This window comes from Orcinus orca, chromosome 12, assembly GCF_937001465.1.
Source record: "Orcinus orca chromosome 12, mOrcOrc1.1, whole genome shotgun sequence".
NCBI lineage: Eukaryota > Metazoa > Chordata > Mammalia > Artiodactyla > Delphinidae > Orcinus > Orcinus orca.
In genome coordinates, this window is record NC_064570.1 from 73,702,960 (window position 1) to 73,769,963 (window position 67,004).

At 38.4% G+C, this 67,004-nt stretch overlaps 1 pseudogene; it reads right to left on the reverse strand.

Annotated features, from left to right (window-relative positions):
* Positions 1-35,706: 35,706 nt before the first annotated feature.
* LOC101282391 (mitochondrial ribonuclease P catalytic subunit-like) lies at positions 35,707-37,549 on the reverse strand (annotated as a pseudogene).
* Positions 37,550-67,004: the final 29,455 nt, after the last annotated feature.

Here is a 67,004-nt window from a genome sequence, read left to right on the forward strand (position 1 = left end):
CTTTAGTCTAATGAATTACATGACCACTCAGTATTGCCCCCACTCTCCTGACTCTGCAAATTAATGCTAATGCTGCACTCTGGGTTGCAAGTTTTTAGTAGTCTAGATGAAAGAAGTTTCCTCTCTCTTCCCATCAACCTGGAGAAATGTCTTAAATGTGAACATTCAGGCAGTCTACAGGGTACCATTCTTTTTTTTTTTTTTTTTTTGTCTGTGTTGTGTCTTTGTTGCTGCATGTGGGCTTTCTCTAGTTGTGGTGAGTGGGGACTACTCTTCGTTTCAGTGCACGGGCTTCTCATTGTGATGGCTTCTCTTGTTGCAGAGCACAGGCTCTAGGCACGCGGGCTTCAGTAGTTGTGGCGCACGGGCTCAGTAGTTGTGGCTCATGGGCTCTAGAGTGCAGGCTCAGTAGTTGTGGTGCACGGGCTTAGTGGCTCTGCGGTATGTGGGATCCTCCCGGACCAGGGCTCAAACGCGTGTCCCCTGCATTGGCAGGCAGATTCTTAACCACTATGCCACCAGGGAAGTCCCCTTTCTGATGATCACAAAGACATTCATGGAACCATGAAATATTCCCTTCTCCACAGTGTGTAATGGCAGTGGTGAGGGTAGGGGAGGGCATGTATAAGGCTCTAAGGAGTTCTGAGGTATCGCTGGTCATACCTGGAATGGCCCTCAAAGTATTTCATGGAGCAATGATTCATAGTTCCTGTCAAATATCAGAGTCCTTGAGTTAGATTTAAGTCAAGTATTCTTTCTACTCCGTGAACCTAGGTGATAATAACAAAGTGCTTCAGTGTTAGTACTGCACGTGGATGCGTTGAAAGAAGAGACAAGCTTATGTCTTCTAGATGTTTGACTTTAATTTTCACCTGCCCTCTTTTGGTTCCTCCTAATCTCTTCATACTGCTGACCTCCCCCTAAGTTTCAAATCTTCCTTTCCCCAACCAAAAAAATGGACTTTGTGTCCACCACGTTTCATAGCAGCCTATTCACTGTGAAACTGAGCAGGACCCTGTGGGGCTCCTGGGTGTGAGAGCCTTTCTGTTCAGCCTCCATGACCTTCCCTGAGTTCCAAAGGGCAGATTCAAACAGTTGAAGAGACAGGGGAGGAGCAGTCAGGAAACAACAGTGCAGACTTGGGGCAGGGTTCTGGTTCCTCCTCAAGGGATACACATGACAATATCTTTAAGCTCTTTAGAGAACTAAAACCCAACAAATGGAAGATGTCAGCATTCTTCATACCAGAGAAAAGCACCTGAGGCCAGATTAAAGGAACCAGAGAAGCTCAGCAAAAGATTACCCAGACCAGATTAAAAGAGTGCACACACCCTGATCCTTATCAGCAACACCATCATTGAATCCTTGCTATAAAACTCCTCACCAAATCTTCCTGAGTTGGGACACACAGTTTTCGAGGGTAGGAGCCCGCTGTGCCCACCTTTGTCTGGCAAAGCAATAAAGCTATTCTTTTCTACCTCACCCAAAACTGTCGCCAAGATTTGATTCAGCACTGGTGCACAGAGGCTGAGTTAGTAATATACATATATAACTAATGTCTCAGAATTTCCTTCCAGCTAACACATTTTCAAAGGACACTGTGGAAATATATTCTCATAATCTAACCATGGGCACATCAGGTGTATGGCAGACTAACAAAAGAACTCAAGGAAATCATTTTGGGTAAGGATGCATTTCCAAAGAAAATATGCTCTCCAGTTTCCTCTGAAACCACACTACACGAGGGATAACTTACTCTAACTGACAGGATTTTCTCCCATATTAAGACTCCCCAAAGTATTAAACATTTCCCCAAGTTAATTTGGTTTTATTGTTCATTTAGAGTGTTCACATTTACGATTACTGAATACATATTTCTGCAATTTATTTAGTTCTTTTTATTTTTAATATCTAACACATCAGATGAAAATGAGATATCTGATTCTTGAGCCACATTGGATAACAACCAGAACTGATGGAAAAAAGCTGGGATATAGACACTTGTTACATTTTTTTAGACATATGGACTTTTAAACAGACATTTCTTACATTTTTTAGACATATGGATTTTTAAATGTAACAATAATTAAATCATTCAAGCACCATGATCATTGCAAATAGTCACTACAGCATAAAATAGTAATAACCACAAAATAAGGAGAGGTCATTCTTTGAGGGCCCAATATGTATTCTGTATCTCACATGTGTCATTTCATATGACATCTCAACAACCAGTGGAAGTTAGCTTTTCCTGATTGCAGACATTGATATTGCCTACACATTATCTATTCCCACCTTCTTTCTGACTAGCCAAACTAGGATTTTATTCAGCATGTCAATATATTCAGCAAAACTATAATGCCCTAGATTCCCTCATTTCTGGGGATAAACTTGTGTCACAGCTCTGGCTAATGAAGCAGAAGTGGAAAATTCTTGGGTTGTGAGGTTTGTTTTCCCCGTGAAAATTCACCTGGCATATCCCTTTTGAACTCCACCCTTCCCTTCTTCTTGCCTAGAATACAGATACTGTGCTTGGCGGTGCACACCCTTCCCTTCTTCTTGCCTAGAATACAGATACTGTGCTTGGCAGTGCACTCATAAAGGTGAAAACCACACACTAAGGATGGTGGAGCAGACCAGTAGAAGCAGCCCAAGGTAATAATTACATGTAGGAAAAGGCTCACCAGCTCTGGACCACCTATGTCCAGACATCTTGATAAATAAGAAAAGTAAACCCCTTGTTTGTTCAAGCCATTGTAGTCAGTTCTGTTATATGTAGCCAAACACAAAAACATCTATACCCCCTTTTTATGAATAAGAAAATACAAGCTTGGGAGTTCCAGTACAAGATGGCAACCTCAGAGTCTCCTGAACTCACCTCCCGCTATAGACACACTGAATCCACAGCAACACATGGAAAAATTCTCTCTGAAAGAAGTCCAGAAACTAGCTGAGTGATTCCTACACATTGGGTGAACAAGAAAAAACCCACATGGAAATGGGTAGGAAAAGCCGAGACACACTCTTGCCATAAACCTCACTCCTGGCACAGCAACATACAATTGAGAGGAAACCCACAATTCCCAGTTTCTTCCTGAGGACTGAAGGATGTGGACCTGCCTGACATCTAGCATCCCAACTTTTAAGACTTCCACCTCAGGGACAGGATCCCAAAACACCTAGCTCTGAAAGCCAGCAGGGTTTGCATCCAGAAGACCCAGAAGACTACCATAAACAAACAGTTCTTAACGATTATAGAGGACTTATCATGGCTATCCCTCTGGGGCTCAGCACAGAAGGAACAGAAAAATAAATGCCTGCCTCCCAGTCTTTCCCTGAAAAGGGTCTGTTTGTTTACATTAAAAGTCATTGCCTGGGGCTTCCCTGGTGGTGCAGTGGTTGAGAGTCCGCCTGCTGATGCAGGGGACATGGGTTCGTGCCCTGGTCCGGGAAGATCCCACATGCTGTGGAGCGGCTGGGCCCATGAGCCATGGCCGCTGAGCCTGCGCGTCCAGAGCCTGTGCTCTGCAACGGGAGAGGCCACAACAGTGAGAGGCCTGCGTACTGCAAAAATAAAAAAAAAAAAGTCTATGTGCATATTTTTGAAGCTGTTGCCTGAAGGTCCAGCTTCCAACCAGCCTGCATCTAGGTGCTGACTGAGATCCTTCCCTTTGGGATCATGACAGTCTTAGGCACACCCTCAACTACTGGGAACCAACAAGAACAAAGAAGGTTGCTTAGACAATCACAAAGGTTTGAGAGACAACCAAAAACTAAGGTGAGGCTGAAAGATAAGGTTCTTCTTCTACACAAGACCTTTCCATCAAGACTGGGAGAGGTGGCTGTTTTATCTAAGACACAGAGCCCAACAAAGAGAGTTAAAAAAAAGAAGAAGAAACAGAAGAATATGTTCCAAACAAAAGAAAAAGATAAAACCCCAAAACAGATCTTAATGAAATGGAGATAAATGATTTACCTGATAAAGTGTTCAACATAATGGTCATAATGATGTTCAACAAGGTCAGGAGAAAAATGTATAAACAAATTGAGAATTTCAACAAAGACATAAAAAATATAAAGGAGCACCAAAGAGAAAACACATAATTGAAGAAAACAAGAACTGAACTAAAAATTTTTGCTCAGAGGAGAAAAAGGAAAATAAATGAAAAAGAAAATGCACATCTGAAAACAGTAAGCGGCAAAGTCAAAGTCACAGAGCTCCAAGATTTGCACTCAGCTTTCTTTGATGCAAAGCCCATGCTCTTTCTATTCTTCCATACTGCTTTTATGGACATACAGACATTCCACGTTAGCTCCAGAAAAGACCAGAATCATCATTTTAATCATAAGGAACTTGAGGCCCAGAACAGTTAAATGATCTGTCCTTCTAAAGTGTGATCAAGAATGAAATACCAAACATAAAAAAAGATAGCTAGTGGGCAGCAGCCACACAGCACAGGGAGATCAGCTCGGTGCTTTGTGACCACCTAGAGGGGTGGGATAGGGAGGGTGGGAGGGAGGGAGACGCAAGAGGGAGGAGATATGGGAACATATGTATAACTGATTCACTTTGTTATAAAGCAGAAACTAACACACCATTGTAAAGCAATTATACTCCAATAAAGATGTAAAAAATAATAAATAAGAATGACATAGAACAATCCAGTGCATCATCACTGAATATACTCAGAAATCATTAAGATAAAACAAATGGAAAATTAACTTGAAGCCAAAATCAAACATCTTTGATTCAGGAAAAAGTGAGTGAGATTAAGAACCCTGAAAACACAAGAAAAGAAAAAAATGCAAGTTCATTACAACAGATTGTGTTGGCAATGGTGAGGTGTGGTGTTGCAAAAAGCAGATATTTTGGTATCACAGAGGAGGATCTGAGGATTTCCATGAAACAAAAAAGCTGTAACTGAGGAGCACAGCCTCTGAATGACCCAGGATGGGTCTTGCCAGGAAGGCCCTGTGAAGAATTTCACTTGTATACTCTTACGCAGGTAAGGCCAAACAAAAATTAGCTTCTAAAACTTAAAAATTCAGCATTTAAGATGTATCTTTTAAATATGTCCATAGTCCCAGGCCCTTTTCTTGCTTCACAATCATATCACTATACATATCCTGTGAATAAAAAAGCAGGTTGTTAAGTAGTGTACATAATAGTACACAAACACATGCATGCGTATACATGCACGTACATAGAGGTAAACACACAAAAAAAAGCAATACATCAAAATGTCAATAGTGGCTATTTCTGGAAAGTAGAGTCATGACTGATTTCTTAGTATGCCTCATTTGCTTTTCTATATTTTTAAATTTCTACACTGAATATATACTACATTTATAATAAGAAAGTGAATGAAAACATTTTAAAATCCATCTGATGACTGTATGGTACTATAGTACAACACAAATGGACAAATAAAACTTGGGACTTTTAAATATATTTTCACATTAAATATCAATTTAATTCTCACAATGAACCAACATATAAGATATCCCAGTAAAACCATTCAACAATGAGTCTTAGTATACTTGTTCACCACCATTTTCTATAAGGAGTGAAAAATGTATCAGGTGCAGTAAAAGATGCTTTATTTAAAAATCAGATCATTACTATCTTGCTTAATTTTCCAAGACTGTGAGCTAAATTACAACCCTATGTTATACTTGAACATCTATACGCCACACCAAAATTTAATAAGCCACCTACTCTCACTTAAAATAAACTATCATCGATGTAATTTATTAAGTATTAAAATCATTTACTGGTAGCTGTTTGCTTTAGAAAAGAGCATTTGAACTTAAAATCTCTAGCCTAATGTTGGGGAGGAAGTGATCACAGCATATCCTAAAAGGAATTTTGTCTCAAAATATTGAAAGAAATCTTTTCGTATAAACAGTTTGAATGCTTATTTTGGAAAATGTTCACTACTGAGAAAATAAATAACTAGGTGAATGTCAGTGCAAATACTATTTAAATACAAAAAATAACATTCAATTCATAGATTCAGAAATATTTTATTTTCAAGAAAGTGGCATTAAATATTAAAAAAAGACAATAACAAACTTTTTTAAACTATTTAAACATTGATGCAAGGAAAAATATGTTGCAGTAGACATTTGTCATTTTGGATTGACATTTGGATGGATCATTTAGGATTTGGATTGACATCTGGAAGGATCATTTAGGTATCCTATCTGAGGGAATCTCAAACCAACTAAAGAAGCTACAGAAGGTAAAATAGTCCCTTTTTCAACTCCTAGGCTTGACAAATCAGACACTCAGTCCGTTACTCTGCTGTAAGTGACTCTCAGCCTTGACACAGTCTGCATTATTTGGAGTGCCTGATGCTGAATTCAAAATCCTGTGCCTTGATGGTGAGTTTCTCTGAGGAGCAGGGTCCAGAGGCCTCAGTAAGTGGTTATTGGTAATGGCACCAGTACTGGCATCAGACACAGCCACTCCTATGGCCACATCCTTGGCTGGCTTTGTGTCTATTGGTTCCCGCCATTTTCCAAGTCTAGTTCACAATCAATTTTGTGAACTACTCAACAAATATTATTCTCCTTTTAAGAAAATGCTCATGCATTTTAACTGGCCCAGTCAAGACTAAATACTTAACCATGAGCTGTATAGGACCATATAACCCAAATTTTATTTAGCTGGCAAAAAAACTTTGGATGGAGTGAAAGAGGTTATAAGCGAAAAATGTACATGATGATTGGGGAAACCAAGGCAGTGGACTGTGCTGAATATTTGTCATTTTGGAAGCCCACCAAGTAACACCCTTTCTATCTGGTGTCAATCCCAAAACAAATGGGGATCAAGGCCTCAGCCCACAATAGGGAAGTCAGAGAGACTTCTTTCAGATTCCAGATAATCAGTACATAGCCTCAACCATTCAAGTACTTCCAGCTAGGACGTGGAATATGGAAGTCATGACCTAAAACCTCAGAAAAAGTCATAGCTTACTCATTACGAGCTTGGCAGAGTTGAATGTACATCCACAGAGCAGCAAGTATACAGGAATAACAGAGTCGACTCAGGGCAGTGGCTCTTCAATGCAAGAGCACACGTGGTGGTACCCTGACCATTGCTGTGGAATGATGTTGAATGCTACTAGCCTCCCTTGGTGCCTGTCCGTTTTCTAAGCTTGGTGTTCCCATGTCCCATTGCCTTCATGAGCTACCCAATTTCCTTACAACAAAATTCCTTTTTATCTATTTAGACAGAAATTTCTGTTGCTTGCAATCTTTATCCTTTACTTTTCATCAGATCACTTACCGATTAGTGAGTTTTTTCTTCATTCTCTTCCTTCTACCCAGACTGGTCTTCCCTCACTTTATCCCCTGGTTAATGTTTACTCATTCTCTACTCTTAGCTCAATGTTTGCTTCTTAGGAAGACTTCCTGATTTTTCCCAGACCAGGTCAAATCTATCTATTTGTATATTAACTTATAGCAGTAAGTCCTCTTAAGCATAGATCTTGATTATTCTTCATTTAACAAGTACCTAATACACGCCAAACACTATTCTGGAGGTGTACAGGTCAACAAAAAGTAATTAGGATCTCAGCTTCCATATATCACACATTCTAGAGGGTGACTGGCCATAAGTAAGTAAATAAATTTCATCCAGGAATAAATGATATAAATACATTTAAAAGGAGATGAGATTACGAGTGAACAGATCTTTAGCTGGTATAGTCAGCACAGGCTTATCTTAGAAGTAACTTTTGAGCCCAGACATAAAGAATAGAGAGAGATAAGCGAAGTTCTAAGGGAATAACTCTTCAGGAAAGGGGAATAAAATATATAAAGACCCTGAGGCAGGAATGAACCTGAGAAGTTCAAGCATCTCAAGGAAACCCAGTGTGACTGGAACATAGTGAACATGGAGAACAGTTTGAGATAAAGTCAGATAGAGAGAATGTGAAACACTACTGTCTAACAGAAATATAATGGGAGTCAAAAATTCCAGCTATATTTGTAATTTTAAATGTCTTAGCAGTCATGTTTTTAAAAAGTAAAGAGAAATAAGTGAAATTAATAGAAAGAAATACAGAGCTGGAGGAATCAGGTTCCGACTTCAAACTACACTACAAAGCTACAGTAATCAAGACAGTATGGTACTGGCACTAAAAAAGAAATATAGATCAGTGGTACAGGATAGAAACCCCAGAGATAAACCCACACACATATAGTCACCTAATTTATTACAAAGGAGGCAAGAACATACAATGGAGAGAAGACAGCCTCTTCAATAAGTGGTGCTGGGAAAACTGGACAGCTACATGTAAAAGAGTGAAATTAGAATACTACTTAACAGCATCACAAAAATAAACTCCAAATGGATTAAAGACCTAAATGTAAGACCAGACACTATAAAACTCTTAGAGGAAAACATAGGACGAACACTCTTTGACATAAATCACAGCAAGATCTTTTTTGACCCACCTCTTAGAGTAATGAAAATAAAAACAACAACAACAACAAAAAAAAATGGGAGCTAATTAAACTTAAAAGCTTTTGCACAGCAAAGGAAACTGTAAACAAGACAAAAAGACAACCCTCGGAATGGGAGAAAATATTTGCAAATGAAACAACGGACAAAGGATTAATCTCCAAAATTTACAAACAGCTCATGCAGCTCAGTATCAAAAAAACAAACATCCCAATTAACAAATGGGCAGAAGACCTAAACAGACATTTCACCAAAGAAGACATACAGATGGCCAAGAGGCACATGAAAAGATGGTCAGCATCACTAATTATTAGAGAAATGCAAATCAAAACTACAATGAGGTATCACCTCACACTGGTCAGAATGGCCATTATCAAAAAATCTAGAAACAATAAATGCTGGAGAGGGTGTGGTGAAAAGGGAACCCTCTTGTACTGTTGGTGGAAATGTAAATTGATACAACCACTATGGAGAACAGTATGGAGGTTCCTTAAAAATCTAAAAATAGAACTACCATATGACCCAGCAATCCCACTACTGGGCATATACCCAGAGAAAACCATAATACAAAAAGAGACATGTACCACAGTGTTCATTGAAGCACTATTTACAATAGCCAGGACCTGGAAGCAACCTAAATGTCCATCAACAGATGAATGGATAAAGAAGATGTGGCACATATATAGCATGGACTATTACTCAGCCATAAAAAGAAACAAAACTGAGTTATTTGCAGTGAGGTGGATGGACCTAGAGTCTGTCATACAGAGTGAAGTAAGTCCAAAAGAGAAAAACAAATACTGTATGCTAAAATATGGAATCAAAAAAAAAAAATGGTACTGATGAACCTAGTGGCAGGGCAAGAATAAAGACGTAGACATAGAGAATGGACTTGAGGACACGGGGTGGGAGGGGGAAGCTGAGGTAAAGTGAGAGTAGCATCGACATATGTACACTACCAAATGTAAAATAGCTAGTGGGAAGCAGCAGCACAGCACAGGGAGATCAGCTCACTGCTTTGTGACGACCTAGAGGGGTGGGATAGGGAGGGTGGGAGGGAGGCTCTAGAGGGAGGGGATATGAGGGGATATGTATGTATATGGCTGATTCACTTTGTTGTACAACAGAAGCTAACACAGTATTGTGAAGCAATTATACTCCAATAAAGATGTATTAAAAATATATGTATATATTAATACTGTATTTCCACTATAATACCAAGATATTATCCTTTCAGTCTGTAACCACTATTTGAAAAATTATTAACATATTTTATATTCTTATTTTCTTACCAAGATTTTAAATGTTTTGTAGATTTTCTATAAGCCACATGTCTCATTTTGGACTAGCCTTATTCGAAGTCCTCAGGAGCCACCTATGGCCAGTAGCTACCATACTGGACAGCACAGGAGATCAGGCTGGCCTTCGAAGTCATTGTACGGTTTGGAATTTAGTCTAAATTGAATGAGAACCCAATGGATGGTTTTTCAAAGAAAAGATAATATAATGTGAACTATCCGCTGGTAATTTATGGGTTCTTTTGTCCTAACATTCAAACACAATAAAAAATATGTTAGAAAATATTTTGGTATGGTATATGAACCTAATGTTTTCAGCCCAAAATACAGTCAGTGATACTCTACCACTTATTGGGAATAATAGAATATATATAGAAACCAACCAGTTCTCACCTCCCCCACCACTGCCATTCTGGTCCAATCTACCCACCATCACGTCTGGTCTGGATCAGAGACTTTCCTCCCTGCTTCTCTCTTACCCTCTGCTGTCTATTCTCAGCTCAGGAGCCAGAGTGATCTTATTAAAACCTAAATGAGATCCTAAAACCTTCAATGGCTCCCCATATCCCTCCCTACCTGCCTTGGCCTCCTGTTATGTTCATGACTTCATCTCATATTAGTTGCCACCTTGCTCTCTCTTCCTTGGCCTTTCCGGCCTTCCTGATGTTCTGAGAATATACCAGGCATCCTCCTGTCTCAAGACTTTACCCCGTTCCTCTCTCTTTGCTGAGAGATATGACTCTTGCCCTCACTTCCTTCTGTTCTTTGCTCAAATGTCATATTTTCTGTGGAAGCTTAGCAACCCCTTCATTTAAAACTGCACCCATATATCCCACCACTTTCCATATCACCCTCCTGCTTTGTTTTTCCCCATTTTCTCATTATCATCTATCTTTTCTTTTTTTTTTTTTACTGTTTTTCAATTGTTTATAGACTCTTGCTTCTCATAAGAACATGAGCTCAATGAGGCAAGGAATTTTTTTCATAGGTCTTTTTTATCTCTACATCCTCAGTGCCTGCAAAAATTACCTGGCACATAGATGTACTCAATAAATATTTGTTTAATAAGTTAAGATTTCACCAATGTCTATCATCCCACTACATTCTAAGCATCCACGAGGAGAGGACCATACCCTCTTTTGCTCACAATTCTATCTCCAGGGACTAGTGCCCTATAAGTATGTATTTATTTTGTAGAAATTCAATAAATATGTATTAAACAAATAAATACACTCATTCTCCTATATTAGATAATATTACAAAGAGAACAATAATTCTTCCATGATAGGTGGACAGAATGACAAACAAAAAGCAATAGGTGGCAAACAGCAATTAAACCGGCTTTCAGTTACGGCACCTCAAAGATGGTGGTGGCTCATTTATGTGGACTATTTATTATTTTGGTTGGAAAGGAAGAAAACAGTCTGAAAAAATATTAACCCGAGTTTCCTTTATTTTTCTCCAATTATGACAGCTCTACTTCAAGAATATGAAAACCTAGTATCACAGGTTACCATCATTCGCCTCTGATGAAAAGAATTTAAGAACCAGGAAGATGTGAACACCTCAAGTAAAAAGGCTCAAATAGCTATTAACCATTCCTATCTAGATACGTTAATAAATTTTTCTTTGTAAAACTGAGGTTATCAGTATAGTTTCTACTCTATTTTCACCTAAATCTATCTCTTAATGTTTCATTTGTTAAAACGCAGTTAAAGCAGTTTTATAAAGGGGATTCAAATTTGTATATGATTCAGGGCATTTTGTCAAATAATGAATTTTTCAGAAGAACTGAAAACAAAGATTTAATGACTTGCCCGGCTTCCTTGCCAGTGTCAATAGGACATGCTTGTTGAGTAATTTTTTCCAAGTGTGAGGAGGGATTTGCTCTTTTCCATTCACATTGCACTTTGCTTTCAGCTAATAGTATGCATTAGCAAGGAGGTGGGCTGAGGTCAAGGGTGCAGCGTGACTAAATAAACGGACCCACACAGGCACTGAATCCATAAACGTGACTTCATTCCTATGGTGCTTTAATCAACTGAATTAAGCAACCACAGTTCATTAAAGATCTAATCTTCTCTACCACTCACACACCTCCGACCTACATGTCAATCCATGCGCTGTCTCTCTGCACCATTGAAACGCTTGGTTTTGGGATAGGCTTAATTAACAGTCAATACCAGAAAACAGCCATAAAAAAACATGTCACATAGTTTTCCTTTACTGTTCTACTTCGTGGAAAAAGAGCTTACTGAGAAAATTGCTGCCTTCCCAAATTGACAATTTCATGAGTGACAGAAACATCAAAATGAACACAAATTGTAATGCCATCTGATTGGCTTGAAGAAGCAGTGTGGTGTAGTAGTTAGAGACGCAAATGGGGTTTCAGACGTTAAAGGTTCAGCTCTGGCTCTGCCTCTTCCTGTTGTGTTACCATTGGCAACTTGGTTTCTCTCAGCCATAATTTTCCTTGTCTAACAAAATGGAGTAATGATATTACTATGAGAATCAAAAGGCCTGATGTATGTTAAGTGCCTGGAATAGAGTAAGCAGTCAGTGCATTTTATTATTATAGACACATTTACTCTGGTAGCTGTTTCAAGAACAGATTCAATAAATCAAGAACAGAGGAAGGGGAACTAACAAGGTGTCGTTGCAACACTTCTGGTCCCCAAAACAGATCTGAGAGACGTTGAACCGACAGAATCGATCATCGTCTGGCATGTGGTGGTCGGGAGTGGTGGAAACAGTGAAATTCAGGGAAAGGGTGCCGAAGAAAGAAGAGTCTAAAAGGGATTTCATGAAAAGGGTATTCTACAGAGTTCTGGAAGAAGAAGAGGTGATAAACCCAGCAAAAGTTGCATGAAGTATTGTCTTTATGCCAAAATCCAGTCTTCCCAGGCTCTCAGCAGCTAGATTCATCCTAAGAGATATACTATAAATCTATAAGAACTCCAAGCTATCCTTGTAAATGAATTGAATACTATTCCCTTCATGTGTTTTACTATTATTTTTCTAATTCATGTCAATGCTGTAGTGATTAATAATTACAATTTCTTATGCATTCTTTAAAAGCAACTTTTATTCTTATTTATACTTTTTAATTCTCAAATATCATGTCATGTTTTGGTAAATGGGCCAGAATATAATTCTCTTATTTTCTTTAATAAGAGTCCTTGCCTTGAAAATAATGGTAACTATGTATAGCCAGTCCTTGGGAACCACTTTCAATTTCAGAATTTTTTTCTGATTATTTGAGATTTGATAAACACAACCATAATGGAGAAGAATTAAGAGGGAAGTCATGGAATCTTCTGCTGTATCCAAACAGTGTCATATTTGTTTCATAATTACTTTTCTTTGCATCAATTATTTCAGTCACTGTGACTGTTCCCATAAATACTTGTACACAGATGTACATAATTCTGCAGTGTTTATTTCCCTGTTAAAATCTCTACTCAACCCAACGGACCTCCAACAAATACTTGAGTGGAGATCCCTCCAGGTAATTGCAAGAGAATCTGTATCTGTCTGTGAAAGGACTTAGATTGATGAGTTGAGAGGAAAGTAATCTAGAAAGAGAGGGAAATGTGAAGTAGAGAGATGAGTTGCAAACACTGCCTTCCTGCCATTTTGATACACCCGGGACATTAGTCACTGGATCTGCATTTTTAGTTAGGTTGTATACAACCAAGAAAAGTTAGCATTATCCAAGTCAGTGAGGACACGGGGAAATAATTGCTACCAGCTCATCTTTCACCACCAACCTATTTCATAGCCTATTTAATAGCTCCCTAAAAAAGAAATTGACTAAGAAAAAATACTCAACAATTATTCGAATAGGATGACAGTTTTACTTATTTTATTTTGTTCCTGGAAGCTCAGAACAAATGTATTCTTAGTCTAGTTAAGTCAATTAGAGTGTGCGTTCCCCTATCCTGCCCACCCCATCACCACCACCACCACCTACACATACACAGAGACAGCACACACACAGGCAAAACACACACTTTTTTTGTTTAGAAGTATTTTGGTGGAATTTAATATTTGGAGAACATGTTTACTACATGGTATGCATTGTCAGCTCTATAGCTGTGCTTTTCAAAACCAAGGACAACAGTTGTGGACTTTTGTTCTTGGTGAAAATAGCAGAGGTGAATTTGCAATAAGATCCAACTACTCCACCAGAGGTCTATGAGGCCTCAAATTTAGCAGAAAAGTTAAAGAACTAAGAGTCAGGAAACCAGGCTTAAATCCAGCTCAGCTACAACTGTGGCCTAAGCTGAGGCCAGTCACCTGGATAACCTGAGTTCATTGCTTCTCTGAGAGGCCTGTCTTGCATATTATATATATATATATATATATATATATATATTTTTTTTTTTTTTTTTTTTTTTTTTTTTTTTTTGCTGTACGCGGGCCTCTCACTGTTGTGGCCTCTCCCGTTGCGGAGCACAGGCTCCGGACGCGCAGGCTCGGCGGCCATGGCTCACAGGCCCAGCCGCTCCGCGGCATGTGGGACCTTCCCGGACCGGGACACGAACCCGTGTCCCCTGCATCGGCAGGCGGACTCTCAACCACTGCACCACCAGGGAAGCCCGCATATTTTATATTTTACCAGAGAAGAGACAACCAGGCTCAGCACCATCCTGATCCTAAGAGAATGCCTAAGCCTCACCTACAAAACACAAGTTTAAATTATTTGTACATTTGTCTTATCCTATGATGAAAACCCAATTCTATTTTGTCAGAGAAGGATGTGTGAAAAATACATATGAAAATGTGAGTAGAATGAGGTTAAAAGTGTAGCCCATGTGAAGACTCCTGTTGACTAAATAGAACCAGTGAAATACCTGAAACATGTATGGAAGGGAAAATTGGAATAAATGACCCATTCAGTCCAAAGAGTTAGTCAGAGAGGTTAAAACAGAGCAATAGGGGGCTTCCCTGGTGGCGCAGTGTTTGGGGGTCCGCCTGCCGATGCAGGGGACGTGGGTTCGTGCCCCGGTCCGGGAGGATTCCACATGCTGCAGAGCGGCTGGGCCCGTGAGCCATGGCCGCTGAGCCTGCGCGTCCGGAGCCCGTGCTCCGCGACGGGAGGGGCCACAGCGGTGAGAGGCCTGTGTACCGCAAACAAAACAAAACAAACAAACAAACAAAAAAACAGAGCAATAGGGACTTCCCTGGCAGTCCAGTGGTTAAGACTTTGCCTTGCAATACAGGGGATGCAGGTTTGATCCCTGTTCTAGGAGCTAAGATCCCACATGCCTTGAGGCCAAAACACCAAAACATAAAACAGAAGCAATACTGTAATAAATTCAGTGAAGACTTTTAAAATGGTCAACATCAAAAAAAAAATCTTTATTTAAAAAAAAGAGCAATAATTACCAAATTGTGTTCCACAAGGTGTTAAATATGTTCCTTTTTTTTTTTTTTTTTTAAAAGAGAGAGTTTGGTTATTATGCTCAAATTAGTTTGGGACTAGATGGGTTAAATGAGTTAAGCAAATTTATTTTTGCTGCAGGACCTCTGAGACTATGGTTTGAAGCCTTTCCCAAACTAACTGACCATGGAACCCTTCTTTCCAGGAATACCTCATGGGATCTCTATGAAAGAAAGACCCTTTAGAATATACTAAGATAAATCAGGGAAACCAAAATATATTGACAAAACATGTCAATCTGCTTTCTGACATATATTAATGAATTGACATATCATCTTTAAGAGATGCCTCCAAATTTGATGTCTACTGGAGATTTTATCCAGCCAGGAATAAAATCATTTGTTTCAAACTGACATTTGTTAAATGTCTGAATGGTTCTCAGAACCCCTGCTATTATATTCCAATATAAATATGGTATGTGTACCTTTTGAAAGTGGTCTTTGATATTTATGGACTGAAGAGCCAAAGAGAAATGGGAGAAAAATGACTTTTGAAGTGATCTATGTTTGTCTTCCATGGAATTTTTTCCATCTTTTTAAAAAGGAGTTCCTTGGCCAATTCTGGCATCTCTCGGGAAACTACAAGCCAGGGTAAACCAGGAGCCTGCTATAACACTTCATTCTTATGCATCATTTAAAAGGCATGCATGCTTCATGTGAATCCAATAACACTAGGCATACGGAGAGCAGGGGTTATGTTAGGACCCCATAAATAATGCTTCATCTCGTCTTTTAGGCTCGACGAACAAAGAAACCTTGTAGAAGGGAGAGGTTACATTTTAGAATAAGGCGTCCTACTTTGTGAATACGTTGAAGAAGCCTTCAAGCCTACAACCACAAAGATAAATAAAAGTCTATAAAACAACACCCTTACTTAAAAACACTGAGATGGACATTTTTTGCAGCAATGATGGATGAGAGGGCTGTCCATGGCCCATAAGCATATGAAGTACTAATATAAACACGAGAGTCTTCTCTAAGAATCAAACTAAGGGAAAAGGCTCAGATTTGGCATGATCTAGAGATTTTATTGGGGTATTTGGGGCACAGTAAGTGTATCAGTTTAGCCTAAACAATATTCACCTGTGTCTAGCAGGGTGCTACAGGGTGCCTAGTAGGGAGTATTACATGGGAGATTAAAACCCTTCCTTGGCTAAAACTTACAGAGAAAAGGAACTGAGCACACATGTTTGGTTCACGAATGATGTGCCAGAATCAAAGGGAAGAGATAACTAGGGGGACACCTCAATGTCAATCACTCTTATTTCCCTCATCCCAGAGCTTGCAGGCTCACGGCCAAGTACCAGAATGTGGAAGCATCCACTGAGAAACAAGGGAAAACAAGAACAGCTGAGACAGACTTTCATCACTCAAGCACCAGCAGCACCGGGGCCAGTCTCACCCCCCATAGTAGGAGACACTGGTGGCTGCTGCTGTGACAGATTCAGCAAGACACTCAGCGACAGGCACTGGCAGCCTGGGCACAGACGCTATTGCTTCTAGAATCATCCCCATAGGGCAGCATTGGCAATAAAGCTGCTGTTTTTAATACCAGAAGGCAGTGAGCATAGAATAAGGAGTCAGGGTAAGAGACAAAGAAAGTAGAACAGAGGATGCCACTGGGTGGTTAAAAGGATAAATTTGCTGATGGTAGATGACATACATCTGAAGAATGTCATACAACTATTTAGTAGACGTATAAGTGTGGTCTAGAGTTCTCACATGGGGAATAGGAACAGTGCCAGAGAAATACCAACTGGCAACAATCATAATATTCTATTTTTATCCCCACGTGAGTCTGGCCTGAGAATCAAGAATTACATAAGAAAGGACTGCATAATATTGAAACTGCTTGTATTGGAATGGAGTCCTGGCTGGCTGTGGTCGTCTTGGTAAACAATGGAAAATCTCGTTTAATTAAATTGGCTTAAACTTGGTCCATTGTGCGAGGTTATGAATTTGATAACCTATTAAGGTCATCTCCCTAACCACTATAAAGGTTCTAATGAATATTGCATTTTTTCCATCTTATTCCCAAAGATCAGAGCACTTTGGCATAGTCCTAGTCAAGTTTTATTATTTTCAAACTATAGATTCTAGAGTATAATAAAAATGCATTTTTTGGGCTTCCCTGGTGGCGCAGTGGTTGAGAGTCCGCCTGCCGATGCAGGGGACACGGGTTCGTGCCCCGGTCCGGGAAGATCCCACATGCCGCGGAGCGGCTGGGCCCGTGAGCCGTGGCCGCTGAGCCTGCGCGTCCGGAGCCTGTGCTCCGCAACGGGAGAGACCACAACAGTGAGAGGCCCGCATACCACACACACACACAAATGCATTTTAAAAAGCCAAAATGCTCATCTACTTGAGTATTTTTAATATCAACAAGTAATTTTTATAAAGATAGCTCATATTTTTATAGGTATTTTCAAAGTTCCTCCCTCTGATCATGTTATCCTGTAAGAAGAGGTAAGAGATTTAGCAGGTAAGGAAACAAATGTGCTGAACTGGCCAAGGACGGTCAATCACTAAGTGATAAAGTTAGGTCTAGAACTGACATCTCTGGACTGCTAATCCAAGCCAACTCACTGAACCACACCAGACCACCTTTTTTCTGGTACCTTCTCCCAATCTTTGCGTCACTTCAACAAGTTCAAATATTATCCATGCCAACTCCACCAAAAAACTTAAAACAATGAGCTTCTTTAACCTACATTAACCAAGAAGTACCAAGCAGTTAAATCTCCCTAGGGCTTTAAATTCTTTTCAAGTAAAAGATGCTTTTTGACTTTGAGTTTTCAAACTTTGCTTTATTAGTGTCTTTCATGAAAAGAATGCCGTCATTAGTTTATTTGTTTCTGTTCTGGATGTTCTTACAAAACTCTCTGTGGAGTGTTCTTCTCAAGCCTTAACTTTGTTCTTTCCATGAGTTGCACAACCCAGCTACCCAGCCAGAAGACAGACAAGGTATCCCCTATAGAGGTCAGGTTACCCTGTGATTTTATACCTCCAGCACAAGGAATGACCACATTCTAATAGAAACTAATTCACTACAGGATAGAAAGAGACAACAGGGGGAAGAAAAGACTTTCACAGCAATAAGAAAGTTTGTTTCTTCCTTGAAGAAGCAAATATTAAAGTTATTTCTGTTGTTGAACAGTCACACAAACACTTGGGTGCGCGCACACACACTTATCCAATCTGCTCCCTCATAAAAATAATCTCATTAGTCTCAGTCAGGGGAATCTCTGTACGACTTGTTTTTTGAAGATCAACTCAAATAACTAAATCTAACATAATCCTACCTAAAGTAAAAAGTTATTAAAATGATGAAGATGTCCAGCATGCCAGGATATCTGGAAAGTCCCAAGTTCGTGTTATATCTTGTTGATATAAGAGTTTATACATCCCCAACACAAAAGAAACTACACAGACATTATTTATCATTATCTTCTCTTTAAAATTGAAATGCTTCCTTTTTCTGATATCCTTCAGCAGATGAATAAAATGATTTACATTAAACTCACATTAGCTCTGCATTATCACAGATTTTTCTTCTTGTTTGCTTCTTCACTTCCCCTGTGGCTGTACTTTAATATAACTTTATTAAATTCAAGGAACAGTTTGGGAAACTAGATCTTATACATCCAAGGAGCCCTCATACTGAGCTCATCCAAAGAATGCAAGAAATGACATTCCTAAAATTTTGCAAGGGATGTTGTAAGCCGCACACAACTCTTTGGCCTTCTTCGTGATTATGCTTGACAGAATTATGTAAACCAAAATGCTCAGGGTAATGAGAAGCTCTTTTGGCCTATAACGTTTTGATAGACATTTTAAATGGGAATGTAGACACATTATGTATAGTATAGGGACTGTATGTGTATACATATATACTTAAACACATCTATTTGAAAGATTCTTTTCAGAAGGACCTTCTCTATTTATTTTCTTGATCAAATATAAAATACAATTTTATTGTGAATGTAGTAAAATCTCCAATGTAGAGTATGTGTGAAAATCTCTTCAAAAGTTTTAGACAACACAGATAATAGAAAAAATTTATTATCATTTATCCTAAGTAATAGCTCGAAAGCCATTTTTTTTACACATTCAAAATCCCTTTGATGTAGTTCCTAAGCTACCTAGGGTTTTGAAGGCCTAAAATTTTAGTCCTGAGTTTTCACCTAGTAGCTTTAGAGGTTTTCATGGGACTCAAGATTGTAGAAAGAAATCCTGTAGGCAGAATCTCTCAGAACTGACTTCACAGGTGCATGGTAATTATAAAGAAGAATTTCTGCCTTGGGATGACGGGGAATATATATTAAAAACATAGCCTAGCTCTAGAGAGCAACCATCCTGGAAGGTCCACAAGCAGAAACAAGGACACTTAAACATCTCTTTTGCTCCCTCTGCTGGTTGCTTTCATAAAATAACGAATGGGTACTTCGATCTCTTTCCAGAAAGGCTGATGCATTTTAATTTTCCCAGACTTTCAGAATTTGAGTGTCAAGACTTATCTATTTGGTTTGTTATAACTAAGCTTTTGTGACTGAGTTGCTATGACTCAGTTGAGGCTTTGCTTGTCTAAATTATAAAGGAGTGTGAAATATTAGAAAAAAAGATATCCTATGAAAATGGAACTTCCATTAGATTAACAGTTCAGAGGTTATTGAGCATGGTACAAAAGAGAATATAAGATATTCTCATTTTAAAATAATATATCAAAAAAAATTTTTTAATAAAATAATATATCAAGCAGGGTATAAGCACTTATATATAAAATTAGTTAAGAAAAAGACAGTACTTCTGGGAAGATGGCGGAAGAGTAAGATGCGGAGATCACCTTCCTCCCCACAGATACACCAGAGATACATCTACACGTGGAACAACTCGTACAGAACACCTACTGAACGCTGGCAGAAGACCTCAGACCTCCCAAAAGGCAAGAAACCCGCCACGTACCTGCTGCACAAGGAGAGGGGATTAAGAACGCTGCTTAAAGGAGCTCCAGAGACGGGCGCGAGCCGCGGCTAAAAGCGCAGACCCCAGAGACGGGCATGAGACGCTAAGGCTGCTGAGGCCGCCACCAAGAAGCCTGTGTGCAAGCACAGGTCACTGTCCACACCTCCCCTCTCGGAGCCTGTGCAGCCCGCCACTGCCAGGGTCCCGGGATCCAGGGACAACTTCCCCGGGAGAACGCACAGCGCGCCTCAGGCTGGTGCAACGTCACGCCGGCCTCTGCCGCCGCAGGCCGGACCCGCACTCCGTGCCCCTCCCTCCCCCCGGCCTGAGTGAGCCAGAGCCCCTGAAGCAGCGGCTCCTTTAACCCCGTCCTGTCTGAGCGAAGAACAGACGCCCTCCGGTGACCTACACGCAGAGGCGAGGCCAAATCCAAAGCTGAGCCCCGGGAGCTGTGCGAACAAAGAAGAGAAAGGGAAATCTCTCCCAGCAGCCTCAGAAGCAGCGGATTAAAGCTCCACAATCAATTTGATGTACCTGCATCTGTGGAATACCTGAATAGACAATGAATCATCCCAAATTAAGGAGGTGGACTTCAAGAGTAAGATTTATGATTTTTTCCCCTTTTCCTCTTTTTGTGAGTGTGTATGTGTATGCTTCTGTGTGAGATTTTGTCTGTATAGCTTTGCTTCCACCATTTGTCCTAGGGCTCTACACGTCCGTTTTTTTTTTGTTTTTGTGGTTTTTTTACTCTTAATAATTATTTTTTTATTATATTTTATCTTACTTTATTTTACTTTATCTTCTTTCTTTTTTCCTTCCTTCCTTCCTTCCTTACCCCCTCCCTCCCTCCTTTCTTTCTTCCTTCCTTCCTTCCTTCCTTCCTTCTTCTACTAATTCATTCTTTCTACTTTTTCTCCCTTTTATTCTGAGCCGAGTGGATGAAAGCCTCTTGGTGCTGCAGCCAGGAGTCACTGCTGTGCCTCTGAGGTGGGAGAGCCAACTTCAGGACACTGGTCCACAAGAGACCTCCCAGCTCCACATAATCTCAAACGGCGAAAATCTCCCAGAGATCTCCATCTCAACACCAGCACCCAGCTTCACTCAACAACCAGCAAGCTACAGTGCTGAACATCCTATGCCAAACAACTAGCAAGGCAGGAACACAAACCCACCCATTAGAAGAGAGGCTGCCTAAAATCATAATAAGTCCACAGACACCCCAAAACACACCACCACACGTGGACCTGCCCACCAGAAAGACAACATCCAGCCTCATCCACCAGAACACAGGCAGTAGTACCCTCCACCAGGAAGCCTACACAACCCACTGAACCAACCTTAGCCACTGGGGACAGACACCAAAAACAACGGGAACTACGAACCTGCAGCCTGCAAAAGGAGACCCCAAACACAGTAAGTTAAGCAAAATGAGAAGACAGAAAAACACACAGCAGATGAAGGAGCAAGATAAAAACCCACCAGACCTAACAAATGAAGAGGAAATAGGCAGTCTACCTGAAAAAGAATTCAGAATAATGATAGTAAAGATGATCCAAAATCTTAGAAATAGAATAGACAAAATGCAAGAAACATTTAACAAGGACCTAGAAGAACTAAAGATGAAACAAACAATGATGAACAACACAATAAATGAAATTAAAAATACTCTAGATGGGATCAAGAGCAGAATAACTGACGCAGAAGAACGGATAAATGACCTGGAAGATAAAATAGTAGAAATACCTAATGCAGAGCAGAATAAAGAAAAAAGAATGAAAAGAACTGAGGACAGTCTCAGAGACCTCTGGGACAACATTACACGCACCAACATTCGAATTATAGGGGATCCAGAAGAAGAAGAGAAAAAGAAAGGGACTGCGAAAATATTTGAAGACATTATAGTTGAAAACTTCCCTAATATGGGAAAGGAAATAGTTAATCAAGTCTAGGAAGCACAGAGAGCCTCATACAGGATAAATCCAAGGAGAAATACGCCAAGACACATATTAATCAAACTGTCAAAAATTAAATACACAGAAAACATATTAAAAGCAGCAAGGGAAAAACAACAATTGCCACACAAGGGAATCCCCATAAGGTTAACAGCTGATCTTTCAGCAGAAACTCTGCAAGCCAGAAGGGACTGGCAGGACATATTTAAAGAGATGAAGGAGAAAAACCTGCAACCAAGATTATTCTACCCAGCAAGGATCTCATTCAGATTTGATGGAGAAATTAAAAACTTTACAGACAAGCAAAAGCTGAGAGAGTTCAGCACCACCAAACCAGCTCTACAACAACTGCTAAAGGAACTTCTCTAGACAAGAAACACAAGAGAAGGAAAACTTACAATAACGAACCCAAAACAATTAAGAAAATGGGAATAGGAACATACATATCGATAATCACCTTAAATGTAAATGGACTAAATGCTCCCACCAAAAGACAGAGATTGGCTGAATGGATACAAAAACAAGACCCATATATTTGCTGTCTACAAGAGACCCACTTCAGACCTAGAGACACATACAGACTGAAAGTGAGGGGATGGAAAAAGATATTTCATGCAAATGGAAACCAAAAGAAAGCTGGAGTAGCAATTCTCATATCAGACAAAATAGACTTTAAAATAAAGACTATTAGAAGAGACAAAGAAGGACAGTACATAATGATCAAGGGATCGATCCAAGAAGAAGACATAACAATTGTAAATATTTATGCACCCAACATAGGAGCACCTCAATACAGAAGGCAAATACTAACAGCCGTAAAAAGGGAAATCAACAGTAACACATTCATAATAGGGGACTTTAACACCCCACTTTCACCCATGGACAGATCGTGTAAAATGAAAATAAATAAGGAAACACAAGCTTTAAATGATACATTAAACAAGATGGACTTAATTGATATTTATACGACATTCCATCCAAAAACAACAGAATACACATTTTTTTCTAGTGCTCATGGAACATTCTCCAGGATAGATCATATCTTGGGTCACAAATCAAGCCTTGGTAAATTTAAGAAAACTGAAATTGTATCAAGTATCCTTTCCAACCACAACGCTATAAAACTACATATCAATTACAGGAAAAGATCTGTAAAAAATACAAACACATGGAGGGTAAACAATACACTACTTAATAACAAAGTGATCACTGAAGAGATCAAAAAGGAAATCAAAATATACCTAGAAACAAATGAGAATGGAGACACGACGACCCAAAATCTATGGGATACAGCAAAAGCACTTCTAAGAGGGAAGTTTATAGCAATACAATCCTGCGTTAAGAAACAGGAAACATCTCGAATAAACAACCTAACCTTGCACCTAAAGCAATTAGAGAAAGAAGAACAAAACAACCCCAAAGTTAGCAGAAGGAAAGAAATCGTAAAAATCAGATCAGAAATAAATGAAAAAGAAATGAAGGAAACAATAGCAAAGATCAATAAAACTAAAAGCTGGTTCTTTGAGAAGATAAACAAATTGATGAACCATTAGCCAGACTCATCAAGAAGAAAAGGGAGAAGACTTAAGTCAATAGAATTAGAAATGAAAAAGGAGAAGTAACAACTGACACTGCAGAAGTACAAAAGTTCATGAGAGATCACTACAAGCAACTCTATCCCAATAAAATGGACAAATTCTTAGAAATGCACAACCTGCCAAGACTGAATCAGGAAGAAATAGAAAATATGAACAGACCAATCACAAGCACTGAAATTGAAACTGTGATTAAAAATCTTCCAACAAACAAAAGCCCAGGACCAGATGGCTTCACAGGCGAATTCTATCAAACATTTAGAAAAGAGCTAACACCTATCCTTCTCAAACTCTTCCAAAATATAGCAGAGGGAGGAACACTCCCAAACTCATTCTACGAGGCCACCATCACCCTGATACCAAAACCAGACAAGGATGTCACAAAGAAAGAAAACTACAGGCCAATATCACTGATGAACATAGATGCAAAAATCCTCAACAAAATACTAGCAAACAGAATCCAACAGCACATTAAATGGATCATACACCATGAACAAGTGGGGTTTATCCCAGTAATGCAAGGATTCTTCAATATACACAAATCAATCAACGTGATACACCATATTAACAAATTGAAGGAGAAAAACCATATGATCATCTCAATAGATGCAGAAAAAGCTTTTGACAAAATTCAACACCCAATTATGATAAAAACCCTGCAGAAATTAGGCATAGAGGTAACTTACCTCAACATAATAAAGGCCATATATGACAAACCCACAGCCAACATCGTCCTCAATGGTGAGAAACTGAAAGCATTTCCACTAAGATCAGGAACAAGACAAGGTTGCCCACTCTCACCACTCTTATTCAACATAGTTTTGGAAGTTTTAGCCACAGCAATCAGAGAAGAAAAGGAAATAAAAGGAATTCAAATCGGAATAGAAGAAGTAAAGCTGTCACTGTTTGCAGATGACATGATACTATACATAGAGAATCCTAAAGATGCTACCAGAAAATTACTAGAGCTAATTAATGAATTTGGTAAAGTAGCAGGATACAAAATTAATGCACAGAAATCTCTGGCATTCCTATACACTAATGATGAAAAATCTGAAAGTGAAATCAAGAAAACACTCCCATTTACCACTGCAACACAAAGAATAAAATATCTAGGAATAAACCTACCTAAGGAGACAAAAGACCTGTATGCTGAAAATTATAAGACACTGATGAAAGAAATTAAAGATGATACAAATAGATGGAGAGATATACCATGTTCTTGGATTGGAAGAATCAACATTGTGAAAATGACTCTACTACCCAAAGCAATCTACAGATTCAATGCAATCCCCATCAAACTACCACTGGTATTTTTCACAGAACTAGAACAAAAAAATTTCACAATTTATATGGAAACACAAAAGACCCTGAATAGCCAAAGCAATCTTGAGAACGAAAAATGGAGCTGGAGGAAACAGACTCCCTGACTTCAGACTATACTACAAAGCTACAGTAATCAAGACAGTATGGTTCTGGCACAAAACAAAAAGATAGATCAATGGAACAGGATAGAAAGCCCAGAGATAAACCGACGCACATATGGTCAGCTTATCTTTCATAAAGGAGGCAGGAATGTACACTGGAGAAAGGACAGCCTCTTCAATAAGTGGTGCTGGGAAAACTGGACAGGTGCATGTAAAAGTATGAGATTAGATCATTTCCTAACACCATACACAAAAATAAGCTCAAAATGGATTAAAGACCTAATTGTAAGGCCAGAAACTATCAAACCCTTAGAGGAAAACATAGGCAGGACACTCTATGACATAAATCACAGCAAGATCCTTTTTGACCCACCTCCTAGAGAAATGGAAATAAAAACACAAATAAACAAATGAGACCTAATGAAACTTCAAAGCTTTTGCACTGCAAAGGAAACCATAAACAAGACCAAAAGACAACCCTCAGAATGGTAGAGAATATTTGCAAATGAAGCAACTGACAAAGGATTAATCTCCAAAATTTATCAGCAGCTCATGCAGCTTAATAACAAAAAAACAAACAACCCAATCCAAAAATGGGCAGAAGACCTAAATAGACATTTCTCCAAAAAGATATACAGACTGCCAACAAACACATGAAAGAATGCTCAACATCACTAATCATTAGAGAAATGCAAATCAAAACTACAATAAGGTATCATCTCACACCAGTCAGAATGGCCATCATCAAAAATTCTAGAAACAATAAATGCTGGAGAGGGTGTGGAGAATAACAAATAAATGTGGAGGGTATGGAGAAACAATAAATGCTGGAGAGGGTGTGGAGAGGGGTTGGTGGGAATGTAAATTGATATAGCCACTGTGGAGAACAGTATGGAGGTTCCTTAAAAAACTACAAATACAACTACCATATGACCCAGCAATCCCACTACTGGGCATATACCCTGAGAAAACCATAATTCAAATAGACTCATGTACCAAAATGTTCAGTGTAGCTCTATTTACAATAGCCTGGAGATGGAAACAACCTAAATGTCCATCATCGGATGAATGGATAAAGAAGATGTGGCACATATATACAATGGAATATTACTCAGCCATTAAAAGTAATGAAATTGAGCTATTTGTAGTGAGGTGGATAGACCTAGAGTCTGTCATACAGAGTGAAGTAAGTCAGAAAGAGAAAGACAAATACCGTATGCTAACACATATATATGGAATTTAAGGGAAAAAAATGTCATGAAGAACCTAGGGGTAAGACGGGAATAAAGACACAGACCTACTAGAGAATGGACTTGAGGATATCGGGAGGGAGAAGGGTAAGCTGGGAGAAAGTGAGAGAGTGGCTTGGACATATACACACTACCAAACGTAAGGTAGATAGCTAGTGGGAAGCAGCCGCATAGCACAGGGAGATCAGCTCCGTGCTTTGTGATAGCCTGGAGGGGTGGGACAGGGAGGGTGGGAGGGAGGGAGACGCAAGAGGGAAGAGATATGGGAACATATGTATATATATATAACTGATTCATTTTGTTGTATAGCAGAAACTAACATACCATTGTAAAGCAATCATACTCCAATAAAGATGTTAAAAAAAAAAAGACAGTATATAATTAAGGACCAAATTGTGTAGTATTGACTATATGTTGTAGACTTCAGAGAGTGGAAAAATTTCATAAACAAGAGACAGGAGTTGCAGTGAGACTCAAAAATGATTGATATAGAACACAGGCTGGAGCGTGATAGGAGTGGTTGCTGACAGAGCATCAGTAGTAATTAACTACCATCAATAACCCAATCTTTGGACTTTTCCACCCAAACACAACCTTCTTCCTATACATATAATTGCAACAATAGCAATAGCAACAATAGCATGTCCATATCTGACATAAAGAAAATATCTATATTCCAAATTAAAGCATGTGCGTCTTCTCCCCAAAAGTGAATACCCACAATCATTCAGCCACCATCGCTATCTCTGAGAGATAGTCAGTCCTTCTCTATCAAGTCAGTCACAACTTTGATCTGCTACCTATGGATCAAATAAGAAAGTTAATCACCAGTAATACACACTTTATAAAATGCTAGAAAACAACTAGAAGGAAGATATACTTGAGACTGCTGCAGGGTTCTTCCTCAATGAGACAGATCTTTCCCTTCATTTAAGGAGCTCTGAGTCTATGATCTGATTCAGGTCAGGCAAGTGTGGGAAGGACTGTGAATTTCCATTGTAGTGAGTCACTCAGGACACTGCCAAACCTAGAGATTTTTTTAAGTAGGACCTTAGTAGGATATCATCAATTTCAGTCCTAGAATCCCCCATGATCAGTTAGCCACTTCCAAAGTCTTCTGTGTGTCAAACTTTATTATTAACAATCTCACCCTGGTGATTATTACAGAACCACACCACCTTCCTTGGCTTATTAAGTGCTGCTAATTTGCCCTCAGTCGACCAAGGCTACCAATGTACATGGTGGTATCATCCCCTCCTAGAGATGCTAACCACTGCAGTCTTTTTCACGAATGCTGCACTCCCCTCACCAATGAATTTCTTAATGTCTAGAAGTGTTTTCTATTATCCCCTTAAGGAACAAAGTTGCGAAATATCAAATCTCCCTAAATTCTTTGGATTTATCTTTCTACAAGGTACCAATTTATTGGGAGTTCCCTGGTGGTCCAGCGGTTAGGACTTAGTGCTTTCACTGCCGTGGCCCGGGTTCAATCCCTGGCCAGGGAACTCCCGCAGTCCACACCACGGGGCTGAAAAAAAAAGGGTACCAATTAATTTCTGGTATTTTAACTTCATCAGACACCTTCCATTGATGAGTCCAGGTTTGAGGCAAGCAGCCAAATAATCAATTAGAGCCATTTCCAGGTGCTCAAGCTAGTACATTGAATCTATCTCTTTATTTATTAAAGCATTTATTCAACAAATGTTTATTCAGTTTTCATTAGGTATCTGACAATATTCCATGTGCTGGAAAGACAGCATTGGATAAAACAAATAAAATTCCCTGGCTTCCTAGAGTCTACATTTGATGGGAGAGAGGAGAAAACAATAAACAAATAAGTATTTCTAAATACATAGTGCTTCGGAAGATAATTAGATTGGTGCTCTGGAAAGAAACAGAGCAGACTAAGGGAGATTGGGAGTACTGGGGTGTATAATTTTAAGTATAGGGATCAGAGGAGGCAACTCTGAGAAAATGACCTTGAACAAAGTCTTGAAGGATGTAAAGAAATGGGCCAATGCAAATATACGGGAGGAGAGCAGGCCAGGCAGAGGCCATAACAAGTGCAAAGGCTCCGAGGCTTATCTAAGAACAGAGAGGAGGCCAGTGGTGCCAGAACAGAGTGAGCAGATGGAAAATAATTGTTAGCATGATACTTCAGATAAACTCATAGTTTTGGAAATTAAATTGAATACAAGTCGAATTTTCCTCACTCTCCCAACTCAGTTTCAGGTTTGTTAAGAACATGTGCTAAAACTTATCATTTTATATTAGCAAATACTTCATAGCCACCAGTGTCACTGGTTCTCTCAAGTATAGGGGTTAAATTAACTAGAATAATTCAGAGCCGTTCTTTCCACCACAGTCATCTCATAGCAAGTTTATCAATCGTCTGTTGTGATTCTCCCTAATCACCACAACTACGGGGGAATTATCAGTGTGAGCTGGGTGTGTATTACAAAGTAGGAATATAATGCTAAGACTTCAGCATCCTGATCAAGGGTCATTAAAAGTTCTTTTCAAACAAAGCAATCATCTTCAGAGAGCTTATAAAAGAGCCTGGCAACATCTTCCAACTTGTCAATAAATATATACTTTTTATAGTCTGACTTTTCTATTTGTAATTGGCATGCTTTAAGGGAAACACCCAAGTCATATCTTTTGAGTGGGGAAATTAATTATTGATTTGCCTCTAGGCAAATAACTTCATTAAAGTTGTGTGCTGAATGCCTGGTTTGTTTAAGAAATTGAATGTAGAAACTCATTTCTTATTCAAAAATTTTGTGATTCACCTCAGTTATCAAAACAGATTACATGTTGGGAGAATAATAAATAGGTTTTAATATGAAAAAAGCGTGCACTAATAATCAATAAAACCAATAGCAAAGCCTCACTGAAAAGCCAGAGCTGCAACCTCATGTTAATGGATGATGTTACAGAGAAATGATTTTTCCATGGAAGTTTTCCTCAAGTAAACTGCTGATTTAGGACTGCTCATCTGTATAGAGAGATTAAGTAAATCAGGATGGAAACAACAGAATTTCTTATAACCCCATTTCAGTGGAAAGGTTAATTTTCACTTTATTGGTTGAATCTAGTGTGTGTACCTGTCCCTGTTATTAAATTACTTACAAATGCAATCTGATGCCATCATCGTAACAGTTTTGGGGGTCAGGTATTATTATCCCCATTTTACACATAAGGAAATTGAGGCTCCAGGGTAGCTGGACCTTCCCAAGATCATACATAGAGAAAGTGGCAGAACTTCTGATGCTACTTTACCACACCCCAAGCTGGCCCTGCCATTCTCTCTTGCCTCCTGGAATCAGGAGCATTTCCTGTAATGCCTTTATCAAACTATCACTTATCATCTTCCTATAACATTTCCTACATTTTTTTCCAGGTTACTATTTATTAAGAAATCCTAGTCATTGCAGAAAACTATCCTGGAACGTTGCAAACACTAAATTGGTCTATATTATAGCAAGGAATTTAACAACCAAACAAGCAAGCAGTCTCGAGATTTAAACAGTGACATTTTCTTCATGGTTGTGTTTGCTTTTAACAGAACATGAAGCATACACAGATTCATACAGGTCTGTGGGAAGCAATCTTTTCCTTTAAATACTGAAGAAAATACTCATGTATATATGTTCATATACAAACTATCATGAAATATTAAATTAATGTTTTGGCTACAACAAATACCTACAAGATTCTATACAATTTTCTTGTGCTTATATATCACTGTATTATTAATTATATTACAACTAGTGCTATTCCTAAAAAGACTATTGTTTCTTAGTCTTTGAGTATTATTATGATTACTATCAATATTATTATTAAAAGTTAGACCTGTCATTTAGATACTTTGTTTATGTAATTTTTAGGCAAACAGCTTCCAAATAATATTTATATGGTTAATTATTTTTAAAAGGTCCACTTTAATTAGCAAATTCTTAATTCATAATATATGTGCAGTATAAAAACTACTAATTCCAACATCTTTGTGAGTGTGCTCATATTTTTTATTTTTATTATGAATCATATTTTTCTACTTATTTTCATGTCTCAGTTTTGATTTTATATCAGCCACTGTGAGTGAAACAATAGCTGAGACTGAAATTTGGTGATATTTTCCATAGAAACAGCTCCCCTTTCTTTGCCAGACATCTAGAGTAAAGTCCTGTGGTTCTAAAATTGATAAATCTATTTCATTCAAAGTCCTGCTAAATGATATACGGGAATAAAGACACAGACCTATTAGAGAATGGACTTGAGGACACGGGGAGGGGGAAGGGTAAGCTGGGACAAAGTGAGAGAGTGGCATGGACATATATACACTACCAAATGTAAAATAGATAGCTAGTGGGAAGCAGCCGCATAGCACAGGGAGATCAGCTCCGTGCTTTGTGACGACCTAGAGGGGTGGGATAGGGAGGGTGGGAGGGAGGGAGACGCAAGAGGGAAGAGATACGGGGATATATGTATATGTATAACTGATTCACTTTGTTATAAAGCAGAAACTAACACACCATTGTAAAGCAATTATAAAAATGTTTTATAATTCCAATAAAAATGTTTTATAACTCCAATAAAAATGTTTAAAAAATAATGATATATGAATGAGAAGAAAGAGGTGTCAAGAGAAGCAGATGAGAAAAGTGAAAGATGAGAATTACTAATTATTTTTAAGTGACAGAAGAGGAAAGACAAAGGATGATAATAGTCATCATAATACAAACACTTATGAACAGTCACCACACAGAGGGAACTCTGTATGCTTTACAAGCATCATATATATATATATATATTTATTTATATATATACTTACATATATTTATATATATATATATATTTTTTTTTTACAAAGTAGGCAATGAAGGTTTAAGGAAACAAAGTAATGTGCCCAAAGTTACAGATAGAGAGTGACTGAATCAGAATTTGAACTGAAGGCTGTCTGATGCCAAAGTATGTACTTTTACCAGTGTAATATACTGCCTTCCTAAAACTCTGATGAATCCTTAATAGATACCCTTAGCTCTAGCAGTTACAATCAGTGGTGTAGATTTAGAGGACAATGTTACACACAATATCATTTCAGTAAAAGCAAAGATCCTGCTGATGTCTGGTACATGTATTTACACTGGCTTTACAATGTTAGATCACATTTTTAACTTGGAAAAAGCTATCGAACTGTCTAAGAAACAGTAACAATTTGTTTCATTATTTAGTTTTTATTAATAACTAAACTCTTTAAAGGAAATGCTGTTCCCAAAGATTTCAAGCGTTTATAAATAAAACATAACTAGATGATATGAATTTTCCATGCAAATGGAAGATAAATCAAAAAAAAAAAACAAAAAACTTCGGTCTAAATATCAGGGGGGAAAAATTCCTTAAGAAGTCAGCCTTCACTATTAATAACACCAAGAACCAGTTTAGGCCAATGACGGACAACTCAGGTAAGAGAAACTTGTTTCTCTCCTTATCTTTCACCTACGTCTACTCACACACAATAATGCTTTTGCATCTCACCCTTCTTGCAATTCTCTCTCTCTCTCTGTGCATGGTAACAATATTTCTTCAATCCGATGGCTTTCCCTCTTACCCATTCTTCAAGTTCACTATTTTTGCATGACTTTATAATTTCCTAAGTCTCTTCCAAGTCATACTCACTCCTTGTTCAGACCTTCGATCTTTGAGATGTCCGTCAATCCTTGTGTTTGGCAATCTCTACATCAAACGAATTAGTAATCATACATACTTTGAAACCTGTGCATGTGATCAGGTGAACTTTAGAAAGAAACAGATGTGTAGAAATCTGGGAGGAGGTGTAACCCTTTGGAAAATAAAATTTTCATGTGCCAATCTGTTATTCATAGCATCTTCTCCACACAACTTGTAAATTATTGCCAAAGGACTTTATTTCCCTTGGAGATAACACTTTCTAAATTGTTTAGACATGATTTACGCTACTTACCATTTTTATCTGACTTCATTAAATGAAGAACTAATGAGTCAAAGCATCATTATCATTTCTTTCCACCATCATCACAATAAGAGCTGGTAGTTTTCTGGATAAGGGGGTGGAGTGTAGGAACAAAATATCAGGTAGTATTAGCCTGACCATGGTGTAGGATAAAACAACGTAGCTTTACTATAAATAATGTTACTTAAATACAGTTTTCTTAAATCATTCATGAGCACCATTTTTCTTCAGAGAAGAAAATGAACCTTCCCGAAACTGACTATATAGACATCACAGACTACCCATAGCAAAGAGGCAGCAGAACAAAACCACCAAGATAAACAGTAGTACTTACATAAGTGACTTGTTTACACCTGAGTAAGGAAAAATAAAAGTGTTTGTATCCTATTTTAATGTAGTAGTTACAAGTATGCATGGATAGGAAAATATATTACCCTAAACCCCAAAGTAACATTTATCACAACTCAGATCCATCTTAGGGGGGCCTGGGGGGTGCAGGTGGTTAAAAGGTGAGAACAGCTCTTGTATGTGCTGTTATTTAAGAGTGCAACCAGGATCTATAATTACTTCTGAAAAGAACAAGTTAACAACTGAGTATATTAACTGTCAACAAACATCTGCTAAAAGTGGTAATTAACACCATAAGGCTCATGGAACTCAAGACAGACATCAGATCATCTAGGTAGCACCACAGTAAATGTTTGCTGGGACATCAGACCATCTTAGCCTTGTCTGAAAACTTCCCTAGTTAAATACTCCTGGTTTATAGTCTAAAAAGCCTGCTTCATAAAAGCGTGAGGTGTCAAAAGTCCACACTAGTAGGTGTTTTTAAACACTAAGTTCACTGGAATATTTGCAATGAAATACCCGGTGTCAGGTCTCCAAAAATAAACTAGTAACAGAAAGGGAGAAATAACTAAACAGTCAAAACAGTCATTGCATAATCCATCTTCTAAAGCCCTAATGTAATCTTATCAAGGAAACCACTCGGCCTCTATTTGCTATTATTTTAAACAACTTTTCAACAGATTGTTAGAATAGAGCTTCAGGGCCCATATTTGAAAGTGGACAGCTACACTCAGAACAGAAAGAAAAGTCAGGTGACAGTCGACACCCAGTCAGGAAGAGAAGAAGGGGAAAAACTATAAAGAGAGCATCAAGAGTTATTGAATGCAGTCATCCAGTCCACTTTTTATGTCTGGGACATTTCCTGTGTTCAGTATTGAGATGGCTTCTAACAATTCCTGAAAGATCCGTCTCTTTTCAGAAAGTCACTCAGGTCTGTGTCACAGCTGAAAATCCCAGACACTAAGGCCCGCTTTAATGAGACTATCTTCATATATGTAATTGGAGGTCTACAGGAGATACACACATAAATGTTACAGACTAGAAATTGCAGCATGTTGACATGATGTTTGCATCATAATGTGAATTTATATACACTGCTTGAGTTTTCTGTTCAATTACATTTGTTGCTTCATTTGCATAAAGGTGTAGATGAAAAATTAATATATACTCAACATCATTAGTTAGTTATTAGGGAAGTGCAAATCGAAACTACAATGAGATATTCTCCAGGATGGCTATAATTTAACTAAAATAAAATAAAACAGAAATAAATGTTGGGGAGATTATGGAGAAATTGGAACCTCATCCTCATACATTGCTAGTGAGGATGTAAAATGGTTTGGCCACTGTGGAATTTGATGTTTCCTCCAAAAGTTAAAGATAGAGTTACCATATGACCCAGCAATTCTACTCCTAGGTATATACCCAAGAGAACTGAAAACATATGTTCACACAAAAACTTGTACATGAATGTTCACAGCAATATTAACCATAACAGCAAAAAGTGGAAACAACTCAAATGTTCGTCAATTGATGAATGAATAAATGAAATGTACATACAACAGAATATTGTTCAGTCATTAAAAGTAATGAAGTAGTGATACATGCTACAACTTGGATAAATCTTGAAACTATTATATTAAGTTAAAGACGCCAGACACAAAAGGGTACATGTTGTATGATTCAGTTGATATGAAATGTCCAGATTAGGCAAATCCGTAGAGACAGAAAGTAAATTTGTGGTTGCCAGGGGATGGGGGTGGGAAGCATTGGGAATAGAGTTTATTTTGGGGAGTGATAGAAGTGTTTGAGAATTAGTGGCAATAGTTGCACAATAGTGTGAATATATTAAAAACCACAGGAGTTTAAATGTTTAAAATGTTTAAAATGATGAATTTTATGTTATGTGAATTTTATCTCAATAAAAAAATGAAGAAATCAAAATACGTACATTTTGTTTCCATGTTATCATTTTCTAAGTCCACCGTGTTTAAATGCTTCCACAGATAATTTAATGCATTCAAAAAGTTAATGTTCAACTCTCTGATCTGACAAGCAGGATTGCTTCTGGGTACTTCATAATGTTTCAGTTCCCAAAAGAATACACTTTACTGAAACTTATAAAATATTTAAGGGGATATAAGACTTTAATATAGAATGTGTTACCTACATGATACTCTACCATGCCATTCATATTCCTCTTGGCAGAGGGCAATCTTCTCCTCAAATATTCCATATAGTCTTAGAAACAGAGGAAAAAAAGGTAAAAATTATGGCCTATTTTCAGATAGGTCTAATAGAGTTGGTCAGTATTATCCCTTCTATGGGATATACTTTAAAGGAGAGCAATTCAGAATAGCTGAGGATTTTCTAAGCAGCCCACTCCAATTCTTCTTTAGACAGGCACTTTGTTTCCTTTCAATTTTAAATTGTCTTCAAAAAAAATTTTTTTATATATATATTTATTTATTTATTTTTGGCTGCGTTGTGTCTTCGTTGCTGTGCACGGGCTTTCTCTAGTTGCAGCCAGCGGAGGCTACTCTTCATTTCGGTGCGCGGGCTTCTCGTTGCAGTGGCTTCTCTTGTTGTGGAGCACGGGCTCTAGGCATGTGGGCTTCAGTAGTTGTGGCACACAGGCTCAGCAGTTGTGGCTCGCAGGCTCTAGAGCGCAGGCTCAGTAGTTGTGGTGCATGGGCTTAGTCGCTCCGTGGCATGTAGGATCTTGCCAGACAAGGACTTGAATCTGTGTCCCCTGCATTGGCAGGCGGATTCTTAGCCACTGTGCCACCAGGGAAGTCCTCCCCACAAAATTTTTTTTTTATTAAAAATCAATTTACTGTTATGCAAACCAACTGGACCAAACAGGACAAACAGGATAGAAGCAATACTCTAAACAAGCGTCAACTTAAGAGCTCTGATGCCAACCGGGAGGACACCCAAACACAAGTTTAGCATGGGGGTAAGAGTCTATGTCTTCTGGTGAAGGCAAAGCCATTTGGTTGGCACTTCGTAGGAATATCTTTCCACCAGGTCGTCATTGTAAGGTATGTGCCACGAGCCTCCAGTTGTTTGCACCAGGGTGTCAAAGATGAGAATATGCTGAAAAGTTATTTTTGATCCCGGATGCCTACAAACAATTGCTAGCTGATGTCCCTGCTGCCACTTAAATAACAGGTGTTAGGTCTTGGCATCAGGAACACAGGCCTTGTGGTCCCGCATCAGATCTTTTGTGATAAACTTGCAGTGGTTCCCTGAGTGCAGTGTGGCATACAGAAGGAACGACATCCTCTGAGATGTTGTCAGCAAAAAACAAAAAAGCTGGCTTGCTTTTGCACATTTTCCATATCATCCTTCCTCCACCAGGAATTCTGCATTAACATATGCTTCCAGCCCCGGACCAGCACTTGAAGATTCTGCTTGGCTAGTTGAGAGACCACATCCAAGAGAACTTGAGAGTCATGAGCCTTAGGAAACATTTCGGCAACACTGAGCTCATCAATGACAATATCAAAAGGAGGACAGTATTTTACAAAGTTCTGAAATCTCAAGTTCCTGAGGTGCTGTCTTTTTGTATTGGTCGCCTCCATCTATCACATCCCTCATGATTTTTTCCCTTGAGAAATTCATACTCTTCTGAACTCAAGTGAATAGACTCTACAGTTTTTCCACAGTCCAAACACTGACGACTTTGCTGGACTGTGGTGAACTGTCCTTTCCATTGTTCTCCAGGAACACTTTCAAACCATGCTTTTATACTGTGTGCAAATGACTCCCCAGGATATAGCTGATTATTTCTTAGATACAATAGAATGTCATGTAGTTTGTTTGAATGCGATCATCTTTCATGTCTTTTCCAAAATCAAAGAAGCCTTTTAATGTTTCCAACATAGGAAAAATATCATGACCTAACAACTCTTGATACAAATTCCAAACTACACTTACATCTTGATGAAAGAGGGCTCCCTGGATACAGTCACTATAGTTCTTTTTTTAAGGAATCATGACTTGTTTGATGTCCTCTAACAGCAGCAAGGCCTCTCTCCATCTGTCTGTATGGATTAATCCCTGGATGAGAAGAGTGTACCCTCCAGCTTCTAAACGCTTGTATCTGGCTTTCATGATTTCATAGACATCAATAATTTCGATGTCTGCTTATGAAAAACACAGAGATACAAATACTTGACCAGCAAATCATAGCCTACAATACCACTGTTTTTTGCAGCTACCTATGCCAGCACAGATTTGGCCACAACTACAGAAATATGGCATTTAACCATCTGTGAAATGATCCAATTTTCAAAGTTAGCCTTTTCTTTGAATTCTTCCTTAAGTTTATCCCACTCTTCTGAATTCAAAGGTTTTGTCGGGACTTGAATAATGTTCTTCACAGGTGGCAAGACGTGCTCTTTACTCAGAGGATTCATCTGTTATCTCTTCTTAAACGCTCCAGCTGCAAACATGTGAGCAGAATCGGCAGAGACTTGCTTATTACTGCCCTCATCTTTTTTCCTGACATATCTGGCTTTGGCTATCAGCAGATTCATTGCTTTAGTATTCTGTGGAGACACTGTTTTAAGAGAAAACCACTTCTCTTGGTTTCTGAGGCCATAACAATCTTAGAGAGAGAGAGAGAGAGAAGAGTGACCTGGGCCTAGCCCAAGGTATGGGTTGCTCTTCCAAAGTTTAGGAAAGCTTCGAATACCAGTGAAATAGAAAGTCATTATGCAGTTAAGTCAGCACCAGATTGTGAGAGAGATGTTCAAAAAGCCCCAACTTCTACAGCATAATTAAGGGATTTGCGGGTAGGGGGCAGAGAATCGAAGCGCAACTTTCTAAAAGATGATTTTCAGCTTCTCACAGACAAATCAAATGCTTTTGGGGCTAGCAGCAACGAAGCTTGGTTGAGATCTCTCCATTAAACAAGGATATGGGGACATGCAACTTTGGTCGCAAGTTCCAGGACCAGGGGACAGAGCAGGAATCCTCTGGTGCCTGTTACGTTCCAGTCCGTGAACAGCAACACCCACATACCATGCAACCATAAACGCGGCGGAAATTCCCAAAAAAATTTGTTTAAAGAATTTTATTATTAGATTTTCTAAATCTTACTAAGACAAAGAATTAAGCATTAAAACATTACCTTAGGGTTACTGAATATACTATTTTTTTGAATTTTATTTTATTTTTCTATACAGCATGTTCTTACTAGTTACCTATTTTATACATATTAGTGTATATCTGTCAATCTCAATCTCCCAGTTCATCCCACCACCAACCCCCCACCGCTTTCCCCCCTTGGTGTCCATACATTTGTTCTCTACATCTGTGTCTCTATTTCTGCCTTGCAAACCGGTTCATCTGTACCATTTTTCTAGATTCCACATATATGTATTAATATACGATATTCATTTTTCTCTTTCTGACTTACTTCACTCTGTATGACAGTCTCTAGGTCCATCCACATCTCTACAAAGGACCCCATTTCATTCCTTTTTATGGCTAATATTCCATTGTATATATGGTTCTGCTGGGGTTGTCAACCACAGTAAGGCACCCTCCTCACCCTCACAAAATAAAAATACAAATTCTCTTTCTCTCAGATACAAACACACATGTAGAGGTGGGGACAGGAGCTCAGATCAGCTAATCAGATGCTCTCCGGACATGTCCACTCTCAAGAGGGCACCCACAGGGTCCAAAAGCAGCACCCAGAGGTTTGGGCCTCAGATTTCTGAGGTGAAGTCCCTGTAGCTTCTCAAGTTTTGTCTGTCCTAAGGCCTGATTTTTCAAATCTTCGTTTAATTCTCTAAGCAAGCCATTATATCTCCAGGATATGTCTTCTCCCTTGTTTGACTTAGTCAAAGTCATTTTCCTTTGCTTACTGCAAAGAACCCTAACTGATGCGGCAGGGCTCACATTCAGGGCGTTCTGAGGCAGTGCAACTGGTAGAAATGGCCTTGGACTTGGTTGGAGTTGCGGGGGGAGGGGCAGGTAAAAGGCTCCCAGTCTTGGTTGAGCCCTGATTCCTTACGTAACACTGAGCAATCAGGACACTTCTCTGAGGTCCATATCTCACAGTTACTAAATAAGGAGTTGAGCTTAGAGACTTCTTTTTTTTCCAGCTCAAAAACTGGACAGTTTTATGAATGAAAGGGAACTGAGTAGGACAGGAGAGTAGGCTAGCATAGACTTGCTTTGCCAATATGACTTCACAGGACTTGGAGGAACTTTTCTGAAGGAATTGTGGTGACTCTCAGCATTGTCACCCTCTACCACTGAGAGGACCTGGCTAGGAGCTAGTCGGCTGAAAGCTGCTGCCAGTGGGAGCTTTGCCAACAGGACCAGCTGACCGAGTCCGAGGCCACATCCATGCTGCCTGAAGTTCCTGCCAATAAGGGGCTGCTTCATCGAAACCTTGCTGGGGTCTTGCCAACAGTTACCATTTCTAGAAAGGTGTCAGCCCACGGTGACCATATCCAGCCCTCACCACCTTAGTGTGAATCACTCTTAAAATGTGAGGGAGAGAAGAGACTGCCAGCTTTTGCATATATTTCTTGAGGAGGATGAACAGAGGTTTCCTACCAGTAACACATTGTGGGTTTGATTCCTGGAAGATGCGTGCAAGGGAAAGCACATGGACCTGTGGAAATCTCCCCAGGCCCTAGGGTCCCAGTATGCTGTGCCCAGGTGTCGCTTCTCAGGTGGCACACAACGCACAACCACAGGACACCATGACACGGGAGCACAAGAGGAAAAACCAGGGGGGGCAGAAGCTGTCACGCTTCCTGAAGAAGAGCCTGGAGAAATGGAAAATGAAATCTGCCCAGAAACAATGACCCAACTTGCTCTAACAAACAGTATTAGCCCCAAGGAACTCTTAACTTGTAGAAAACGTGTAACAGAATGGAAATAAATGAACGGTAATTCAGGGCACCATCTTAGGTTCTGCTGACCTTGTGGCTGGAGAAACTCTGCAGAGTGAAAAAATGTTTTTTGAAAGTAAGGCTTTCCAAGCTAACCGGGATCCCCAGAGAGTAGGAACCCAAGAAAAGGATGTAGTACATTTTGGAAATGTCTCCTGTACATTCCTCTCTTCTGTTGTTAAATTACACCAAAGCCCAAGCTAGGTACCACTGATGAACAGAAGGCTCATTTACAAGCCAAAGATATAAGTGTTTCTTCTCGAAGTAAACTGTGATGTTACCTATGAGACCAGGATAGTCCTACTTGAATGACTCTCGAATCAGGTAGCAAAGACCAAGCTGCACAGAGATGAGAAACAGTTAAACAGCCAAAAACAAAGAAGAAGAAAATGGACATATCTTTGTCTCTTCTTTATTCCCAGCTACTGAAAATGAGTAAGAAGGAATAAAAGAGATAGATATATTTGTAAGTACAACCTACACATCAAAACTAAGGGATTTCTAAATATTGGAGGGAAAGCTAAATGTCACTCACCCTGTATATTATATTTGACCACCTAAATTCGAGTTATAGGAGTTCCTTCAAATTGGGGCAGCACAGGAAAGAAAATATTTTGCTGTAAGCAGTAACCAGAGTGCATTCTCACGGAAGCATCGTAAACCCGTTGCATTGAATGCACCTGGGTAGTAGCTCACAGGAACTGAGATAGTTAAGCAACATTTCCAAAACTGTGCTCTATATAAATTAGTTCATTGAGATATTACATATCTTCATAACAGCCCCTCCACGATAAAATAGTCTGAAAACATTCACTTCCTGCAGATGTTCAATGCACATTAGCATTTTAAAGACTAAGAAGCTCTGCACTCAAATAGCTTATTTATCTTCATATAAACTAGTGTTTCTAAAAATTATTTGGCCATGGGACCATTTTTCATATAAAAATTATTTTAAAATCTTCTGGAATAGTTTTCCAAAGAATATAATTTAGAAAAGATATACCTACAGAAATTAATGAAGTTTATGTTAAAGCTAAATTTTTAACAACTGTAGGCAAGGAGATCTCTTTTTCAGTTTGTACATGATACTAAATACAAGAAAATTACAAGTTCAATCTGAGCTTCAGTGAATTTGTTTGCAATGTGGCATCAGTTGAGGAACAAAGTTCTAATTCTGTTTCAGCCACTTGCGGGCTTTGATACTGGACAACTTAACCTCGATGACTTTCAGCCTTCAAGACTGAGAAAATCAGATGCTCAACGTTGCTAATTACTAGAGAAATGCAAATCAAAACTACAGTGAGGGGGGCTTCCCTGGTGGCACAGTGGTTGAGAGTCCGCCTGCCGATGCAGGGGACGCGGGTTCGTGCCCCGGTCCGGGAAGATCCCACGTGCCGCGGAGCGGCTGGGCCCGTGAGCCATGGCCGCTGAGCCTGCGCGTCCGGAGCCTGTACTCCACAACGGGAGAGGCCACAACAGTGATAGGCCCGTGTACCGCAACAAAAAAAAAAAAAAAAAAAAAATGCATGCACCCCAATATTCACTACAGCACTGTTTACAATAGCCAAGACATGGGAGCAACCTAAATGTCCATCAACAGAGGAATGGATAAAGAAGATGTGGTACATATATACAATGGACTATTCCTCAGCCATAAAAAAGAATGAAATAATGCCATTTGCAGCAACACGGATGGACCTAGAGATTATCATACTAAGTGGAGTAAGTCAGACAGAGAAAGACAAATATCATATGACATCACTTATATGTGGAATCTAAAAAATGATACAAATGAACTTATTTACAAAACAGAAACAGATTCACAGACTTCAGGAATAAACTTATGGTTACCAAAGGGGAAAGGTGGGGGGAGGAATAGATTGGGAGTTGGGGATTAACATATACACACTACTATATATAAAATAGATAGTCAACAAGGACCTACTGTATTGCACAGGGAACTCTACTCAATATTCTGTAATAACCTATATGGGAAGAGAATCTGGAAAAAAATGGATATATGTATAAATGAATCACTTTGATATGCACCTGAAACTAACACAGCATTGTAAATCAACTATACTCCAATATAAAATACAAATTAAATTTTTAAAAAGATTTTAAAAACAGAAATCTTGATTTCTTGGCAAAAAAAGACTGAGAAAATCATTAAGATATGTGTGTACATAATTTAGCACTATATTCAGCACATACTAAGTACTCAAAAACAGTTTGTATTATGGTAAGAAAATCAGTGTGTAGCAAAGAACTAGGTCCATGAATAAAGAAAAAGCCCTAAATAGAACTAGGACAAAATTTCTCTATGAAAGCCCATTTCTCAGGTGCCTTAATAAAGAAGAATGCACACTCAACAACAGACCTAGAGGCCGGCATGCCTAGGTACTATTTATACATGTGCACTAATTTATGTAACACTCCAGCAAATTTTTTTAAACAGCTATGTGCTCCTAAAACAGGCCAAGTTTTTTCTTGACTTAAAGTCTTCATACTCCAGTGACACCGTGGATGGACCTTGAGAACATTATGCTAAGTAAGATAAGTCAGACAGAGAAAGACAAATACTATGTGATATCACTTAGATGTGGATTCTAAAAAAGCCAAACTCTTATAAACAGAGAGTAAAATGGTGGTCAGCAGGAGAGGGAAGGTGGGATATGGGACAGATGTCGTTTAAGGGCACAAACTTGCAACAAGTAGTAAATAAGTCCTAGATCTCTAGTCCACAATATAGTGAATATGGACAACAATATTGTATCATAATCACCAAGTTGCTAAGAGACTAGAACTTAATTATTACAACCACTGAAAAGAACTTATACTTATATAATGTGATAGAGGTCCTAATTGTACACTAAAATGACAATCATCTTACAACATATAAATGTATCCACTTTTTTTTAAAGTCTTCATACTCACTTCCCTTTGTGTGGAATGGCTTCTCCCACATGTGCATATGGCTTGTGCCCTCAGCTCCTTCAGAGCCCTTATCTGTGAGGCACCTAACAGGTGTTCAGACCTCTGACCTGAGGTTTTCCCTGATCACCTTATATAAAATGTAACAATCCCTACCCACCCACCAACCTAAAACTGACATGTCTGCTATTTTTCTCCACAAGTATTTTCTAACACCCTCTGACATACTACATATTGACTTGCCATTTGTTTACTGTCTGTTTCCCCTACAAAAATATAAGATGTCTGGAGGCTTTGTCTGTTTTGTTCATTCCTATGTCTTCATCTCCTTGAATAGTTCCTGACCCATAGTGGGAATTCATAAATATATGAATAAACAGTATGAAGATAAGTATCTTCTTTTCACCTCCTCTCATTAGTCTCCCAGGGACAAAAGTATACACTCGATGCCGTTTTTTAAGTCACCATTATTATTTTTACGTTGCCTTTTTTCTAAAAATGTTTTCAAGTGTCAAAATGAAATTTAAAGCCTTTAAAATTCAAACCTGCAACATTAATATAGTATTTATGCCTTATAAATCACGAATTTATCCTTGATGCTTTTTCTCCATACATTACACAAAGCATACTCCATTAGTTAACTCAAAAGCAATTTCCTGGATTACATATACTTACCCTCACCAATTCCCCTACATTCCTTAAATTTTAAACAGAATAGTAACATGCAGCTTTGTCTTTAAAATCATTAAGCTCTTCTTTATCTTATATAAACTCCTAATCCTCTGAGCTAGGCAAGTAAGTATCTATAAACACACTGCCCCATGAACATGTTTTATTACCCCCTTATCTATAAAAGAGTTTGGGCTTCAATCAGCCTAACATCTCATCTGAACTTCTTCCAACCCTTCTAGCCAGTCATTCTTGGCATGGATTGGATTCCACCTAACAGAGATTGCCCAAGTTTTGCCGAACGTAGCAAATACCCTCCCTCTACTCAAATTAACGCATAAATATTAAATACATATCTATATTGTAAATAGATTTAAAATATACAAGTAAGGCTATTTCTCTTACATACATCCACTGAGAATACTTCTACCAGGACCAAGAAGCAAATACTTCTCACAATAATTAGTTGGACACGTCATGAAATGTCTATGAAGTGAAGAGTGAGCTCCTGCTCTCATCCCATCAAACTGTAGTTCTAGCCCTTTACCACTGGCTTCAGAAAAAAAATGGACAAGACATTTTAGAAACATTCCGTGTGGTAGAGAGAGAAAACTGCTAACATGTGATGGTCTAGCCTGCAGTGTGTCTACCTCCTTGGTACACTGAAACCTTAATAAAGATTTAAAAAATAAATAAGTAAATAAAAATAGGTTCTGATAGGGAGGGTGGGAGGGAGGGAGATGCAAGAGGGAAGAGATATGGGAACATATGTATATGTATAACTGATTCACTTTGTTATAAAGCAGAAACTAACACACCATTGTAAAGCAATTATACCCCAATAAAGATGTTAAAAAAAAAAAAAGAAGGAATGGATAAATACATTTAAAACATTCTGCAGCTTATCAATTTATTTTAAACATGTGGCACGTTTGACTGAAATCTGGAATTTCATTCCAAATGATTGAAATAAAAATCATTTACATGCACACAAAAAAAAAATAGGTTCTGGACTCTGTCAGATGAAACGAGCTGGCTTTTCTGTGGCATCAGCCTTGTGTGCCAGTGTGCGCAGGGTCCTCTTTCCTTCCCACTGCATCTCAGAGCTTGAATTTTCACATGGCAAAGTCCAGCCCATGGAATCACTGGCTGCACATTGGAGAATATTAGAGAGACCAAGAAAGGGTCTGACTTCTTCTAAAATGTATTACTGACATTTTTCTAACTATTGAATAGAGACGATTCAATATCCTACCCTGGGTATAACGGGCTGATTTATAAGACATACTAGCCTGGTCCAGTAATAGAGAAGAAAGAGTAAAGACAAAATTTCATTCTTTCAGCCGTCTGAGGATTTTTCCATGCCAAATGCAAAATATCTCTTAAGTTCAGGGCATTTTGCATGATGTTTCTATTTTTTATGTGCTCAATTTCAATATGTAATTCAGAAATATGAAAATCAGGCTTTTGTTCTGACTCTTTTGTGTTCAGAATAATTCATGTTACTGAAGTCATATTTGCCATGACTTGGTGGACGTTTCTGTTGCTAAAGGCAGGTTATTTTTCCCTTTTCTAGGATCTTCTGGTCTACAATTAATGTATTAAGGAAATAAAATATCAGGGTTTTTACTAGAAAATATGCTTGAATCCAAGTTCTAAATATGCATATTTGAAAGTATTAGATTGAATGACAAACCGTGGTACACAAATACTAACCACGCCAATCATAAATAGTACGCATTATAACCTGGATATGTGCCCGACACTTGCCCGGCCACTTCACATGAAATAAACTTACACTTTACACAGGGCCTTTATTTCTAGGCGTGGCCGCAAATATTCGCTTCATTTGTATTTCCATGTGATAACCGGAAGGCGAGTATTATTTTGCTTTCATTTACATGTAGAAAAATGGTGACAACGTTCATGTTTTCTTTATGCAAAAATTAAAGCAACGGCTTAATGTTTCAAGGAAGTCAGGAGGCAGAAGGAAGTCCAGTGTCTTTATATGCTTCTACTTTTTCCTCAAGAAATAGTTTCTATGAAATTATATTTGCCAAGCATTAGACTTCTCAAGTGCTTTTCCATACAATATCTCATTTGAACCTCACAATTGCTCTCTCATGTGTGTGCTTGCATGTTTTCCACTTCGGACAGTAATATTTTGGCCCTTCTTCCAAAAGTAAGCATAACCCCATTTTTTGTGTGTGTTAAACTTTTTAATCCAGTTGTGTGAAACAGTCTTTTTAAGGCCCGGGTAAGCTGTAGTTTTCATACTTACTTAGAACAAACACATTTCAAGGGCATCCTGAACTCCCACGGTCCATCACATAGAGGACAATAGCACAGACTGGGAAAATGAGCTTTGTCTTGATAAATGAACATATTTACAGGCACATATGCAGATAAGCAGGTGTTCTTGAAAATTGTCACTCTTAAGAATCTGCTATTTATTGACACTTCCTTCTCTGTTTTTCTTATATTTGATGGTTTTGTTAGATATGACATAACATCATTAATTATGACTCCACTAATTTCAAGTTTATGTTATATTGGATGAAGAAAGAGTTGGCCTTTTCTTCCACCTACCTTTCCTTCCTTCCTTTTTTCTTCCTTTTCTTCCTTTTCTTTCTTTTTACTTTTCCCTCTCTTTACTTTCCTCCCTCTCCCATTCTTCTTTCTTTTGTTTTTAATTAAAAATTTTTTTTTTACTTTGACTTTAAATTTAATTTTTATTTTATAGTGGAGTATAGTTGATTTACAATGCTGTGTTAGTTTCAGGTGTACAGCAACGTGATTCAGTTATACATATACATATATCCATTCTTTTCTCAGATTCTTTTCCCATATAGGTTATTACAGAATATTCAGTAGAGTTCCCTGTGCTATACAGTAGGTCCTCGCTGATTATCTGTTTTATATATAGTAGTGTGTACATATTAATCCCAAACTCCTAATTTATTCCTCTCTCCCCAACTTTCCCGTTTGTCAAAGTGACTGATCCAAGGTCACATGGCCTCAACTCTGGCCTTCTGGTAGGTATCATACTCTTTCCCATACAGCACACCACAGCAAAAACTTGACTATTTATTTTTCTATAAAAATTTAACTGTGCATTGCTCCCATGTTTTAAAATCACCAAGAAATTTTCACTAGACCTTACTACCCTCTACTTCTCTCTCTTTATAAGTTAAAACTATAAACACCATGATACTGGCTTTCTAGCCAGCATACTGGAACTCATTCTAAAATTAGCTTTCAAGGCAGTCACCTTGAGAATCTTTTGTCCTGTTACAAACATACCTCACTGATCAAAATATGTTTAAAATGCTTTGGGAATTACTTTGAAAACCAGGTTACAAGCCACAAAAGAATATCACTTTCTTTACTTCATAGTTACACCTCAATTATTTTTTAAATTAGTAACATTTTAATCACTCACTTTCTTCACCGGATGAGACTCTGATTTCTTTGGATCTTTCCCAAATACAGTATTTTCACTCAAAGTATGAAAAATTTTTCACTGTTAAACATAATTTTGAAGTTTGCCACGGTCTTGAGGAACGATTCCACAAGAGAAATTCCAAGAATGACTTGTCCAAAGGCAGCATCCCTGAAATGAGTATGGAGCCTGCCAAGGTGATGTCTTGGACGGGACTAACTTTCCCTTAGCTTTGAAATTTTATTCAAAAATAAGTTTTTGAAACTTATAGTCACATATCACGTATACATGAGTCAGCCTACACCCACAGTGCTTACGGAGGAATTCTACATAAATGTCTAAAAAGGAGAGGCTGTTCCCACGGCTGCCAAAATAAAGTCCTCTAGAGATAGACAGTGATTTTCTGAACTAGCAATGCTTCCATTGACAAAGGACTTCTGTTTCTTCCAATTTAGCAAGTTTCAGTTCAATCTACCAATTTTCCCATTATGCCACTTTTAAGAAAAAGGATCATTTTAACCCCAGTAAAGCATTTCAATAAATTGCCCACTATCAAAAGGCAAAGGATGTGTTATGACACCTCTTTCCTGCCTCAGAAATAATACCTTTCTGTCATTTTGACAAGTAAGTGAAGCATCTCTTTCCCATCTGAAAAAGTCAGTTGGCATTCCTTCATCAAGTAAGCTTCCAAGTGTTTCGTCATTTGACCCTCAAAACACTTTTTAACACTTTACTTGTGAGTGATGTCAACTGGTATGCAAGCCACTTGGTACATTCCCAGACCCTTTAAAATAATTCCATCATATTGGCTAATCCTAGGGGGTCTCTCCAGAACTAAGTGTGCTTGTAAAACTGTTCATAAAAGGGTCTCTTATTTCTGTCTCTACTTCCTTTAACACCCTGGTTTTGTTTTACTTGGACCAAGAAACGCATCAAATCTCAAAGCTTAGAATATTGGTCCATTTTTCAACCGCTTCAAGGAGCCTGTTCTCTGAACCCTCATCCTTCTTACTAATACATTTGATTAAAGCAAATTCCCCTTTGTGAAACCAGAAACCAAATTTTTCTGCTTTACTCCTAATGCTTGCATTTGGCTTCAGTCTTCATTAATTAACCACTTGGATATTTAAAAGTCCTCACCTCTTTTTCCCAGTACGTACATAGTCTTCAAAAGTCTTTCAGCAGTTGGTTGAAATGTTTAGTCTTGCTTGAAATTAATTTTCCACTTTTATTGTTCCAATGATTTGGCAGGTTTTATGTCTTTATAATAACTCCCCAGAATCCTTTGAACCTGTTATGCTTTTTATGTTTGTGCTTGATATGTTTCCTTAGCAACACGGCAATTCTGCCAGCTCTGTTCCATGAAATTTAAAGAGTGAACATGTCTGAGATATGAATATGAAGACGACTTTCATAGGTTTTGATGTTTTGATGGTCCTTAAAATAGTTTTTAAATTATGGCTGCGATCAGAACATATACCTTTTATTTCAACTCCACTTTTTTCAACCAATGTGATTCCTGTGTTTCTTTGATTCTTTTCTACTTCCTTTACTAGAGCAAGTTTTTAAAACTTGGTTAATTAATAAGGTCACGGAAATATTACAGTAGGCAGATTTTATCAATTCCAGAAACCAACAGTTTCCACAAATCTCACCACTTTAGCTTTTTAAACACATAAATGAATCACACTAAATCCTCATAACATTATTGTTTGGCTGCAGAAATATCATCTAGCCATTCACTTAACAACTATTAATCTGGCAGTATTGAATACAGATTTTTTGAAATTACAGAGTATGCTTTACTGAACATTTTTCCATTTCTTGTAGGTCATTAGATTCTGCTAGTCTCTGTACCTCCCACTGAATGGGGTCCCCACCAAAAATAAATGGGGTCATTTTTAGTAGTGCTCTAAGGCAAGAGCAGTTAACCAACACATGGCATTCCTGTCCTTGCTGACTCAGAGGATGACTATCACTTACATGGAGACCAAAATAATAGTTATGAAAAATATGTATATATTTCAAGCCCCCATGTGGTGGAAACATCACGGGCTTAGGGGCAAACAGATCTGAGCTCAGATCTTGGCTATGCTCCTTACTGTGTGACCTGGGACAAGTATGTAATCCTACTGAGTCCAGGTTTTCTTACATGCAGCATGGATTACTATGCTAATTAAATGACATATATGAAGTGTTTGGTATGTAGTTGGTATTTCTTGAGTAAATATTTTAATTAACACTCTTTAATGCATTAACGTTGGAAATTAGAGTTTTCACAAAAACAGTACCTGTATTAATGGTTTAAATATTATACAGTAAATCCTTCTCATCCATGAAAATTCCAGTAGTAAGAGAATCCCTGTTGAGGAACTTAGAAGCTTACAACAAAAAAAGCGTTCAGTTCTGTTTTTGCTGTGTTTTGAAGCTGAGTTGCCAGTTGCATAAACACTGAGGGTTGTTCTGTTCCTTTGGTAAATCAATCTCATTATCAATATGTAATCTCTCTCTTTATTCCTGGTAATATTTCTTGTTCTAAAGTCTACTTTGACATCAAAATTAAGTCTTCTGGTTTCTTTTGATGAGTGTTTTCATGATACATCTTTTCCTATCCTTTTCCTTTAATTCATCTGTGACTTTATATTTCAAGTGGAACTCATAAACAGGATATAGTTGGGTCTTGCTTTTTAGTCAATCTGCTTTTTATGTGATAAAATGACATAATTTATGCATTGACATACAAATATCACTATGATTTGGTTAAAAAATCACCCATCTTTCTAATAGTTTTCTATGTCCCATCTGTCCTTTGTACTTGTTCCTCTTAAATATTTTTTATTCCCTTTTATCTTTTCTATTGGCTTATTAGCTATACCTCTTTGTTTTATCCTTTGTAGTGGTTGATCAGGGGTTACAACATGCCTCTGAAACCTATCACACACTAACCTAATGTCATTTATCATTACACATACTGTAAAAAAGCTTACAGCCATACACTTGCATTTCTCCCTCTTAGCTTTTATGCTGTTATTGTCATGCATTTTACTTCTACATGTGTCATAAACCCCACAATTCATTGTTGTTATTTTGACTTTAAACAATATGTTATTTTAAAAGATTTTTTTAAATAAGAAAAATATCTTTTGTATTTACCAACATTTTACCACTTCCAGAACTCTTAATTCTTTTGTCTTTCCTACAATAAGTATACAATCCTATGAACAAAAATTAAAATTATAAAAGTTATATTCAGACTCAGTATAGGCTAAAAATCTCATCTAGTAGTCAGATGTCCAAAATATAATAAGGTATACATTGATAGCTGTTAGAAATTTTCAGGCTATTTCCAACCTTTAAAATAAAATCAGACCAAAATAAGAAGTTTGCTCACTCGAAGTTTAAATTATTTTTTAAAAAGAAAACATATATTAGTGAATATTTTGTCAAATCTAGCATCATGGGATCACTAGTCTATTTTATCTCAAAAAGAGCAGTGGGAAGCAGGGTCCCTTTCATCTCCAAAGAAATCCAATTAGTTTATCAATTTCTACTATTTAGAACAGCAATATATCCCATAATTTCTGACCCTAAACTCCCAGCTTATTGATGATTTTTAAAATTATCTTCATAGAGGGACAAGTCTGACTTCCTGCATCCATCCCCTTTTCTAAAGCTTAAGAAGTCATAAACAAGAGAAAATCTTTTTTGTTCTTTGATTAGACAAACTATAAAATGGAAGCAGAACTTTCTAGGAAATAATATCCTATCAGCCAAATAAATTGACAAAATTAGCACCTGTTGATATGTTGATCAGAGATAATGTATATTATACACTTTCATTCAAGTCCAAATATTAAAGCATTCAGTGCCAACATTAATTTTGCTTTCCACCCAGAACTGACTGGGTATTAAAAATAGGTAGATTTTGCTAAGTAATCAATGAAATAATAGTGACAATTATATCCTGGTGCATTCTGATCATGTTATGGTAGAAAATAAGTTGGAGGTTGGGGCGAGGAGACTCAGTTTGATAAGTATAGAAACAGGGCACAATATTTCTAGCACCTAATTCTACTGCAAAGATCAAGACATATGGCAAAGCTGTTTTTCAGTCAATAATTATTGACTCAGAGCCCACAGTGTTCTGGGTGCTGACATACACGAGTAAACAAGACAGACAAAAATCCCTGCCCTTAAGGAGATTTTAATTCTGATTTTTATAGAACACAAACACAAATCCTTCTCTCTTTAACATCTCGCAACGCATCATGGAACGTAACCATGTCCCAGTCTGACATTTCACCTGGTTCCACTTAGGAATCTTGACATAATGAAGAGGAATAAATCTTTTTAGATCGGTGCTTAGATACACAAACAAACTAGATACACCCAACATAGTAACCACCTTTTTAAACCATTCACAAATCACAGACCCGATTAACATATTTTTTTCTACTCCACTGTGCGTGAAAATAACAGGAAAGCTGTTTCCATTACCAAAAGCTCAGGCACATGGACTAGTTTTAGGGCCAATGGAAGTGTGGAAGTTTGTCAAGGTGTGTTGCAAGGCTGGTATGCAAACTGGTGGGCATCTAATATTTAGATGTGGTGAAATGGAAACGTCATGGTACTGGAAACCAGAAGACCTGCCACATCTTAGAGAAGTCTCAAATTCTGGGGTTTGCATGAGCTCATTCCTTTAAAAAAAAAGTTCTGAACCACAGTCATATTCAGCTCTAAAACTTTGACTCCATGTTTCCCTAGGCAAAACCCAAAGCTCCAACTCCTGAACTTTACCTACAGGGTGCAGAAGACAGTCTTGTACACTAAGAAAGGAGCAAACAATACGGCAAAGATCAATAGTCTCAAACATACTTCTCTTTCCACCACTCAGTTTCTTCCCAGTTGCTTTCATGTATTTGGAGAGTCTGATCAAAACGCAAGTTAGGGCTTCCCTGGTGGCGCAGTGGTTGAGAACCCACCTGCCGATGCAGGGGACGCGGGTTCGTGCCCCAGTCCGGGAAGATCCCGCATGCCGCAGAGCGGCTGGGCCGTGAGCCATGGCCGCTGAGCCTGCGCGTCCAGAGCCTGTGCTCCGCAACGGGAGAGGCCGCAACAGTGAGAGGGCTGCGTACCGCAAAAAAAAACAAAAACAAAAAGTATCAGATTTGTCACTTTTCCATATAAAAAGTAGTGGTTTAGAGTATAGTATTTAGACTAAACCAACCAGGGGTTGAATCATACCTCTACACTATTATTGTGTGACCTCAAACAAGTTTTTAATCATTCTGTTCCTCAATCCATTTGTAAAAATGGGGGTAAAAATAATATCTACCTGTTAGGATTCCTTGAGGATCAAATGAATTAGTGCAAGAGTAGTACTTAGAACAATGCCTGACACCCAATAAGCACTTGGTAAGTGTAAGTTGTTGTTAATATCATCATCATCACCATCATCACCACCACCACTCCCAACACAATCATTATCATCATCATCTGGGGTCGTTATCTACTCTGAGAAAATTAAGCACATGATCACCAGCTCCTCATTTCACTTTGTGCCTCTGTAGATACAGTCATGAAGTTGCTGCTCATGGCTAATGTCCCTTTGTCTTTGACAATTATTGTTCTCTTTTTTTGCCACAACTGATTTCAAGAAATGTTGAGTTGTTTCATGAAACTAAATGAATTCAACAAGTCATCTTTGTCTCCATTAAAAAGAGGAAGGTGGGCTTCCCTGGTGGTGCAGTGGTTGAGCATCTGCCTGCCAATGCAGGGGACACGGGTTCAAGCCCGGGTCTGGGAAGATCCCACATGCCGCGGAGCAACTGGGACCGTGAGCCACAACTACTGAGCCTGCACATCTGGAGCCTGTGCTCCGCAACAAGAGAGGCCGCGACAGTGAGAGGCCCGCGCACCGCGATGAAGAGTGGCCCCCACTCGACGCAACTAGAGAAAGCCCTCGTACAGAAACGAAGACCCAACACAGCCAAAAATAAATAATAAATAAATAATAATAAAAAATAAAGAGGAAGGTAATATTTGAAGTGGGAGCATGTTGAAAAGGTGTATGAAGACTTTCTCTCTACCTGGAATTAAATATTAAAATACTTCAGGACTATAACTTAGTGTTACAGAACATCCAAAAATTTCTAAGTATCCTTATATTTGGGCTTTTATTCTTAGCTGTAATAGCCTTTATATATGCTCTTTCATACGAGTCTTTCATCCTAGAATGTGTAATATATTTGTTTTAAGGCTTCAAGTAATTGGACCCAAAAACAATTAAAAACTTCACTAAGGTTTATGACCCTTGGACAGTAAACTCATATGAATAACTCACAATTAGCTCTACAATACTAATGGTACCAATAGAAATTGTCTTCATTTAACAAAGTTAGGATTCCAAAAATAAAACTGTATCAACCAATGTTTCGCATCAGGCTTGAAAGACTTTATAGGAATTGTTTGCTTGATTTTTTGATGTTCAACACAGTTACAAAAGATACAGGTACCAAAATACGTATCTCTTATGACGGTCAGGTTAGAGAGTACATATTTGATAATATGACCTAGGGAAAATTCATTCAATCAAACTACAGGTAATGGCCCATAATCTAAACACCTATTATGTTCATCAAAGACACATTTCTGGTATTAGCACCTTTTCCATTCTTAACCAACTACCTTTATAAATTATTTAAGTTGTGATTATAATCTCAAGGCCAGATATATCAATATTTTGTCTGCATCTAGCAATATTCTTTTGAAAATTGCCTCCTTAATTTAGGTGGGGAAACGCACATCCTTTCAGCCGAGAAGTGATCCTGTCTTTGGACACCTGTCTTTCTTGACTGTTTTTATTTTCATGTGACAATGTAAATCCAAAACCAGTGTCTCTTTCTATTAACATGAATGCCTCTAATGCTTACTCTCCAGGTACTTTTCAGGAAGCCTAATCTTGGACATGGTGTCTTACAATAACTATCAAAAGCCAAGAAAAGCAATATTTATTAATGTTGTTCAAGGGATGCCAGGAGTCAGTGCCACCAGATACTCTAAAAATCTGTCCTTGGATTGAGATAAACCGTAAGTAGTACATTGCCCACTTAGACTGAATTATTAATTTGCACATATTCTCTGTTCTCCTTCCTAACTCACTGGCTTGTATTGAGGGATAGTTTAAGAAACAACCTTATAAGAAGGATTTTTTTACCATCAGAATGTTGAAGAGGTCACTGTTTAATACATGACAGTAAGCCCTCATGGGGAGAAGGGCAGGGCAGAGGATTTGAGGCAAGCTGCTCAATAAACCATAATCAGAGCAAATTCAAGATGGCAACAGTGCTTGATATAGAAGGATTCATGTTGCCAAAGTTAGCCCTTCTAGCTTTCCTGTGGGAGAAAACATGTCCATCCCAGATTTCTACCCTGGCCTTAAGGTGCTACCAGACTGGACACCCCCCCCGACACACTGTATTCATTCTCTACCAAGCCTCCAATTTGCTCCCTGGGTTTTCGGCCATCCCAAAGAATTTTCTGAAGGAAGTTTTCTGCTTTTGCGAATCCCACTCTCACTAATTAAAGCAGGTTCTATTTTTAGATGAAAGTGGATTTCTTACTGTAATATTATCAATGTATTTCTGACTTAAATGCCAGTGTCTATGGCCCCAAGGCAAATACCACATTCCTAGAACTTCTATTGCCCTGTACATTATACTTGTAACTTTATCTAATGCTTTTTCCTGGTTTATCACCTCCCTACTTCTTCCTAGATGTCCCAAAGTAATCAAAGTGTTTTGATGAAAATAAAAGGATGTGTGTGTGTGTGTGTGTGTGTGTGTGTGTGTGTGTGTGTGTGTGTCTATCAGGAAAGAGTTAACACAGTATATTTGAGTTTGCTACGTTTGGAAGTGTCTGCTTGCACAGTTGGCCTTTGGCTGGTATCTGGGGACTTGCTTTTGGCATGTTCCCTATGTTAACAAGGCTGTTTTGTTCACCTGGAGTACTGTACCCTGTTGTACCAGGCTGCCTGGACTGTACAAAAAAATGTGGTTAATGGTGAGTACCTACTTTCCTTTTGAAATTTTGGTACTATGGCTGGCTATGTCAGCAAAGAGTACTTATAAGACTGGCCCCAAATAGAAACTCTAGACTCTGAGTCACAAGCAAGCTTCCCTGGGCCAAAATACTGCACACATATTGCTGCACCTCACTCCTGGTGGAAGGAGTGTGTTAGGTGTGATCCCTCCTGAGGGAACATGTTGGAAGTCTGCACTGGACTCCTCCAGACTGCCTAATGCATCCTTTTCTGTTGCTGATCACTGTAATAAAATATACTCATGAGTACTGCTGACTCTGAGTCCTGTGAGTATTTCTAGTGAGTCACCAAACATGGGGATGGTCTTGGGACCTCTGAGTTATATACATGAATATTTTAAAATAGGCAAAAGAATGTAACAAACACTGCAGGAAGGAAGATAGATGTATGGCAATAAGCACAGGAAAAGATGTTCAATGTTAACAGTTATTAAGGAAGTGAAATTAACACCACAGTGAGATACTACCACACAGCTATCGGACTGGCTAAAATATTTAAAAACTGACCATAGTAGCAGCAATGAACAAGTGGAATCTGAAATTAAAAACACAATGTCATTTACATTAGCACCTAAAGAATGAAATCTAGGGATAAATCTAACAAAATATGTACAAGATCCATATGTGGAAAACTGCAAAACTCTGATGAAAGAAATCAAAGAACTAAATAAATGGAGAGAGGTTCCATGCTCATGGAAAGGAAGACTCAATATTGTCAAGATATCAGTTCTTCCCAACTTGATCTATATATTCAGTGCAATCCCTGGAGATGAAGAGAGAAAACAGGGAAAGTCAGGAAGGAGGTATTACCGAAAGGCACAGGGCACTTTGGGCATGATGAATATACTCACTATCTTCATTGTAGTGATGGTTTCACAGGTGTACACATATTACAAAACATATCAAATTTTACCCTTTAAATATGTGCAGTTACTTATATGTCAACAGTACACAAATAAAGCTTTTTTAAAAACGTTCACGTAATCAATCCTTTCAGGCTCCAGTGACAGGCTATTAGAAACACCACCCATCCTAGGTTTCCTATGATAATATATGCAACTTTATAAACAATAATTTTAAACCAATAGGAAGGAATCTTTGGGAATTTTAGCAATAAGCATGATATAACACCTACCGAGAAAGTGTATCTGAAAATTGACTCAGATTAAAAAGGGACTAAGGTTAGAAAGATAATGACTGGACACATTCCAAATTTCTAGTCAAAATTCTGCAGCATGATCCTTAGTTACTATAGGTTATGTAAATTCAAAAAGTACCCTGAGTCACTGAGGTCTCAGAGCATACAGCTTGTCTAGACATAAATCTCTAAGATTTATGATGTACATTACAGTGATCATTGTAATTCTGTGACTGGGGAAAACCACCCAAGTCTTAGACATATTCTGAACTTCAGTGTCTCCAAAGCCTTCTGGGAAAAGGTTAATTACCAGGTGCGTGGAAAAATGCATGCTTAAATGAAATTCTTACTAAAAGTTTTGAATTTACTTTAAAAAGTCAGAAAAGCAAAAAAAAAATATTTAATTCAAAAGCCTAGTTTTTATTTCTTTCATTGGTCTTACACCTATGAAGTTAGGCTATCAGAACCAACTCCACACACTGTCCACAAAACAGAATCTATTATCTTAAGTGGTCATTTCTAGAAATTGACAAGCAAAGTCCTGAAGATTCTGTGATGGATATTATTTTTTTTTTTATTTATTTATTATCTTTGGCTGTGTTGGGTCTTCATTACTGCACGCAGGCTTTCTCTAGCTGCGGCAAGCAGGGCTGCTCCTCGTTGCGGTGCATGGGCTTCCCATTGCAGTGGCTTCTCTTGTTGCGCAGCACGGGCTCTAGGCACGTGGGCTTCAGTAGTTGTGGCTCACAGACTCAGAGCACAGGCTCAGTAGTTGTGGCACACAGGCTTAGTTGCTCCGCGGCATGTGGGATCTTCCTGGACCAGGGCTCAAACCCGTGTCCCCTGCATTGGCAGGCGGATTCTTAACCACTGTGCTGCCAGGGAAGTCCCTGTGATGGATATTATTGATCTTGGTAATTTCTTACTCAAAACATTAATCACTTTAAATATTTCCAATTAATTGATAGGTTATATTTCTGAGCATATCAACATCTGGTAATTAATTCCTCTTCATTTAATCTATTAAGGGGATTTTATAAAAACAGTTTACATTCCTAGCTATGAAGCTGATTCTAGCGTCAAGTAAGTCTTCCAAAATCATTTCATACATACACATAGGAAATAAAGCACACTCACTGAAATCATGGCAATCTTTGTTAAGTATAATATCTTTATTATTTTTTTCAATTTTTATTTTATATTGGAGTATAGTTGATTAGCAATGTTGTGTTAGTTTCTGGTGTGCAGCACAGTGATTCAGTTATACATATATATGTATCTACTCTTTTTTAAATCCTTTCCTCATTTAGGTTGTTATATAATATTCAGCAGAGCCTCCTGTGCTATAGAGTAGGTCCTTATTAGTTATCTATTTTAGATATAGTAGTGTGTGCATGTCAATTCCAAACTCCCAATCTAACCCTCCCCCGTCCTCTCCCCACTGGTAACCATAAATTCATTCTCTAAGTCTGTTTCTATTTTGTAAATAAGTTCATCTGTATCATATTTTTAGATTCCCCATATATGCGATATCATATGATATTTATCTTTCCCTGTCTGACTTGCTTCACTTAGTATGATCATCTCTAGGTCCACATAGGAAATAATGCCCATTCACTGACGTCACGGCAATCTTTGTAAGTACAATATTTTTAATTAACAAAATTCAGATGTATAAAATAACATATCTCTCTGAGCTTAGTTGCTAGATGACTGAAACTTGGCTAACTCGATTCCAAGTTTTTTCTCAACCACTTCAGAGTTTTCTTAGTCAAGTGAGGCATAAACTCAGTCAGTTTATGCCACATGGGGTGTCTAGTCATGGCAAGGAGATGAAGGTGTCTGGAGTTAAGTTGGTGGTCGGCCTCTTGCTTGATCATCCTTCCACTCCAGCATCCTCTGAGGTGTCTGCTGAGTTCACCTGCTCTGCATTCACCTCCCCTGCCCCACTTCCACCCTGGCATCCCCTCAGCACAACTGAGAGAACTCTTCAGGGACCACTGGCTTCTGAGTAAACCTTCTCTCCATTTAAGGGCTAAATATTCTGGTATCGTGATTATATGACGAGGTCATCAGGCAGAGTTCACGGTCATTTTCCCAGGCCCCAAGAAAGAGGCAAGGGAAGCCTTCCAGCCTTTCACGTTCCCAAACATCATTTTATCTGGTGGGAGTATAAGGGGTTGGGGGATTTTATTGTCCCTCTGAGACTCCTAGCCTCTGAGAACTTCTAAGACTTACTTTTGCTTACTCTTGCTTTTGAAACTTCCTCCTCCCGTTCCCTTCTCCTGGCACTGAGAGTTCCAATCTAACCCATTAGATGTGATTTATAATGAAAGTTGTTTTTCTGACGTCATCCGTAAGAAAGGGATTCAACAAACAATTCTTGCAAACAAAATGGACACAGTCTGAATGATTAAATCCTTAATCAAAATGCAGTCCGAGCAAGTATCTGATGCATTTTGCCATCAATCTTGAAAACCACTACCAAAAATAGCCAATTGCCTTTATATATTTATGAAAGTAAGTCATCACCTCTAGCAGAAATTAACACAACACTGTAAATCAACTATACTTCAATAAAATAAATTTTTTAAAGTCATCAGCTCTTCAGTAAATTCCACCAAATTTAACTTTCCTACATAAAAATGTAAACACTATTTTTCTCTCTTTTCATAGCGCCTCAGACATGGGATGTCCTCCATAAAAGATTCCTAGATGAATAGCTTTCTCTTAAAGAAATCCCTTCCAAATAATTTCTCATGGTGTTCTATTCAGAACCTGAACAAATGATATATTAATTTCTGAGAGTGTAACCATCACATCTAACTATTCCAGTTTGAGGTCATATTAGATCCAAAGCAGCTTGGTCCTCCAGGTAAACAATGCCTTTGGTGATTAGGTGTGTACTCATTTTGTTTGGACCTGGAATAAAAATGAAAGACTGGGCATTTCCAAAAATTCCAGGTGCTTCCAAAAGAAGAGAAGATTCTGCTGTTATCCTAAAAATATAAGTCCTTTAGGAGGCACTTTTTTTATTTTACTGTAATACAAACTATTTTGCAATGTTGCTCACACAGCCAGAAATTATACGCATCATGAACTGGAATCAACTGGATACCACATTAGGTACCTATGCCCACATTCCTATTCACAGTGGCCTTAGGAACTACAATCCTTTCATTAGCTGTTTAATTGTCCTGGGAACATCCCGAGTCAATATTTTTATTTCCTGTTTTCACCTGCCAGTGGTGAACATTTTTCTCCGTTTTCTGAACATACAACTAAATTTAACATGGTAGTTATGACAAGACATGCAGGAAGCTGCCCAGGCCAAATGAACTGGAAAACCTGAGCAATTTTAAATGTGCTTTTCTATTTTGAAGGAAGTCTTGAAGTTCTGAAGATCTTTCCTCACCGTGCCCTAATTTCATTGCGATGCCACCATTTCTTTGAAAATCTTTCCAAACATCTGCAAAGTTAAAAGCTAAATCATTTCAGTTCTGTACTATATGAATAAGGCAAACCATTCTAGGGATTTATTTGGATAAACCAATTATAAAACATCTGTGGTATCAAACCCTTTTTACTTTAGCTTACTGAAAGCAACATATGCCAAATAAAACTTTTTTTCTCTTTTTTAAAAAATTTTACTGAAATATAGTTGATTTACAATGTTCTATTAGTTTCAGGTACAGAGCAAAGTGATTCAGTTATACATATATATAAAAATATGTATTCTTTTTTTATACTCTCTCCCATTATAGGATATTACAAGATATTGAGTATAGTTCCCTGTGCTATACAGTAGGTCCTTGTTGGTTATCTATTTTATACATGGTAGCGTGTATATTTTAATCCCAAACCCCTATTTATCCCCTTCCCCTTTAGCAAGCATACCACATGCAAGCTAAACTTTAAATGAAATCATTTTGAGTTACACAATCCTGAAATTTATTTTCATACAAAGAATCTTTGAAACGTTTACAGTTTGTTTTAGCATCTTTTTATGACCTAAAACCTAATTATATTCAGGAAGGGATATTAAGCCATCATACATATATTATCTCTTGGTAAATTATTTTTATCAATCCAACATGTGGTTCTTTTTATCTGAAAATAAAACTCTGCTAACATAAGACGTGAAATATATTGTTTTTCATAATCCATTTTGCATTTCTTTGTTCTTTTCAAACAGATTACATGAAATTCGAGCACAAAAGTGAGCAATGCTCCTTTCGTATAATCTATTAGAATATCCATCAGAGGAACCAAGATGGCAGAGCAGAAGGATGTGCTCTCACTCCCTCTTATGAGAACACCAGAATCACAACTAGCTGCTGGACAATCATCGACAGGAAGGCACTGGAATTCACCAAAAAAGATACCCCACATCCAAAGACAAAGGAGAAGCCATAATGAGACGGTAGGAGGGGTGGAATCACAGTAAAATCAAATCCCGTAACTGCTGGGTGGGTGACTCACAGACTGGAGAACACTTATACCACACAAGTCCACCCACTGGAGTGAAGGTTCTGAGCCCCATGTCAGGTTTCCCAACCTGGGGGTCCAGCAACGGGAGGAGGAATTCCTAAAGAATCAGACTTTGAAGGCTAGCAGAATTTGATTGCAAGACTTCAACAGGACTGGGGGAAACAGAGACTCCACTCTTGAAGGGCACACATGAAGTAGTTTGTGCATCAGGACCCAGGGGAAGGAGCAGTGACCCAAGGGGAGACTGAACCAGACTTACCTGCTAGTGTTGGAGGGTCTCCTGCAGAGGTGGGGGTGGCTGTGGCTCGCCATGGGGACAAGGACACTGGCAGCAGAAGTTATGGGAAGCACTCCATGGCGTGAGCCCTCCCAGAGTCCGCCACTGGCCCCAACAAAGAGCCCAGGTAGTCTCCAGTGTTGGGTCGCCTCAGGCCAAACAACCAACAGGGAGGGAACCCAGCCCCACCCATGAGCAGTCAAGTGGATTAAAGTTTTACTGAGCTCTGCCCACCAGAGCAACCACCAGCTCTACCCACCACCAGTCCCTCCCATCAGGAAACTTGCACAGGCCTCTCAGATAGCCTCATCCACCAGAGGGCAGACAGCAGAAGCAAGAAGAACTACAATCCTGCAGCGTGTGGAACAAAAACCACATTCACAGAAAGGTAGACAAAATGAAAAGGCAGAGGGCTATGTACCAGATGAAGGAGCAAGATCAAACCCAAGAAAAACAAATAAATGAAGTGGAAATAAGCAACCTTCCAGAAAAAGAATTCAGAATAATGATAGTGAAGATGATCCAGGACCTCAGAAAAAGAATGGAGGCAAAGATCGAGAAGATGCAAGAAATGTTTAACAAAGACCTAGAAAAATTAAAGAACAAACAAACAGAGATGAACAATAAAATAACTGAAATGAAAACTACACCAGAAGGAATCAATAGCAGAATAACTGAGGCAGAAGAACAGATAACTGACCTGGAAGACAGAATGGTGGAATTCACTGCTGTGGAACAGAATAAAGAAAAAAGAATGAAAAGAAATGAAGATAGCCTAAGAGACCTCTGGGACAACATTAAACACAACAACATTCACATTATAGGGGTCCCAGAAGGAGAAGAGACGGAGAAAGGACCCGAAAAAATATTTGAAGAGATTATAGTTGAAAACTTCCCTAACATGGGAAAGAAAATAGCCATCCAAGTCCTGGAAGCACAGAGAGTCACATACAGGATAAACTGAAGGAGAAACATGCCAAGACACATAGTAATCAAATTGGCAAAAATTAAGGACAAAGAAAAATTATTGAAAGCAGCAAGGGAAAAATGACAACATACAAGGGAACTCCCATAAGGTTAACAGCTGATTTCTCAGCAGAAACTCTACAAGCCAGAAGGGAGTGGCATGATATACTTAAAGTGATGAAAGGGAAGAACCTACAACCAAGATCACTCTACAAGGCAAGTATCTCATTCAGATTCGATGGAGAAACCAAAAGCTTTACAGACAAGCAAAAGCTAAGAGAATTCAGCACCACCAAACCAGCTCTACAACAAATGCTAAAGGAATTTCTCTAAGTGGGAAACACAAGAGAAGATAAGGACCTACAAAAACAAACCGAAAACAATTAAGAAAATGGTCATGGGAACACACATATCGAAAATTACCTTAAATGTCAATGGATTAAATGCTCCAACCAAAAGACATAGGCTTGCTGAATGGATACAAAAGCAAGACCCATATATATGCTGTCTACAAGAGACCCACTTCAGACCTAGGGACACATTCAGACTGAAACTGAGGGAATGGAAAAAGATATTCCATGCAAATGGAAATCAAAAGAAAGCTGAAGTAGCAATACTCATATAAGATAAAATAGACTTAAAAATAAAGAATGTTACAAGAGACAAGGAAGGACACTACATAATGATCAAGGGATCAATCCAAGAAGAAGATATAATAATTATAAATATATATGCACCCAACATAGGAGCACCTCAACACACAAGGCAAATGCTAACAGCTATAAAACAGGAAATTGACAGTAACACAATAATAGTGGGGGACTTTATAACTCCTCACTTACACCAATGGTCAGATCATCCAAACAAATTTAATAAGGAAACAGAAGCTTTAAATGACACAATAGACCAGACAGATTTAATTGATACTTATGGGACATTCCAACCCAAAACAGCAGATTACACTTTCCTCTCAAGTGCGTATGGAATATTCTCCAGAATAGACCACATCCTGGTCACAAATCAAGCCTCAATAAATTTAAGAAAATTGAAATCATATCAAGCATCTTTTCTGACCACAACACTATGAGATTAGAAATGAATTACAGGGAAAAAACCATTAAAAACACAAACACATGGAGGCTAAATGATACATTATTAAATAACCAAGAGATCACTGAAGAAATCAAAGAGGAAATAAAAAAATACCTAGAGACAAATGACAATGAAAACACAATGATCCAAAACCTATGGGATGCAGCAAAAGCAGTTCTAAGAGGGAAGTTTATAGCTATACAAGCTTACATCAAGAAACAGGAAAAATCTCAAATAAACAATCTAATGTTACACCTAAAGGAACTAGAGAAAGAAGAAGAAACAAAACCCAAAGTTAGCAGAAGGAAAGAAATCATAAAGGTCAGACCAGCAATAAATGAAATAGAAACAAAGAAAACAATAGTAAAGATCAATAAAACTAAAAGCTGGTTCTTTGAGAAGATAAACAAGATTGATAAACCATTAGCCAGACTCATCAAGAAAAAGAGGGAGAGGACTCAAATCAGTAAAATTAGAAATGAATAAGGAGAAGTTACAACAGACACCGCAGAAATACAAAGCATCCTAAGAGACTACTACAAGCAACTCTATGCCAATAAAATGGACAACCTGGAAGAAATGGACAAATTTTTAGAAAGGTATAACCTTCCAAGACTGAACCAGGAAGAAATAGAAGATATGAACAGACCAATCAAAAGTAATGAAATTGAAACTGTGATTAAAAATCTTCCAACAAACAAATGATCAGGACCAGATGGCTTCACAGATGAATTCTACCAAACAATTAAAGAAGAGGTAACACCCATCCTTCTCAAACTCTTCCAAAAAATTGCAGAGGAAGGAACACTCCCAAACTCATTCTATGAGGCCACCATCACCCTGATACCAAAACCAGACAAAGATACTACAAAAAAGAAATTTACAGACCAATAACACTGATGAATATAGATGCAAAAATCCTCAACAAACCACTAGCAAACAGAATCCAACAACATATTAAAAGGATCATACATCATGATCAAGTGGGATTTATCGCAGGGATGCAAGGATTCTTCAATATAAGCAAATCAATCAATGTGATAAACCATATTAACAAATTGAAGAAGAAAAACCATACGATCATCTCAATAGATGCAGAAAAATCTTTTGACAAAATTCAACACCCATTTATGATAAAAACTCTCCATAAATTGGGCATAGAGGGGACCTACTTCCACATAAGAAAGGCCATATACAACAAACCCACAGCAAGCATCATTCTCAATGGTGAAAAACTGAAAGCATTTCCTCTAAGATCAGGGACAAGACAAGGATGTCCACTCTCACCACTATTATTCAACATAGTTTTGGAAGTCCTAGCCATGGCAATCAGAGAAGAAAAAGAAATAAAAGGAGCCCAAAATGGAACAGAAGAAGTAAAACTGTCACTGTTTGCAGATGACATGATACTATACATAGAGAATCCTAAAGATGCCACCAGAAAACTACTAGAGCTAATCAATGAATTTGGTAAAACTGCAGGATAAAAAATTAATGCACAGAAACCTCTTGCACTCCTATACACTAATGATGTAAAATCTGAAAGAGGAGTTAAGAAAACACTTCCAATTACCGTTGCAACAAAAGGAATAAAATACCTAGGAATAAACCTACCTAGGGAGACAAAAGACCTGTATGCAGAAAACTATAAGACACTGATGAAAGAAATTAAAGATGATACCAACGGATAGAGAGATATACCATGTTCTTGGATTGGAAGAATCAATATTGTGAAAATGTCTATACTACCCAAAGCAATCTACAGATTCAATGCAATCCCTATCAAATTACCAATGGCATTTTTTATGGAACTAGAACAAAAAAACTTAAAATTTGTATGGAGACACATTAAGACTCCGAATAGCCAAGGCAGTCTTGAGGGAAAAAAACAGAGCTGGAGGAATCAGACTCCCTGACTTCAGACTACACTACAAAGCTATAGTAATCAAGACAATATGGTACTAGCACAAAAACAGAAACATAGATCAATGGAACAAGATAGAAAGCTCAGAGATAAACCCATGCACCTATTGTCAGCTAATGTATGACAAAGGAGGCAAGGATATACAATGGAGAAAAGACAGTCTCTTCAATAAGTGGTGCTGGGAAAACTGGACAACTACATGTAAAAGAATGAAATTAGAACACTCCCTAACACCATACACAAAAATAAACTAAAAAGGATTAGAGACCTAAATGTAAGACCAGGTACTATAAAACTCTTAGAGGAAAACATAGGAAGAACACTCTTTGACATAAATCACAGCATGATCTTTTTTGACCCACCTCGTAGAGTAATGGAAATAAAAACAAAAATAAACAAATGGGACCTAATGAAACTTCAAAGCTTCTGCACAGCAAAGGAAACCATAAACAAGACGAAAAGACAACCCTCAGAATGGGAGAAAATATTTGCAAACGAATCAACGGACAAAGGATTAATCTCCAAAATATATAAACAGCTCATGCAGCTCAATATTAAAACAAGAAACAACCCAATCTAAAAATGGGCAGAAGACTTAAATAGACATTTATCCAAAGAAGACATACAGATGGTCATGAAGCACATGAAAAGCTGCTCAACATCACTAATTATTAGAGAAATGCAAATCAAAACTATAATGAGGTATCACCTCACACCAGTTAGAATGGGCATCAGCAAAAAATCTAGAAACAACAAATGCTGGAGAGGGTGTGGAGAAAAGGGAACCCTCTTGCACTATTGGTGGGAATGTAAATTGATACAGCCACTATGGGGAACAGTATGGAGGTTCCTTAAAAGACTACAAATAGAATTACCATATGATCCAGCAATCCCACTACTGGGCATATACCCAGAGAAAACCCTAATTCAAAAAGACACATGCACCCCAATATTCATTGCAGCACTATTTACAATAGCCAGGTAATGGAAGCAACCTAAATGCCCATCGACAGACGAATAGATAAAGTAGACATGGTACATATATACAATGGAATATTAGCCATAAAAAGGAACGAAATGGGGTCATTTGTTGAGACGTGGATGGATCTAGAGACTGTCATACAGAGTGAAGTAAGTCATAAAGAGAAAAACAAATATCGTATATTAACGCATATATGTGGAACCTAGAAAAATGGTACAGATGAACTGGTTTGCAGGGCAGAAATTGAGACACAGATGTAGAGAACAAATGTACGGACACCAAGCAGGGAAAGCGGCGGGGGGGTGGTGGTGGTGGTGTGATGAATTGGGTGACTGGGATTGACATGTATACACTGACGTGTATAAAATTGATGACTAATAAGAACCTGCTGTATAAAAAAATAAATTAAATAAAATTCAAAAATGAAAAAAAAAAATAATATCCACCAGCAAGTGTATCTGCAGTGTATTGAAGACCTAAACTTGTTGGAACTAAGTGCAGTATAAGAGCAAACTGGTCTTCCTTTTAAGTCTTTTTAAAACATGCATGATGTACATGAGCTTGATGTCCTAGCCAGAGTAGTATAGAAGAAAAGAGTTGAAATGAACAGCTGGTTCCAGAGGAGCTGGAGGTTTGGGAGGGATGATGCATGGGGGTTCCTCTGGGAGTGGACAAGCACATGGCAGTGAAGGAGAAAATACAGGTGTAACCTGGTGCAGATCCAGGGGCAGGAGGGCAGAGTAGGAAGTCCCAGAACTCACCTCTTCCCTTGAGCACGCCAAAGTCACAACTCCTCACAGAGCAACTATGTATGAGAATAACGTAAGGACTAGCGGAAAAGCTTTTCCACAGCTAAAGACATAAAGAAGGAAACACAACGAGATAGGTAGGAGGGGTGGAGACACGGTGTGGCTCAGGACCCACACCCCTGTATCGGCGACCCACAAGTGGGAGGAATATCATAATCGTAGATATCCTCCCCCGTGAGTGACAGGTAAAAGCCCCACACTGGGCTCCCCAGAGCAGGAGTCCTGTATCAAAACCCAGCAGGGCTTAGTTCAGGAGAACCGGAGGGCTTTGGGAAACAGACTCCAACTCTTACAGGGTATGTGCATAAGCTCACCAGCTCCAAGTCCCAATGCAGAGGCAGTAGTTTGAAAGGGGCCTGGGTCAGACCCACTTGCTAATCATGGAGAGCCTCATGGAGAGGCGGGAGGAAAGTGGGATTCCCCGTGAGGATGGAGACCCTGGCAGCAGCCATTTGGGGGATCTCATTCTACCACAGTAACAACTTACTGGCAAGTGTCATTCTGGAATCCTCTCTCCA